This window comes from Salarias fasciatus, chromosome 12 (assembly GCF_902148845.1).
Source record: "Salarias fasciatus chromosome 12, fSalaFa1.1, whole genome shotgun sequence".
In the NCBI taxonomy this organism is placed as follows: domain Eukaryota; kingdom Metazoa; phylum Chordata; class Actinopteri; order Blenniiformes; family Blenniidae; genus Salarias; species Salarias fasciatus.
The window spans coordinates 19,248,508-19,320,596 of NC_043756.1; the positions used below are offsets into that span (position 1 = coordinate 19,248,508).

The 72,089-nt window shown below is 42.1% G+C and overlaps 2 protein-coding genes across 7 annotated transcripts; one reads left to right on the forward strand and one right to left on the reverse strand.

Annotated features, from left to right (window-relative positions):
* Positions 1-7,612: 7,612 nt before the first annotated feature.
* Positions 7,613-34,707, forward strand: LOC115397979 (LHFPL tetraspan subfamily member 2a protein-like). Of its 3 annotated transcripts, none has more exons than XR_003932546.1 (4): positions 7,613-7,747; positions 17,619-18,310; positions 18,809-19,567; positions 34,659-34,707. XR_003932546.1 is itself a non-coding variant. In XM_030104550.1 (3 exons), exons 2-3 carry the CDS (start codon positions 17,899-17,901, stop codon positions 19,063-19,065), a joined length of 669 nt encoding a protein of 222 aa, XP_029960410.1. In that variant the 5' UTR covers positions 7,613-7,747; positions 17,619-17,898; the 3' UTR covers positions 19,066-19,715. The 3 variants fall into 3 exon arrangements, 1 of the variants encoding a protein (XP_029960410.1); XR_003932547.1 differs by lacking the exon at positions 7,613-7,747 and adding an exon at positions 17,481-17,515; XM_030104550.1 differs by lacking the exon at positions 34,659-34,707 and having other exon boundaries at positions 18,809-19,715.
* Positions 19,686-29,341, reverse strand: LOC115397978 (secretory carrier-associated membrane protein 1-like). Of its 4 annotated transcripts, none has more exons than XM_030104548.1 (10): positions 29,119-29,341; positions 27,579-27,659; positions 27,265-27,375; positions 25,229-25,340; positions 24,848-24,976; positions 24,574-24,733; positions 24,079-24,180; positions 23,865-23,982; positions 23,576-23,755; positions 19,686-19,718 (listed from the first exon to the last, which is right to left on the reverse strand). In XM_030104548.1, the coding sequence occupies exons 1-9, from the start codon at positions 29,173-29,175 to the stop codon at positions 23,594-23,596; spliced, it is 1,032 nt and encodes a 343-aa protein (XP_029960408.1). In that variant the 5' UTR covers positions 29,176-29,341; the 3' UTR covers positions 19,686-19,718; positions 23,576-23,593. The 4 variants fall into 4 exon arrangements, with proteins under 4 accessions (XP_029960408.1, XP_029960409.1, XP_029960407.1 ...); XM_030104549.1 differs by having other exon boundaries at positions 19,703-19,726; positions 23,584-23,755; XM_030104547.1 differs by having other exon boundaries at positions 19,711-19,732.
* Positions 34,708-72,089: the final 37,382 nt, after the last annotated feature.

Consider the following 72,089-nt stretch of genomic DNA (forward strand, 5'->3'; position numbering starts at 1 on the left):
TAAGGAAAATCATTAGCTAGAGCAAAAATGGTTAAGATCGAATGTTGGAAGTGTTCATTCTGTTTGAAGATCCTGAATCTGTACCTCTGTGGGGTTATGAAAAGCATCAGCAAGGGTTGGCCGATCTCAACACAAAACAATATAATTACAAGGCTGTTTATTTTTTGTTAGTTAACAACCACAAATGGGTTGCCCAAAAGCAATTGTGATGTTTTCCCCTTCCAATATTTTTGAGCTTTTGAAAGACATAACGCTGTGGATGCCTTGAATGCTTCATGTGAATCCCCAGGAATCAGGAAAGTGGTGCCGTGTTTCACTTTAATTCTCACGTCTGCGGGTTGATTTATTACTTGGGGTCAGTGGAGGAGAAGAACTGTTGTCAGAAAGATAAGGTTTGGACGGGGAGAGAAAAAAAATGTGTCCAGATTAATTTTCTGAAAATGAAGCTTTTTGTGAAGTCACTCACATATTAGGTCCCTGTTTATATTTATTAAATGAAATTAGATCCATCTTGATAAAAATGTGTGTGTGTGTGTGTTTTCTCTCTTGCAGCTCAGGTCACGTGCTCCATCCCTCTTAGTGGTCTAAAGTCTTGTGTCATCTCCGTCATATCTTATTTCTGTCTTTTTTCCTGACCTCATTCTGAACATCAAACCGTTAACAGCTGGGAAACTCCCTCTGATCAACACCGCGCATGATGCATTCTTATTTTTTTCTCTGACCACACAGTCGCCTGCAGTGTGTTTACAGGATGCTTAGCTCAGCCTACTGAGGCAGTTTAACCCCCACTTGCTCAGTATTCACCATGTCTTCATTGCCTACAAAGCCCCACTGAGTGAATTTATTGATTACTAATCATGAAGGAAGCTCAGCTGATAGAACTTCCTCTTGGACTCATGCTTTTATGTGTGTGTTGCTTTAAAATGCTCTGAAAATATCAAAATATCTTCTTGAAGTACAAAGGTACAAAAGACTGGTCACATCTCCCTTTGAAATACCTGGATTCAATCATGAAGTGGAAGGCTGAGCCACCCTCATTCTCACGCGCAGAAACGTGTGAATCTGTTAACATGTACATCAGGAATTCTACCATCATCATCATCATCATCATCATCATCATTTCCTCCCCACAGCCTGTAACCATCTCTCCCAGTGTCTCTCAAGAGCCGTCTGCTTTTCCCATGAAGCTGCCTTGCGGAGTGCCGCCGTGACCGCACTTCTCTATTTACAGAATTTTTCTGCCTCCCACTGTGTTCTCACCAGGACAACATGGCCTGACAGATCTGGCGTGGAAAGAGGAAGTCCTGGAGGCAGAGGCAAGCAAATGACATGGTGGCCGGGCTGCAGGGCCGAGGCACCGCGCGAGCCAGGCTGCGGGTAAGGTTGGAGGCCGTGAAGAATGTCAGAAGGGCGGTGTGACAAAAAAAAAAAAAAAGAAAAAAAAGAAAGAAGACTCCCACTGCTGCATCCCGGGGAGGAAATGAAAGCTGGTGTTAACAAGGTGGAAAGATGTGTGTGTTTTTTTGTTGCTGTTGTTTCCGTTTTAGTTTTTCTATATGGGTTGTGCAAAAATAACAAACAGTATGCAGCAGGAATGCAGTAAATACCAGTGTGGTGAAGTGTGAATTGCACAGTCACACATGCTGCAAAACAGAGAAACCCAGTGCAAAAAATATCATAATTATACATGTGGAGCACACCAGCTAACGTCAACTTCCACTTTACAGTCCAAAATTAAAACTGCACTGTAGTGGTGAGCAGTTCTAGTCCTGGATGAGCAGCTTACAGGGTGTCTTTACACCACTCCATGCTCCCATACTCATCAGTATTTTTAAACTTCTTTATCGAACTGAAAGAGTCACAGGGGATTATTTTGACCAGAGTGCCTTTGTCTGGTTTGGAAGGTCACCATGCTTGACAGCAACCCTTAAAGTTTGGGTGAATCACAGTCTGTTTTAGTTTTCCCTCCCTTCTGCTGTACCTAGGCAAAACAGAAAAGCCACACCTTGGATGGAGATCAAACCTCTGCCTGATGCAACCCCCACGACCACAAAACCAGGAGTACTGCACCAAGGCAGAGCAGAAAAGGCTTAAACGGCAATAAATAAAACAGCATGTGAGCTGTATTAAGTGATGCTGTTGCTTCCTGATTGTTTCCATCCTGCATGTAAAAAGCATGCACACGTTTTATTTTTCAGGTTTTACGGCAAAACTTTTAAGTTTTACTTTCACTTTGAATTGAAAGAATCATAAGTTCCAGATCGTTTTGAATCAACGATCCGCTTTGTTGTTTTAAAAGGTCAAGTAAACGTTGAATGTCAAATGAAAAAATGTCAAGAATGGTGAATAGCAAGACTCCATTCCGTCTCAGAATGAGCACAAACATACTGTACTGAACTGTATGACCTGAAGTTAACTACATGCACCTATTCTAAACAAAGCATATCCTAGACAGAGGTTTGTGTATTTACATCTTTGTTATGTTGATTGGTCTCTAACTCAGGTTTTTGTTGTGTCATTTCTTTATTCTAGTGTTTGCCTACATTTTTTTAAAGTACTCTACCTTAAAATGTTCAGAGATCAGAGATGATTGAGTGGGGATTTATTTGGGGATTTTTATATACAACACAGCAGAAACGTGATTAGAATCATAGGCAGTGGTTACACAAAATGGACGATGGGGTTTTTCACTCATACTTTTAATTTCCAATTTTATTTGACAGTGATCTGAACTTGATTACGATATACAAATAAACAAAAAATGAAATTACTTTGGCTCAGTTATGGTTATCATAGTTTTATAGTTTAAACACTTCCTCTTCATGTTTTAGTCAAAGTGAAACTCAAATCTGGAGTTCACCTCTGTAACTGATGAGTATTTTGCTCGCCACCTTCACCACTTTGAGATCAGTGAAGGTGAAACGCAAAAACTGATTCATCAAAACACATGTAGATAAAACCTTGAATCAATCAATCAATCAAATTTTATTTGTATATCCCTTTACACACAAAAAGTGACCAAAGTGCTTTACAGTGAGATAAAAGCAATAAAATCATAACAACTAAAACAAATAAAACGGATGGTACAAATTGAAATTTTGTCCATGATCAATTAAAAGGAGCTATGAAAATAAAGACAGATAAAATACAATTAAACCAAGGTGCCACTGTGCTACTGAGAGTTAAATGCCAGCCTGAATAGATGGGTTTTAAGCCTGGATTTGAAAAGGCCCAGGTCAGTGATGGTTCGCATGTCGGGGGGCAGTTTGTTCCAGAGTCTGGGCCCAGCAACAGCAAACGCCCGATCTCCCCAATGTTTATATCGGGCTCTAGGGACTTCCAACAAGAGCTGGTTTGAAAACCTTATATGCTAATATCTTGAAATGAAACTTTAAAAGTAAAATTTCCATAACACATCTCTGAGAGTGCAGATGGACTTCCTCTTGCAGTGTTTCACCATCAAGCTTTAAGCTACACTGAAATCATACAGTGTGTTTGTCATCCGCTCCCACTGTGACGGTCCTCTCTGAGTCACTGCAGTTCCACATACCGCAGTGTAATAAGTGTGGTTTACGTCTCTGTTCAGGCTGTGGTGATGGACACAGTGTGCAGAGGGCGACGGGTGATGTGGAATCTTTTTTAGGTTCTGTAGTGAAGGCCCTTTTTCACTGGTACTCGAGAGGCAAATCTGAAATCTTACACTCAGCTCAAAAGAAACTTTCTTAAATGTTTGCCCAAACTGTAATGAGTTGAGTGAGTGATCATTTTTGAAGGTTCACCTTTACAATAAACAAATGAATGAAACAGTGCAAAGAAGCATCAACCAACAAGACCATGTGCATCAGGCAGACCTTATAATGTGCCTGCCAAGAAAACATGTTCTTTTTAATTATTGCTCCTACATTTATTTAAAAATTGTTTCATACTGCCTTGTTAGTTTAAATTATTTCCTTGACAAATGGATTGATAGTTGATTCAACTGACTATTGAGCTGTGCAATGAGTGTGTGCAGGAATGTGAGGACGGCTGTTAACAGGGCCGGACACCATGCCTTGCGGAATTCGCATACACTGACAGCCATGTCTGTTGGATCAGCACACCCCCTCGGACTAGCATACACAAAGTAACGTAACTGTAGTTTAAACTACAGTATGCTGTTCTGATGACGTCATCGTAGTAACGGAGTAACATCGGACTTAACATAAATATCATTTTTTCAATGTATACTTCTGTGTTTGTGAGTATGCAGCGATCAATCCAAGGACAGATAATCCATGTTGAATGTGTGGTTCAATGTTTATTCAGCTGCCTTTTAATATTTGCACTATCAGACGATTTATGTCAGGTTTTTTTAAATTGTTTCTCTTTTTTGTGGCCTAATCAGACAAAACACTCGTAAGCTCCCGAGAGATTTATTTGTACGTCACATGTTCACAGAAATGAAACAATAAAAACTTTGTGTACAAGAGCTAAAAGAATAGCATAAATACTCTAGTTGGAAATGTTTTAAAAAAAAAACTCTGCTTTTTAGTTATTCATTTATATTGGAATGTTTCATTCATTATATCCTTGAATGTATCTCTTATTTTAATCATGTGTTTGACTGTTATGGATGTTTTCTAATCAAATGTTTTATTTTCTTTACATGTTTTTGGGTTTATTCTTTAAGTCTGAGACAAAGTTTGTGCTGTTTGAATGTATCTGAATGAGTAATTCAACAGATGGTCATTTTATATTGTGATGCCTTCACATTTTGTTTCACCGTGTCATGGAGGTCCTCTGTTTCTTTTCCTTTCTCTTCAATAAATGTGTCATACTCCCCCGCCCCTGGTAAAGTTATTGTGGAAAGCTGAAAAGAAAAAACAGAAAACAAATATAAAAAACAGAGTATAAACAGCATACAGAATTATACCCATGCAACCCGGCCCCGGATAAGCTGCAGATAATTGATGGGTGGATGGATGGATGGATGGATGGATGGATGAGACAGACAGAATCTTACCGGCAGTTCAACGGGCACTTCAGCAGGGAACCTGGCCTCTCTGCCGTACATCAGGAGGAATGGTGAATATTTTGTGCTGCTTTGGGCTTTGGATCTCAGTGAGAAGAGGGTTGCCTCAAGGTACTCGTCCCAATCAGTTTGGTCCTGGTTTACAAGCTTATTCAGAGCTCTAGAAAGAAAAGTTAAAACATTTCCATTCAGAAATACTGGATAGTAGCGCAGATCTACACCAACTTCCCATGAGAAACAACACTATGCAATGTTTACCGTTTAATGTTGTCATTGGTTTTTTCATCCAGGCCATTTGTTTGGGGGTGGTATGCAGTCGTGACACTCCTCTCAATGCACAGCATCTCACACATTTTGCTATTTATCTGAAAGAAACAATCAAGCACAATAGAATAATATTTTACATACAGCGCCTTACAGTCACATGGATTAGATGATGAAACAACACAGGACCATCATAACCATAAAAGACAGCTCACCTGATTCACAAACTCTCGTCCTTGGTCTGAAAGTATTCTTTCAGGACAGCCATGTCTGTAAATCAGCCTACAGAGATTTTTTGCGACCTCCTCTGCTGATTTTGTCTTTTGAGGAAAGGCTTCCACCCACTTTGAAAAATAGTCAGTGGCTGTCAGTATATATTGATAGCCACTGGATGTCTTTGGTAATGGACCAGTGAGGTCAATCCCCACCAGCTCCCAAACACGAGAGACCTGTTGGTAAGAAAGTCATATTTCACTTTATGGAAAAAAAAAAAAAAACACACACACACAAGGAGAAATAAAGTCACTGTCCATTACATTAGATGGTTACCTTGATGCATTCCAATGTTTTCACAATCTTAAGCTGTGGTCCTGCCCTCTGACATTGGTCGCATTCAGAGACCTAGAAAAATAACAGCATTAAGTAACACATAGACACATGCCCAATACTGCTTAAAAATATTATTTCAGCTACCCTGCATACCCATTTGTCAATGTCCATCGTCATTCCCTTCCAGAAGAACCGTTGACACATGGCTCGCCTCGTTTTTCCAATACCAGTGTGTCCGCCCATGGGAGTAGAATGAAACTGTTTGAACAGACTCTCTGCCTCCTCCTTGGTTTTCACAGCTCTCCGTTTGGGTGGATGGCCAAAGTACAGTGTACCATCTTGATAAAATAAACAGAATATACAACATTATTAATAGCTTACTTTTAAAGAGGAAATATCAGTAATTCACTTATCAGTACCTTATGAACATTGATCTCTTACCATGAATGCAAAACTTTGCGGAATACTTCCTGAGGGTCTGCCGTTGACCTCTGTTCATCTCTGGGGGATAAGTTCCCGAAGAGAGAAAGTTGAACACTTCATCCCACCTTCTCTCCATTTCTAAGAAAGAAATCCAAAGAATAATTATGAATGCCTTTGGACTTTTCATATTAACCTTGTTAACAAATGCACTAGGCTCTGATTCCCGTGAAATATTGAAACAAGCATAACAATGTGACTTAAAAATACCGCGAGAAGAAAAAAACCCGTGCTTGCACAGTCTCGCGATGTTTCCACCAAAAGGTCTTCCTCGGGCACAATGCACGCTTACAAAGAAATAAAATACCGAATTTTAATTTACCAGCACCGACTTCCTTCTCTCACAGGGATCCTGTCGTCTCGGTGGAGCACGGAGCAGAATGAAAGTGAAGCTTAACCGCGAGAAAAAGAAAAAAAAAACAAAAAAAAAACCGAGCGTGCACAGTCGCGCGACGTAAAAACCGAGCGTGCACAGTCGCGCGACGTGGGACTTACTATCCCAAAAAATACTTCCACTCAAAAGTTAATTAAAAAACACATAGTACCTATCTCAAAGAACGTGTATACAATAAAACGTAGTGCGAAATCATCAGTAATATCATTTTGCTTACCTTTCCTCTCTTGCACACTCGACGACCTCGATGTTGTACTTGTAACTTCCTACTGTCCATGCGTATTTCCTGCTGCGCATGCGCAGAACTGTGGTGTATTGACGAGCTGGCCTGCATGGTTTTCCGTCGGAAATTCACTTGAAGTCCACTTGAAGTGCAGACTTGCACTTTAGACTTGCATATCAAGTCAAAATTCAAGTTATTTATTTATAAAAGTGTTTAAATCTCACCATAAACTCCATAATGTTTAACATCTAACTATGAAATGCACAGTTTTCCAACCAACTGTAAACAAATCAATGACTCAATTTTCTACGGGTAATGAGGAGTAATTCAGTCAAAATCTACTTTCCCTTTTTCTCCCTGCGTGTTTCGCCCGTGCGTGTGGGAACCAGCGTGTTGTGTCATGATCCCCATTAAAAGTGCAGAAAAGAGAGCGGCCTGCCCTCTGAATTCCATTACTCACACAAAGAAACGAGGCTGAAAAGAAAGTCTGAATAAATCAGCCTACAGTGGGAGAGAAAACGAGACCAGGTCGTCATCTTTCACATCATCTAGAAACTTTTCCTCCTTCCTCCCCCTCCTCCTCCTCCTCCTCCTCCTCCGCTGACGCGCGGAGGTTGGGGGATGGTAGAAGGGAGGTGGAGGAGAAACAGGACGTCAGACGGTGGTAGGATGGCTTTTAGTGGGAGGGAGCAGCCAGGCAGAGGAGAAACGTGCAGAAGAAAGAAGAAGGGAGCGTGGAGTGAATGAGGGCTTCGGAGACTGGAGCAGTCCCGGGACTCGAACCAGCGTCCCCGTGCGCTCACACTCTTTCACACTTCGACTCCGCGTAAGTAGATCAAGCGATACAAAGTTACTTTATGTTGACAGGCGTGACTCCAACTTTTTGTTGATTCTTTCATTTAGGAGGCGGTTCATTTGCAGCTGAGTGGTTCTTTCCTCTTGTTTTTTTAAAATCAGAATTTGGCGTTTCAATTACAAAAGTTGCGTTTTAATTAAGCCAACATGCTTCTTTAGGAGTCATTGCTGCTTCCACGCTTCCTACAGTAGAGTTCTGTCACGTCTGGAGGCAGTGTTTGTTCCAGTCTGCAGGATTTATCAGCAGATGTGTCCAGATGCAACATGTGGCAGCAGTTTGAAGCCACCTTCACCAGAACACTTTTAGATGTGTAATACTGCATTTTCTTATGTGTCTTACACACACACACACACACACACACACGCACACACACACACACACACACACACACACACACACACACACACACACACACACACACACACACACACACACACACACACACACACACACACACACACAGCAGCCTTCACTCTCTCCCTTCTTCTCCTCCACCACAACCCCATGTCCTTGATGTGCCGGGTGGAGGTCCAGCTCAGTGTGGAGCCACCCATGGAGGCTCTCCGCCTGATAGGGAAGTGGGACTGCTTCATAAAACTAAACAAAACCAGGAACATCTGCAGTGTTTAGTCAAACTAAGTTCAAGGACAAACTATTGAAAAGTGATGAGAGGAGGCAATCATCACTTCCTCATAGAAAAGTTTTTTTTGTTTGTTATGTTTTTAGCTTGGTCCACCTTGGGAAGTCCTTTTTTTTTTTTTTTTTTTTTTTTTTTTTTTTTTTTGGCTTTTACAAATGAACCTTTGTGGTGTCCAACAAATTCCAGGACTTGTTTCATGATGCAGTTACGCTGTGATTTACTTTAGCGTGATTGCCCTGACCTGCCTTCTTTTCGCAGTATGAGGTTTGACAAGCGTGAACTTGTTATGCGTCATTGGACGGAGGACTGGAGAAGGTGGAAGCAAAGGGAAAGTCTTTTTTTTTTTTCACTGGTGAAAACAAACTGCGTTTCTTAGAGAATCCAAAACACTGTCCTTTGGCCATATATGAACTCCATCTACTGAGATTTACATACAGTGGAAATACACTGCAAATGTGTGTTTTTTTCTGATTGTCTTCATCTTGTGTTGTGTAGTTGTGAACATGAACTGTGAGTCAGGTCAGAGGTTCACAGATTTATGAGTGTGATTTTTTTTCATCCTGCGGTGCGGGTGTCTTTACTTTTCTGCTGACTCTTGGTTGCATTTTTTTCCTTCATATTTTCTGCTTTTATAAAAGCCAGAGCAAAAAAAATTAACTTGCATCCTATATACTATCCCTTACTAGTTGTATAAAATGTGGTGTTTCAGCTGCAGTCACCTCATAACTGGGCCCTTAAAGCCTTTAGACCAGTGGTTTCCAAGCAGTGGTTCAGGACCCCTTTGGGAGGCGTGCCCTATTTGCCCATGTTTATGAAATCCAGAATAAGATCCCGATAATGTTTCAAGTGAAAATGCATCGCTTTTGCATGTTTGTCTCGGAAAAAGTTTCCCGTTGACACGACAATGTTTTGACAACGACAGAAACGGCATAAACACTGCAAAATGGTGACGTTTTTCCATATAGGGCCACTAGTGGGTGCTGTTGTTCGTTTTTGTAACGAAACCACACACATATGCACAGAGAGAACATGAAAATGTGTGATAAACATTAACAATGGCGAGTACATGAACATTTGTATACCCAGTTGGATTACTATTATGGGTGACTATGAAACTGTCAAGTCCCAAGAGAATACCGACTGGGAGTTATGCCATTCGGGAAGCTGCCACTGTTGTTGCTGTCCACCTGATTGAGCATGTGCAGAAGACCTGCGTACTGCAGTCATAGTGTGCATGTGCAGTAACAGCATTTCAGAAAAGTTGCATTTTTGCACAGATGGCGTCGGATCGCTTTTAAAAAGTTGTGGTTTGACTAGAAGCAAGCGCTGTTGTTGTGTAAATGGACACCAAAACCAAAAAGTTTTGCATTTTTACTTGAAAAGCTTGTCACGTAAATGGAGCCTATGTCTTTTCCTTTTCCTTTTTTTTTTTTTTTTTTTAAGACGCCATTTTTTTTTGTAACAGTGGGTGTGTTGACCAATCATTGTAATGAATTGGGAAATCAGAGATTGAGGATGGAGTCTGCAGCCTTTCTAGAACGCACTCTGGGGTTCTCCAGCTGAACTAAGAAGTCTTCATAATGAGTGCAACAAGTTTTGCAGTTGTTTTTTCAGTGTAATGTTGCTTTGCTTGTTTTCCTGTGTTGTAATCTTTGAATTTGAATCATCATGACCAGACAAAACATGTAAAGGCTGTGAGGATGTGCAGAAACAGTATAGTTTATAGTTTTTCACTACAGATATGCTAATAACTTAAAAACTAACTTTTAGTTCAGCTCTTCAAAACAGTCCCAGTTTTTCATGTGGGTCTCTCATAAGAATTAATTGCTCACATCTTCTCTAAGGAGCACTCTCCATGGCAAGCAAACTTATACTCCAATGAAAAATCTCTGATGTATCCCTTGAACACTATTAGAAATAATCCCCAGATTTCTGTTTTCTCCTGTTATTGTTAGCATTGGCGTTGTTTTCTGTCAGCTTGTTACTGTTCTTTTGAATCTCATCTCAGCGTCACTTTTGGCTCTGAAACACAAAACTCATTACAGCAGCCTTTTAGAGGAATTAGCGTTAATTCCATTTTAAGGAATGTGATGTTTAATGTTTGGAGTCATAAAAAGCACAAGTTACTTTTTGGTTAAAACCACCAGTGAGTGGTTTTAGCTTAGAGTGTCAACATGAAGTTTTCAAGAAGAACAAGAGAGTCGAAGAAAAGAAAAACAGTTTTTATATTCGTGATCTTTCCAGGAACGAACTGGAAAGCAGGACTGAAGAAAGAGAGGTGGGAGGTCGTGTCGGGCCTGTTTTTGTGTAAAGTGAAAAGTGAGGGTCACCGAGGGGCTTTGTGAGTCTGGAGCCGTTGGGGCCACGATGGAGTCGGCGTGGGGAGTGAGGGGCCGGGGTTCAGCACAGATTGAATGGGTTAGGGGCCGCAGCGACCTGTCTGTGAGGATTGAAGCAGTGCATTCTGGTCCAACGGTGGCACGTCTTTGAGAGCCGCAGTGAGTGAGTGAGTGAGGTGGGGGGCCGCTGTCGGCACGTCTTTGTGCTTCGCCTTTGTTGAGCCAAGTCTCACCAGATGAGGAGGGCTGATTTTATTCAGACTCTCACGTGCACGCACGCACACACACACACGCACGGAAGCGGCGGATACTTTTCTCTGGGGAAGTCATGCGTTTTGATGCAATTGAGCCTCGGATGAGTGAGCACAGGCTGGCACCTTTCACAGTTTATGAGTGAGTATTTTTGTGTGTGTGTTTGTATTGTTTATGTGTTTGTGCGTCAGTAAAGTGGGCCGTATTGTTTTGGAGCGACGTTGGAGGCCGTCTCACTGTTGACTCACTGTTTACGTTTCGGAGCCCCTCATTGTCATCGAATCCGGAGGCCACCGCTGGGTTGTATATGGAAGTTATAACTGCTGGCACCTCTTCACGCTTCATATGCAGGGTAGGGAACACAGCGTAATGGCCTTTCACAGCTTGAAATGTTTTATGGTGTTTAATCTAAGTTTGTCAAATAAATCCTGCTCTGGAGCACCTAACATGCATTTGGTGGTGGCCCTCTTTCATGGGATGAAGTTATGAGACAACTTTGGGGGGAATGCCTACCCATGGGAAATATTATTTCTGCTGGTATGGCGCTTTCATTCACTGTTTATTGAGGGCAACAAAAGCTGCGGCTCACATGGTTATGGTTAGCGAGAACGAGCTCTTGAAGTGAGCTGCTCTTGTTGTTTCATAATGTCTTGGACGATTGAGGAGGTTTCTTGTAAACTAAAGAAACCTTACTCATCATTGTGTTTATCTTCTCGGATGCTTTGTATGTTTTATGAGACTCAGTCTTTTTGCTATCACTCTGTCTTTTCTTTCTGTATTTATTCTGGAAAATGCAGTAAAGAGAATTAAATGTTTACAGAACCGAAGCCGTAGGCTTCAGGAGGCGTTAATGTAAAACTCATTATCTCTGGCTGCAAGTTCTCTCTTCTTTTGTCGTTCATTTTTAATGTTAGAAAAACAGCATCATCTTTGACATTAAACATGGATGCAGTTACGCAATCTCACTGATTGTCTTTGTTAATACTCCATTGATGTCGTTACTCAGCAGATAGAAATGAGCAGCGATTAGAGCTCGTATGCCACACTGCAGGGCATCAAAAGGCTCTGTTCTGGCAGGTCTCTGGGCTCTTAGTTTCGATGAACGCTCATCAATAAAATTAACTAAATCGTCACTGAGTAATTGAAAGTTTAGGTGGAGCGTATTTCTCTAATATTCAGGCAGTGCCTGTTCAGGATCGCACCCTCGTTGCTGCGTCATCTCACCTTGAGCTCAGCTGCTTGCATTCTTTTATGACGGAGGGATACGTTTGGTCCTGCCCAACTCCGACTTGTAGCCTCCTCGTTTCATATCTCTTTGGGTTTTCTGCTCCACTGATTGTTAGAGATACTGAAGGTACTTTGACCCTCATCCGTGTCTTGTGATTTGCTCCCTGTCCACAGCTTGTTTGAGTAGCTGTGTGGCCCTGAAGATGGGGAGGGAGCCTTTTCATGTGGCTTTGGTTTTCGGGCCTCTCTTCCACATGCAGGACCAGGCCGGAGTGGAGCAGGCGCAGCAGCTTCAGGAACACATTGGATGAGGTTTCTAAGAAAAATAGCTAATGTAGAACAAAAGTGTTTATATTGTTCATTATTTGGTGTTTTTTTTTTAATTATTTTTATTTATTTATTTTTTTTAGATTTTTTTGTTGCAACTTTCAACACAAGCTCCTTAGCGCCCCATTATGGAGTAATCTGGGTCAACTGTGATCCGGCAGCCACCCACCTTCAGTCCTCATTCACTTTCTCCCTTTCAGAACTGACTGTGTTGGCCAGCACTCATTACCTCAGCTATCTGGCATGTTACCAGCACTGTTGCTGATATCGCAGACCAATTACTCTAGATTCACTACTCACTGACCTCCTCTAAGTAACGGCCGGCAGACTGACCCACATATGCCTGTACTGGCTGCTTTGTCTGGGCCTTTGAATCAGACTGATGTTTTGCTTCATTAGTTGAATATTTATTGAGCGTGCAGACTGCTCGGCCAACAGGTTTCACGCCAGAGCTGTAGTCCACATATCTGGCGTTTGGCCTGCAGTTTTAGTCTTGTGTAAATTCCTGGAGAGAAATTTTGTCTCATCGCTGTATGGACACTGTTCATGTTGGCTCGCTCGGTGGATTAGGAAAACTGTGTATGAGTTGGCTTTAAGCCTCCACTACATGCACATAACCCCGCGTGGCGGACTTGGTTTCTGTCAGGACAGGAGAGCCATGTGGGATAAAGCTCTTCCAGATCAGATGTAGAACCACATTACTTGCTGACCGGCTTTCATCTTGAGGCATATCTAACGTAGCATCAGTCAGTCAGCATCGCGGAGGATTCCTAAAAGACGCGTGAGACTCCCAGATCTGCGAGTGTCGGTGGTGATACATATCTACCGCAGTGACTCTGCAGACACACGGCGAGCTGCAGAAACAAAGATCTGACAGTGCTGCAGATGCATATCTTCCAAAAAGCAACTGGGAGGCAGAGATCTCTCACATGGTGCCTTGATCGCTGGATCATGAATAAGTCATAATTCAGAGTGACTGAAGTCCCATGAAGTGTAAAATACTCTTCCCTCGGCTCTCACATAAACACAGAGTAAATCTTGACCTTGCCAAGGAAGTGCTGTTTAAGCACTTTTCCCAGAAGTCGTTTGAACAGCCAGAAAACAAGCGGAAAGTATTCATCAGTCTCAGGATGTTGTGACCTTTCTGCTCACTGAGGCTGCAGCCTGCAGGGCTCTCTGTGTGCAGTCATGACACCACAAATACATTATCAGTCACTGATGAGGATTTATAGGTTTCTTTTTTTTTTTTTCATTTCCTTTAAATTCGTGAATCCAGATGACCTTCTAAGGTCTTGCTTTAAATATTAGTATTATAATCAGAAAGGCTGAGGAAGCCCTCATTGTACTTTGCTCCCATACCGAGTCAAAAAAGTCTTTCAGATGTTTTATTTCCCTTTTATTTATCTTTGACCGCAGTCTTTAGTGAGACTTCAGAGAGCCACGATGAGGTATGTGTGTGGAGATTTCCTGTAAGAGCTGAGGCAGATCACACAAGGTGCCTGCTGACTGCCTTGACAAGGTATGTTTAGGCTCCATGTCTGTAGTTTAAAGAGGCTGAGCTGCTAATTTGTGGGCATTGTAGTCTTAACAGACAGCACCATACCTGTTAGCACTATAATCAGTTGCAGGCAGAACACTCAAAATTCTGCAGAAAAACCAAAACTGTCGCCCGGGTGGCTGCAAATAAAAAAGCCATGCACACTTGTAGGCATGCTGTGTGCACGGAGGAAGGTTAATGTATATTTGTTCAGGAGGTACACACATTAAACACTTCTGTACTTGTAAAAATTGCTAGAAATAGAGCAGCAAGTATGGGTGAGTGACTGTTATGTGAAAACATTTTAAGTAGCAGAATGGAAAGTTTGATAAGAATAAGGAGAGTCGTGGACTGTAATGGAAAAGAGTACTGCGTCAAACAAGCTTCAAATACCTGATCATCTTTTCTCTCTGAATTGTTCATCTGAGCACAATTTCTTGCATGTAGAATCACAAAAGCAAACATAGCTCCTCACACCCTTTCACATTATTTTTTTGCCTGTGCATATACAGATGGAGGACGTTGACAGAACACCCTCACGTCACACGAACGAGGCTCTGAGGACGTCTGCATGGACACTGATGCTTCCTGTTTGCTTCCTGTTTATTTCTGCTATTTCCGTTGTGGTTGATAATAGCCTCTGACGTTACTGCAGCTTTTTTTAATCTGCTACTATGACTTCCTTCAGCTCATTCGTAACTGAAATGTGCTCCCTCTGTTTATCTTCAGGCTGGGTAATTATATGCAGACGCTGTATTTTGGCAGAGGTTTTGTGGAATCTCTAATCAAGATGCAAAACTAGAATGAGAACAAAGACAAGTTTAAGTGCAGCTGTGACCCGGATATTCTGCTCACTTGACTGGGAGAGTTGAAGATAAACATCCAATTTCAGTCAAAGCACAGAGGAACACAATATTTTAGAATAAAATGAAGCGTTGAAAGAGCACAGCCATGAACTTCAGACATGACTGAATGACACCCACACCGTGACTGTTTTCAGTTTCATACTTGACAGATGTTGTCACGTCTTCTACTTTGTGATTATGACCAACCTCCTTTGGTTCACACTCAACTCCAAACGTTGAGTCTCAGTTGTTTCAGTCCAGGTCATATGAGACGATTTACAGCCTTCGTGTTCACTCCCTACATATGTGGTGCCATGATTCACCATCTTAAACCTTGGCGTGGTTTTGTGTAGCCTAATACCACACTTATTCCCCCCAGGCCGTTAGAGTGACTTATGGCTCTCGACGAGTGTTTTCCTGCTGAACTTTTCATCACCAGCAAAATGACACATTCAGCAAGAATGAGTGTGATTACACCACGGAGCACTCCGCTTCCATCAGTTAAACAGGCCTCCCTTCCTTTTTATGTGAAAGTTATGATGCCATTAAAATCTGATTTATAGTTATCTCAGAGAAGAGAGAAGTCTTGTTCATACTCAGTTTTAAGTGGTGTAAGGCCTTGCAAATAAAATATGAATTATTCAAATCAGAAACACTTTATTAACCCCTGTGGGGAGATTCTTGCAAACATAGCTCCACACAGAATGAATAGCACAAGAAGTTAAAATATCAATATGACAAGATACAGATTAAATTAGCCATGCATACAGGGCTAAGCAGTGACTGCTATTAGTAAAAAAGAAGGAATTTATTAGAAATATACAAAAAACACTATTTTACAAAGAGGAGTTTGTTGAACTTCTTGGTGTCAGCTGCCCTCAGCTTGCTGTCCCAGCATGCAACAGCATAGAGGATTGTGTTTGTCACCTCAGACTCAGCATAGCGGTTTGGTTTAATGTTCACCACTGTCACGCTTTTGGATTTCTCACCCTGCCTTTGTAGAAAGGAGGCGATAAAGATCTTGCAGAAGTCAAGAGTTAAATTCATACTCCACAAACCTGGGTTCAGTTTGTAGGAGTTTATCTCTTTATAAAGCACTTTGGGCTGTGTAAAAAGTGCTATATAAGAGTAGTCCACTTATCCTTCACTTTTGTAAACCTGCTGCCAAATACCTGATGATTCTTCCTGTGTTCATGGAAATTCACCTACTTTACATCAAGCAGAAATGTCACACATAGCTGAGCTGGTGTCAGGGTGAATACACGTACACCTTCACAGCGACAAGTGTGTATCTCCTCTGCACCAACAGCAGCTTCATCTCTGCAGCTCACTGCATATGCTGTGTTTTTCATCACTCTCAGCCAATGTGAGTTAATCTATGTGTGGGGTTTATTTTGAAATGTGCAAATGACAAGTGGTGTTAATAGATGTTGTTTACAAAGTGTGGGGTGTGCAGCGCAGCAGCTGGAGGTTTATATATTTCATCAGAGCATTCACCACCAGGGCCTGAATTTGTTCGAACTGAGATGGAGACAAATTCAGGCCCTGGTCTGAGCTGGTGGGAGTGACAGTGAGCACTGGGGGTTCACATGCCTGTCAACTAATCCCTCATGGGTTTACTTTATAGCTGGCAAGTCTTTCTGCTTTAATTTGTCTCTAAATTGATGCTTTTGCATAGAGGATACACATTGTAGTGTTTGGAAAAAATATAGTTTTATTTAATGCTTCTGAAGTTCTTAGTTTTGTCTGAGTTCTCAGTTTCAATTGCAAAAAAAAAAGGATTCAATGATTCTATGTTTGAAAAAAAAAAAGGAAACAAAATGGGTCAGTTTCATTTTGACATTTGTGTTTTTTTACTCCAACTCCAAGCAGAGAATTCCACCAATCAGTAGAGACAACCTACTTTCCAAATCAGATCCAACATACTTTTCCTCGTGTATCATGGTGTTGGATCATAACATTGAGCTTCTTAGACACTGAGGCTACATGGAGTGTGGTCACAGCAAATAAAGCAACACACAGCAACAGCGTCACCATGACTCTGATTGTGAGTTGTACACACTCATTCACTCATGCATGGGTCTGTTCTAGAGCATAGTTTTAAAAAATCTAAATCCCTCAGTAAAGCTCACTAAACTACGCTCACTAATGTATTTCATCCACTCTGGCTGTAATGTGACCAGCAAACTGGGTGATCCAGTTGATGATGTGCAATCTTGCCACAACAGTGCAGCTCTGGCATGCGGCGCCGTGCGTTACTGTCAAATGTGGCGTGCTGTAACAAAGCTCTGCACTCATCTGTGTCAACAGCTGCACGGCAAAGCACACAAGACTGCTGTCATTTTGCAGATATGATCCAGCACACGAGGCCCGAGCAGGAAAACAAAACCGCGTGTGACTCATCGTGTTTCCTCGGCAGACATCTGGACGTGTTGCTCATGCCGCACTCACAGCTGGTTGGCATTCAGTGGGGAGGTCCGAGGGTGAATCCTTCTTATGATAAAAGCACAAACTGAAGTTCCTGTGGGCCATCCAGCAAACACAGAGGAACTTAGCAATTCATAACAAAGAGTAAATACTTGACTGATCTTTCTCATGTTTGAAGTCCCCTCATTTCTCGAGTGTGTGTTTTTTTTGTGACTCTGTCTGATTTCACGCCTCTTTGTTTCCGTAGGCCGACTCTTCAGGTGACAAGGTGACTAATGGAAGCTGCTCCAGAGCATCGGAGCTGTTTTGGATGAGCGCACCTCACAGAGCAAGAAGGCAAAACAAAGAAGAGGGACCACATCTGCTCAGAGGGGATAAGATCTGCCGCCCATCTGGATCTGAACAGGGAACCTGCTTGACCTTTTTCCCTCTGTAGAAAGGAATTTTACGTCCCTGTTAGCACTTTTTGAAAAGGCCATTCGATTTATTTAATCTTTTTTTAAAAAGTCTTTTTCCAAGCTAACGCGATGTGCCATGTTATTGTCACGTGCCGGTCCATGCTCTGGACCCTGCTCAGCATCATTGTGGCGTTCGCCGAACTCATCGCCTTCATGAGCGCCGACTGGCTGCTGGGGTTCCCTCGGTCGGATTCCATCATGAGAGGAGCGGGCGTGGACTCCAGGGAGTACCGGCCGTCGCTCGGCCTCTACAGCCGCTGCCTCCGCGTGGGGACGCGGGGCGTCGGGGTGAGCTGCGGGCCTTACGCCAGCACTTTTGGAGAAGTGGCCAGTGGATTCTGGCAGGCGGCCATGTTGTTTCTGGCGGGCGGGACGTTAGTCCTCGGGTGTGTGGCCTGCATCTCCATCTTCAGCCTGTGTTTTCAGAGCATCAAGAAGAAAAGCATATTCAACATCTGTGGTCTGCTCCAGGCTATTGCAGGTGAGAGCTGATTTTAATGAGGAAACAGTCTTCTTCCTAATCTATTACACAAAAGAACCTTTTTTTTTTCTTGCTGTGCTTCTTCTGGGTTCATACTTTATTGGCTTGATTTGACAGTCCTGATAAACAAAGCTATAATAGGAAGTATTTCATATAATCAAACCTTAGTGTTAGTTCTTGCTTGGGGGATTTCGTATTACACCATCTGGCTCTAAAAGTAGTCATCAACAGTGGTGATCCATCCTACTTTCTAAGTGTGTTTGCGTGTTTCCTTAAGCGGCAGTGTGTCTGCGTCATGATGATGTGACAGCAGCGTAGAGAGCAGTGTGGGCCATACGGGTTCGTTCCTCTCACCACAAATCAAGTGCCTGTCAGCTGATAAATAGATGTTATCGTTCGGGGAGTTGAGTCATTTCCACCTACGCTGTGATTTGTTGTGCTTCCAGTTAGGATGTTTACAGGATTCACTCTCTCTCCCCCCCCCCCCTGTCCCTCCAGGCCTGCTGCTGATGGTGGGCCTCATGCTGTACCCTGCCGGCTGGGGCTCGGAGAAGGTGATCGCCTACTGCGGCCCCGACGCCTCGCCTTTCAAGCCGGCTTTGTGTTCGCTCGGCTGGGCCTTCTACGCCGCGATAGGAGGAACTCTGGCAACTTTCCTGTGCGCCGTTCTGTCCGCACAGGCTGAGATCGCCACCTCCAGCGACAAGGTCCAGGAGGAGATTGAGGAGGGGAAGAGTCTGATCTGCCTGCTTTGAGCCTTTGAAATGCCCAAGAAATCGTCCCTGGAGGTGAACAGACTATTCTCTGAGGGGTTTCCTCCAGGACTGCCGGTTGTTGATCGAAAAAGAAGCCTTGGTGAAAACTTTCTTGCGCATTATGTGTTGTCTTTGTAAATCTGTAAACGGTGGGAAAAAAAAAAGGGGGGGGGGGGTCTTTTTTTTTAATCTTCTTTAGGAAAAGACTGTCAGGAACTTAGCTCCACCGCCAGACAAAGGAATATCAACTAATCCAGTGTTTCTCAAGAAGATAGTTTATTTTTCTACCACTTTTTTCATGAAACCAAACCACTGAGCAGCAACAACAGGCGATTATTTAAACCAAATGATGCTGAGTATGTACAGTTCTGCTAAACATGTCAAGCACTGTGATCAGGGCAGAATGCAAGTTTGTTAAATGACACCCTAAAACAAATCAGTGACCACTCGCCAGTGTGTTAGTTAAATCACACAACAGTGTGCTGATGCTGTGTGTGTGTGTGTGATGGTGCGTCCACCAGTGTGCTCCTAACTTTAGATACATTGCTGAAGAGACTGTTCACTTCAAAGGGAGTTCCTCCTGCTAACAGAGTGTTGGTCTGTTACAGCTTCATAAATATGTGTGTTGTGAGTGTGTGTGTGTGTGTGTGTGTGTGTGTGTGTGTGTCCGTTTCAGCTTTCATGTGGGGATGTTTGCTCGCACTGAGACAAAGCAGGCTGCACCATTGTTTATCACAAAATATCTTGGGATAATTTCCACTTTGCTTCACTTTGAACAGTCTCAAAGCTGATTGTTGGACATCCTGCAGAGTTCCACGGTACCTTTAGTTTATTTACATTCCCAAAATGCACCTGACATTGTGTTTTGCACTTGGTCCTGTATTCATTTCTCTTCCACTGCACATGCTCAGTCCTCATGTTTTCGTGTTTTCTTTCATCATCTGTGCTCTATACATCACTGTAAATGTTATTGTTCCTGTGATGCTGTGCTTTTATTCATTGTAGATGACGTGCAATAATTCCCGAAAGTGTTGTTGGCTGTGAGCGTGAGTGGACTAAGAGCTCGGCTGAAAGTGAAGTCATGACATGGATTTAAATCAGAAAGAATTTCTAGTCTGCCTGTGCTTGAATTAATATTTTGACTGTCTGCTATATTTGTTACATTAACAAACGAGTAAAACAGCGTCTGTGGCGTGCAGTGAGAGGCTACATGTGTGAAAAGAGAGATAGTTTGTACTTCAATAAATCAGTCTTTCTTAAGTACGTTTATGTGTCAAATCTGATTCTTTTTAAAGTCTCTAAAAGCACAAATCAGGTTTGCACTGACGTCTGGGTTCATCCCTTCATTCTCTTCCTCGTTCAGCTCGTATGCAGTCACTGTAGATGAATGTGGAGCTCTTGTGGTGGGACCAGCGGGTTGCCGGCGGCCTCCTTCACCTCCTCCACCTCTGAAGCAAGACGACCACAAACCACCTCATCCGGCTGCTCTCAGCGTGGAGGACTGAATTGTTTTTCTATTTTGAGTCTCTCTGCTCGCTCTCTCACAAAGAGCCACACCTGACACTCATTTCAGCTGCTCGTATGCTCCCTCATGACTCGGATATCACGGTGATCTGTGAGGGGGGAGGATGTAGCCCGACTGAGCTCCTTCTCCACCACAACGATCCTGCACCCTGTGACTGCAGCCACCTGCTCAAACCTTCTGCTTTACTCACCATCCCTCCTCTCCTCTCATCGTACTTAAGGGTTTTGAGCATCGAACCAGAGTTCGAATCCCAGTTGCTGAACTAAGAGCTTTGGCCATAAGGGTGCAGTTCCAATCAGCTGAGCTGCTGGGAAGATTCCAGCAGGCGACCAGACGCTCACATGCTCATGTTTGCTGTAGTGTTGAAGTTTAGCTCTCATGTTGAGATGTCCCGAAAGGACAGAACAGCCAGTTCACCTCTGCATAATTTCATCCCTTTTTTAACACCTATAATAACTTCTTACTGTGAGTATTACACATTTTTCTAAAAATAAATCCACAAACAATTCTTTCAAATTTTATTTCATGTTAATACCATAAATATACAAAACTCAAACTATTTCACATGCGACAAAGGCCAGACAAGAGTGCATTACTTTTTTTTTTTTCTTCTTTTTACATGTGATTGATAATGGGGATCAAATTTTCAAATTTTACAAAATATACAGGTGTCCCTTTTTTTTTTTTTTGGATGAGTTTCTTCTCCGATTCAGTGAGTAACATGGTCACAGGTCAAACACAGTTTTGTGTCAGCAAACTTCAAACGTATTGTCCTGTACTGCAGACCGGCCCGCCAAGCACATCAAGACATACCCTACACTGGCATGGCTTCGTTGAAACATGGGAATCGTGTGGGTGTACGCAGCAAAGTGGATGTTCTTTAAAGTAAAACATGGAGAGAGAAAACACATCACAAAGCAAGATTTGAAAACAAATCTATATGGACATTTGGTAGATTTCTCACAGCTTTTCAGGACATAGAATAACACTTGAGGGAGTTTTCTTTTTCTTCTTCCTTTCATACAAATCACACACACGCACATCCTCGTACAACAAGCACACCTCTTGCAGGGTCCAGTTGCAATGTCGTCGAACACTTTCTTTCTTTTAAATCTAGCTGATGCTATGATCATGTCGTTACAAAATCCCACGCAAGAAAACAATAAAAACGAGATGTAAAAGCAAACCAAACAAAACCGACAACTTAAATTATGCCATAAATAAAAACATGTTTGCACTAAGGTCGACAAATACCGAGAAATGTGCAACAATAGAAAGTAAATCCAGACAAAATCAATACTGTTGAGTTTCATTCTTATTTTCACCGAACCCTGGACTTCACGCTCACAAGAGGACTTCCTCCACCGTAACGTCCAGTCATCATGTACATCTTTAGACAGTCGTCACCACCACTATGAGATGCTAAAGCACAAAAAAAAAAAAAAAATGGAACCCATATTACACTTAAGTGACAGTAGTCTGTACAACGCCGTGCTGAATAACACTGTTATCGTATATAAATTAAAGTACCATAGTGATCAAACTGAATGTGCATCAAGTCCAGTCCTCCGTAACAGCAATGTTCATTTTGGCTATAAAACATGGGGCCAGTAATCCTGACCAGAAGGAAATCAATGGAAATGGACTGTTAAGCCTGTGTAGTGTACATATACACAGGATCAATGCTTGCTTACTATGTCAGGTTAATCTCACGAGAAATCCAGAGCTTAATCGCTGTCCAGGTCTGCTTCTGTGAAAAAAGGCAGGCGGGTTCTCCCTACATGTGGCGATTCCTCCCTTCAAACAGGAAACGTGACAGCGGGAAGTCGCAGCTGAGCGGCTCTCAGATTTATAGCAGCGTTAGTTTTAAACCAAACTTTGAAGAACATGGCATTATTTTAGTGACAAACGCACATCTAGATACCAGTCCTAACATGTTTCCTCCTTGGAGTGAGTCGGGCCTGAACTGTCGCCGTCATCCGAATAGCCACTGGGGACATGCAATTGCTCTTCACGTTAAAAAACAAAAAAGTGAAAACCAGTCACACCAACTTCCTCTGTCAAAGAAATAGCTACCTTCACTGTGCTAATCATGCATGTCTCCATCATGCTGCCAGATCTGGAGATGATGCCCATGAACGTCAGAGCAGAAATCACCGCTCAATTGAGAGGTTTCACCGAGGGCCCTTCAATAAGAACACACATCTTATTTATATGCAATACGTTTTACCATAACCAGATTGGTACTTTTCTCACGACAGAAGCACTGATATAGGACAAGGTACATGTTACCTTTCGGAGCTCAATAACCAAGCACTGGATTATTTAAAAAAATAAAAATTAAAAACAAGTCAGAGCCACAATTTTCATCAAAAGTGAAGCACACATTTGCACAGAGGCCCAGCCATTCACGCATACACTGTACTTCCAGTACGTGGGCAAGGGAAACAGAACTAAGTGCAAAACCACCGTGATCAGATTATCACTTTTCATGACTCTACACTGGATTCATCAGGCAGGAAGCTGCTCGGAGGTTTGTCACCATGACAAAAACAAGGTATGCTAAAACTGTGACCTCTGGCTGACCCGGGATCACCTCGGGGGCGGGGGGGGGGGGGGGGGGGGGGGGAATGAAGGGCATGAAAGCGAGGAGTGTTTCAGTGCCAGAGATGAAGTCCCACACACTCACAGCCCACTTCCAGTCACTTGGTGGACGCTTGGAGGGATGCTGGCAGACCTGACTGAAAAAAGCAGGGTGGAAGTGGGAGAGGCTTTGTTTCTTACCGTTTTATAGCTTTAGATGAAGATGCACAACTCTGGTCACTTGGGTATCTTTTTTTTTTTTTTTTTTTTTTTTTACTTTACACTTCTTAGGCGAAGTGCGCAGGGCAATCTGAGCATCGTAACATTCATTGACAGAACTGATTCGATCCTTGAACCGGCAGACGCAGAGCTGTGCATCTCCATCGGTTCAGCGCGATGGGAGTGTGTGTATGCTTCAGTTTATGGATGAGGTTTAAAGGCCCCGCGAGCAGCGTTGGATGCAGCATTGGCGGCGGCGTTGGCCGCCGCGGTCTGAACGGTCTTGTTGGACATGACTCCGGTCGCGAACTCCTGCTGAGCTTTCTCGAAACTGGCACCAGTGGTACGATACAGGGCGTGCACCTGCAAGAAGCAGGGAAGAAAAAGGAGTCAGTGGTTTATGGAATACGATGAAACAGAATAGAAATACTTCAATAATCACTTTATTGAGAAGGTGAATAAAATGAGTGACCTTTTTAAACATGATGAGGGAGCCCACAGACAGCGCGGTGAACAGAGCTGCAATCAGTAGCATGATGATGCCCACTGGGATGCTGGTGTTCAGACCAGTTAGAGCTGCGATCCAACCGCTGGTCACACACACACACACAAACACACACTCGTCAGTACAACCTCATCACGGGGTTGAAAAACCAATCAGTGAAAGCACAACAGAAGACCCTCACCAAGTTCCCCAGCCAGTGATGCCGATGGACTGGAGGACGTGAACTCCAAACTGACAGATGTAGACGAAGAAGAAGACAAAGAAGCGGAATGAACTGTCGCTCCTGTGGAGGGAAAACAGAAGATTAAAACAGAGCGGGAGCGGTTTAGTGGATGTTTCATACCAAAGACATTCTTTCAACAAACTTCGATTCACATGGGGAGTTTATCAGTTTATGTAACCCAGGGTTTGGCTGAATCGTCGTTATTTTAAAGTGGGAAGGAGGAATGAGTTTATGCATCTTTTTCCTGCGAGTCTTATTTCAATTAAGTTTTTTTCCAATGAACTTAAGGAGTTTTAAATGACTTTTTAGGAATAAAACACACATTTCTAGAACTGAATGTAAATGTAAGGAAAAATAATATGAGCAAATTATATATAAAGAACAATCAATATTGTGAAAGAATTTTAACAAAGAAGCCTCGATAATAATTTAACTTTACATTTCTCTGCTCACCTGAAAGCCCCATAAAGTGGTCTGTACCAGCAGACGAAAGAACAGGGGGTGAAGAGCAGGAACCACAGCATGGCCAAGCCGAAATCTACTCCGCGAGTGGCGTCCACGCAGAACCAGGCCAGGCAGCCGAACATGTTCACAAACAGTGTGCCTGCGTGGACTGGCAGGAAAAGAACAACACAAAACGACCCAAAACATGGAAACACAAACAGTTATTTCCTTTGAAAAAGAAATATTAATAGTTGAAAAAACAGGTAATGCACGATCCACTTACACATCCAGAGGTTGTACATAATTTTGACAGTCTTCTGGAACTCTACCGGGATGTCCACTGCGATGTCGTGGTAGAAACACGGTCCGACAGGGAACTTCTCGGGCAGCGGAGGCCAGTTGTTCTTACGCCCTGAGTGGACACAGAAAACAGCTCGTAGAATTAAGATCGAGATGAGTAGTGGAAGCTGACACACCTTCATGTGTGATAAACATTCAGGGGATCAAGATGTTCCTTAAATATTACATTTTGAACCAAATCAAGTTGCTGTCATGGTGAAAAGCTGGTTTTCTAATCAGTGCAGTTGAGGATCACCGAGTGGTGAAGACCGCTCCTGCTCTGGTCATCGAGGTGTTGGGAGGATAAAGCTGGCGACCGACTGACCTCCTGCGGCTCCGTGAGACTGTAACTCCCGCTCCCGACGATCGAGCTCTGCTGCCTTCTTCTCCAACTCCTCCTGCCTTCTCAACAACTCAGCCTGAGCGCGCGCTTGATCCTGAGAGAGAAACAGACGCATGGCTTTGTAAAATCCACCAGCCGTCATCTGTGACATGGTGATTTTCCACTCAGCTAAGCATTAGATTGCAAAGGGGTAAATTCCAGGTTATGGTTAGTAAAACTACTCTGCTACTGAAGCTCAATCCCACATCTATCAAGAAGTACTAAAGTGCTGCTGAACAGAATTACTGATAACTTTGATTTTTATTGCAGAATATTTTCACAGAATTGCTAACTTGTCTAATTATTAAAACTAAAACATTTGACAAAGTGCCTCCAGTTCTTAAAAGTCAAGAACAGAAAAGTGGAACCTTTGCAAATGTTAACTAGTGTTCCATGAAAAGCTGATGAACGCAGCACTAAAGCAGTCACTCTGCTCAGCACTGTAAGTTGGGAGCTGTCAGCAGGGGAGGGGCGTCAGGTGAATCCACACTATACATGACAGGGACACAAGGGGGCAGAAGAAACACTACATTGAAGAAAGTACCTCTTGCCGTTGCTGTTGGGTCATCAGAAAAACAAAAAAAGAAGAAGAAAGGTGAGCTAGAAGCAAAGACTGGATTTCTAAAGTAACATAAAGCTGTGAAGCTACAGTGTAGAGCAGAGGCGGGCTCTCCTGGTGCCTGAGGTCCGCTGCCCTGCACAGTGTTTAAGTGTCTAACACAAAGGATTGTGAAGAGTGTATCACCATCAAGGTTTTGATTGTGCTTCATTGCACTGCTGAAACCATGCAGGATGATGGCCTTTCAACACCACATGTGGTTGAATGCATGGAAACAACGACACTTTTCTTCCTCAGTCTCACTCCTTTAGGACAATACACGTGACCTCTTTAACACATCATGTTGGATTTCTCTGTCCTCTGTTTGGTCTTTGACACACATTCATTACTATAAAGTAACAGATTATAGCAGGTTACTCCACTTATTCACCCTGTCAAACCAGCAGGACATGCAGAACATGTTTGTATTCAGTCTGAATGTCTTGGCATCCACCAGGACAGAAATCTATGACAGCCACACCAGCAAAAAGCCATATTTCACTCATGTCGCTTTGTTTGTTTCATGAGCCACGTTCCTCTCTGCATTTTTCTCCACAATTTTCACATATATTTTGTTTCACTAGACCAAAGAACTGATGAAAATTGTCACATTGGTATATGTGGGATCATTTTCCTGCAAGTTGGTACAGATAACTGCATTTTATTTATGATTGTGGGCTCCATTAACAAAACAAAAAAAAAAAAAAACCGAAAAAAAAAAACCATCTGATATTAGGAAATGTTTTAAGATTTGATTGTCAATGATTTAGAGGCTAAAACTATGAATTATAACAAAAAAGCTTTAAATATTACAGTTTGTGTGATAAAACTGACTCACTATTTGAATTAAATTATGGTGACAATTAAACTGTCATGTATATTCTACTTTCTGAGATGCATCTGTATTTCTTTGAGCCTTACAGGCTCAGATGAAGGGCTGAATCCTTTAAGGTTGAAATGATCAAGTTCTCTGTTGACTACTGAAAAGATAGCACCTTCTATAGGACGTCTTGAAATCACTGTTCATGATTTTCTTCTTCACACAATTGAAACTCACTTACAAGCACTGTGTCTCCTGGTCTTAGGATTTTATTTCTTACTAACTGAACCAAGTTAGTAAAAAAATGGTTTGAGATTTAAAATTTTTTATCTTGCAGAAAACAGACAGAAATTGGCATGTTGTGGTCATTTCTGCATCACGTCAACTCCACTGTGACTGAACTTTATAGCACTTGCTACAGAAAGACTTAATTTCTGTCATGCACACCCTGTTTTCTAGTGCTAATTGTTATAAAATAGATATAATGCAGCAGAGACACGTGTTTTCACCCAAGTAGAGATACATATGAGGTAAATCAAGAGGTCGATGTTATTGTGGCACCTGAGTCTGTTGCTGTGAGTATGCTGGCGGCTCTTCTGTGGGCTTCATGATGGCAGGCTGTGTGTTCTGGGAGGGGGGAGCAGCAGATTTAGGGGCATTTCCAGGGGCCGCCTGCAAAACCAGCAGAGATTCTCTGTGTTAATATTTGTCCAATGAGAAGATGATACAAACTGTGTCAGTGAAATCCTCTGTGGTGACAAGCAGGTGGAAGTTGGGAGGAGGGGAGTGGATAAAATGAGGTGACACTGACGCACACACACATACCCATCCATGCACAGACACACTCATTAACAAATAACACCGGTTAAGCTGACCGTTCTGGCGTCTGTGAAGGGGTTATACTCCTCCAGACCACCAGGAGGGGCAGACCGTGTCACCTGGGTCACTGAAGGATCCTAAGGGGAAAAGAGGTTCACATAGGAATTTAAGGGGTAAAAACTACAAGCGTAAGAGCAAAACCTTGGATTTCAGAGTTTGTTACGAAGTTCATTAAGAGTTCCACATTTTCAGTGGGTCTGCTGATTCCCCTGCTTTGACAAGTTATACATAATAAGATGGCAAGAACATAGGGAGGGGCAGAGACTAGGACAGACATGCAACACTTTCACTGCAAATTCTCAACAAAAAAAAAGAACATTGAAATTCAATATAATTTACAAAGTTTACTAATTATTAACACATTTTTAGTGCGTTTGTGATGACGACAAAAATAGGTTTAATAATCCGTCACATGTGACACTTGATAATATTCACAGGCTCCATCTCTGAGTGGCCAGTACAGGCTGCCTTCATTGAACGGGTGGATTATCACTAGAATTGATTGGTTAATGTATCAAGATGACTGATACCAGATTTCTGTTCACAAGCATAACCAGACACAACTAATCAATCTTACTTATCAATTAAAGATTCAATTAACTTAAAAAAAAGTTACCTAATGATTTAAAGTAGATTAAAAATCTGCTAACTGCAACCACAGCAGCCACATGAAGATGACTGTGACAAACAACCTTTTCCAAACCAATTTCATGAATGTTTGTTGATAATATTATCCAAAACATGACTGCTTTCTTGTACTAGAGGCCATTTGAAATACTTGGAATAATTTAACATGCAGGGGGAAGTAGAAGAGATCATTAATGACAGGCTTGCAGGGCAGGAGTGCCACAGAGAGCCAAGTGTGCAGGTTTTCAATCAAGTGAAACTCCACCCACCCACAGTCTCCTGTGAAGTGGAGGGAGTCAGCAGTAAACCCTCCTGCTGAGGTGATGACATCCAGCAGGCTTTAGCAGCCTGAGGGCAATTAAACTAAACAATGAAATATACAATGATCATCTCATAGAAACATGCGAAAGCAAGTTACCAGCAATACTGCATATATTCATGGCGACATTAATAAGTGTAGTGTCATAGATCAGTGGAATGCAGGCTAATTCTGATTCTGATTCTAAATGTTTACATCGGCCTGACACTTCCGGAAAAAAACAACCTCAACAACCAAATCTCCAGGACCTGTAGCTCAAACACATTTGCAAACAGCTGTAATTTCGGCACACGGTGTCCCTGTGTGATGCTAAGCAGCCGGTGCAGCAGGGATGTTTGCTGACGGGGAACACAGGCTAATGCAACACCGAGCTAACATCAGGTGTCTTTTGTTTCTGTAATCTGTAGTGTTTTATACAACGTTACGGATAACCACCACGCGCCAGAACGGTAAGATATTCACTTATGGGTTTGTCTTCAGATATGTTGGCCACATGAAGACAGGGGAACATTATAAATAAAGAGATAGATGGTTAGCTTTGCCTGCTAACTAACGGGACTACCAGGCTAACAACTAGCCGACTGAGCTACCTGGAATGGATTGCTGAAATCCGGGTCTGCGAACGGGTTGCTGTCAAAATCGGACATTGTACAAGCTTTTAGGTCACGCTTTCCCGTGTGTGAGAGCTCCCCGATTCTCCAGGGAAGGTTCAGTCCTCTGCTTTGACTGCTTCTCTCTGCCGCCCGCAGTCTTCTCCGCCTCCTTGTGATGGAGACCCCTCGCTTAGCACGTTAGCCTTTAGCACAAAGATGGCAGCGGCGGAGGAGAGACGTGATGAGCGGCGCGCTGACGTCACAGTTTCAGCACCATGGACAGCGACACGTTTCGCACAGGCTGGAGGTCTCCGTGTATCTTATAAAACTTTTGAACTCAAAAGATACATGGCATTTTATGTTTGTCACTTGTCAAAAGTACAGTGAAGTACAGCACCCCCATAGCACCGCCAAGAAATAAGATTGCTCTTTAAAACGTGATTTATTTTGATTCACAATTTGTCTGCCTGTTGGATTTTTTTTGTCTGGTTAATCAATAAATCTGTCAATAAAATATGTATTTATTTACTTTATTTAAGAAAAGCCCATGTGGTCTCATTCAGCCAATAGGTGCGGTGCATTTATTAGCAATTGAACTTGTCACTTCCTGTTAGGTAGAGCGCTTCTGTTCTGGTGAGTGTAATTTAGTTATAGTAATAAAACATGGAGCGCTTTTTGCTAAAACGCAATTGGGAGATACAGGAGGAGGATATAACTCCAACTTGGCCATTACTTTCTATCACTACAGCCGATGTATCGTGTTGTTGTGACGCCTAATGGTAAGTGCCTATTTAGTGGTTGACACTCAAATTGTGTTTCCTTCTGCTTCGCTTGGCGTATGAAAACCTGCTGCGTGCTTGGCTTGTGACTGATTTGTTCACCCATGTCACTGACAAAACTGTGTTAAACTTTACTTTCTGCGGTGTGTTTAAGTGGCAGATTTGTAAAACTTTCATCTTCATCACTTTGGCTGAATATCTTGCCTGTTGTGCAGCACAATAATGTTATAAATCACGGAGCTTTTACTGTATTTGCACGAATGTGCACTGTGCATGTTGGGTAAACTTGTTCTCATACATTTACATCACTCATTTATCTATTCTTTTTGATGTCGACATGTTAATCTGTTAGGAGGCCGCTGAGACAAAAATAATGTCAGGAAGCTTTTGAAATCATCCTAATATTTTTACTTCCTGTACACCTATGGTGCCTCTGTTATCTACACTACATTCTATCATATTATACTATGAGTGACTCATACTATATATTACTATACATACATTCTACATCTATACTATCATACTACAGTGAAAACCACAGTCACCAGCCTGGCATTCAACACCCTGTTGATAAACATCAGTTTATTTGTGTGTTTTAATATATTTTTAATAAATATTGCACATATAATTTATGTTTATAATGCAATTTATGATTGTTTGACTGAAGTGATGAGCTTGCCTGACTTAATTCTTGCCTATGAACAAAGACAAAATGATTCTAAGTTGTTTGTGCAGGGAACAAGCAGACTTTTAACCCCCACCACTGACATGTTGAGTCACAGACTTGCTTCCAAAGTCTGCAACCCTTCTCACTTCCCAATTACTAATGAATGCAACATAACTTCTACATTCATGTGTACTTCATTTATAAGGGGAGACTAAATCTTAACCTTTGGCATTATTGTGTTTTTTGTTTTCTAATTTCAAGGTAAATATCTTTACATAAAGTCAAAGCAAATAAGGTAAAACAAACAAACAAACATTCTTTTAATCTCCAAATACCTCTGACATTTTGAAGTGTACAGAACACGTTAAACAAATATAAAATAAAGTGAACCTCAAATACTAACTCTAAGGTTTAAAATGCACAACAGAGAACAAAATATTTATATATTTTTAATTCAACTCTGCTTATTGAGTAATCTGTTGGCTCTGATATCTGAGCTCCTGTAGGTCAAATAGCACAGCCATCTCCTCTACTTGATGATTATGATGATTACGTTAATGATGGTAATGATGATGAGGACTATGATGTATGGAAGCTTCTGCTGCTCACTTGGTCGCCCGTGCCTGTGTGAAAGAACCGGTGAGTCTGCCTTTTCCCTAATATGTAACACTGACCTCTTTCTCTCAAGCAATCCCAGACAATTTAGTAGAAATCATTTTATCTCACTTGTCCATATAGGAAGTATCAGGCCCCCTGAGAGCTCCTGTGGTGCCTGTGTGTGCCTTTTCCCTCACTGCCTCCAAGATTGTGTTATTTCCCAGAAATGCCCACTTGGGGGAGCTACGATCCAATAGGTCCTCTCTAGGCCCCCTTTTCGCAGAATCCTTTCTCATTTGCCGTCAATTTATTTTCATTCAAACGAAGGGTGACCATGTGAAGAACATCAGATCAGTTGACAGCCTGTAAATGTGATTTAAACATTTAAGCACCATTTACCCAGATTAACTTTCAATTGAAGAACAAATGCTATTAGGTTGAAATCTTACAGTATGTGGTAAATGGTGGTTAGAATATTCCCTTTTATTGTTTGACTTCTACGGCTTATGTTAAAGCAAAGGCCCCACGTCACCGTGGTTTTATAGGAGCCTCACAACCAACACCTTTAAATCAAACTAATGTGCTTTAGTTAATGAGTAACTAAACACCTCTATACCCTGCTAATGCTCCTCCTCCGCCTTATATACTGTACCTATATAATGTTTTGCATTGATGGACTCTTGATAAACACAAACTGTGAATTCATTACAATTCAGCTCCAGTCCACAAACACACCCACACACACATGCACACAAAATGAGCATCGGTTCCTTCCCTAATCTCGTATTAATGGACCCAATCACAGACTCTATGAATAATCAATGGCCAGTGGTCTGCAACCGCAGTGCTGAGACCTTGAGTGAAACTGAATTTTCCTAATAAGACACACACACACACACACACACACACACACACACACACACACACACACACGCACACCTTGAGGCCCTAATAAGCCCTAATGCACAGTGGGTTGAAAATACGTCACATGGTTTGTTTGCTGCAGAATGTGAAAGATAAACATGCTGTACCAGGCTGTGCACACTTATGCATATACTGTATGCATGTGTGTGAGGAGAACAACAGAGAAAAAACAGGGATCTGTCTGCCCTTGCACACTCTTTCCTGCCTTTCCACAGATGACTCTTTGTGGAAACAACCGCTTTGGCTAATAGGTGCTACATTAGTCTTTAACCAGCTGGTCATGGCCATTTAGAAATGTTCATTAGGTTGCAGACCAGAGTAGAAAGGTGTGATAGTTCACTCCCCACTGTTGACTGTAGTAAGACGGGAAAAGAGGGAGCGGAAGGCAGACAGACAGACAGACGGACGGACGGACGGACGGATACGGAGGGAAGCAGAGGCAATTTACCAGCCAAAATGACAACCAAGTGTAAAAAGCTACAGATGCAATTATCATCATATTGCCCTGAATAAGGACCTTGTGCATAATTAGATCTCATTAAGGTCTATGAGTGTTATTTTAGGGCTCTGAAAGGTTGGATAAGCAGGGCTTGATATTATGGGTTATTAATGCTGCAACATCTGGTGCCATCCTGGCAATTGCCTGGCAGTGTTTGCACGGGCTGGAAAATTTAGTGTTGCACTGCTGTTATGACCAGATAGTAAAATACAACACAGATTGTGCCATTGTTACAGGAATGTCTGGATCCAGGTGTACTGTATATAGTGTGTATAGCTTTATATACGGCACTCGTATGCGTGTGAGTTTGTTTGTGCTGATGACCAGTCAGAACACATTACACATCGCTGAGGGAAACAGCCCTCTGTCGCCGGAAAAGCGATTGATTCTCCATTTCCATATTAATGAGCAGATTTGTTAAGAGCCTGCAGGAGAGGGAGAAAATAACAGGGTCTTCATAGGGCACGACATTTATAAATAAAGCTGATGCAGAGAAAAATGGAAATTAAACCTTTTAGTTTAATAAATTTGAGGCGTCCGCAGCAAAGCGAGCGATTTGCATTTCCATTTGTGGCCAAATAATGAGAGTGCGGGTCCATGATGAGCCTGCTAGTGCTGCGTTTGGGTCTCAGACAGTCAGACAATCACACTGGTGTGCAGCCCTCCACATCAATGTCATTAGCTCAGGCCTGTTAACTCTGCTGCTTGGCTTTCTGAGATTATTTGGTGAACTGGAGATTCTTATTGTCACTTTGAATGAGGGGTAGAATTGCACACAAAGTAATATTTATTCACTTCTGTGTTCCTTGCATTTCCCCACTGTGATGTGCCTATATCTTTATTTTTCCTTGAATATTCGGCTTTATCTATACATGCGGGTGTCACTTTAAAATGATCTTTTGTTGTTTTAAAACAACCCTGTCAGAAATGGTCTCCGTCTGTCGCTCTGCTTCTCTCAAACACACACACACACACACACACACACACACACACACACACACACACACACACACACAGAAAGCATCCCTGATTGAATTTATTGGGGAATGGATGTTGACTAGACCACTCCAAGTAGGCTAGATTGTTGTTGTTCCCAGATTGACAGACAGACCCAGAGCGGCTGATTGAAAGTGCCTTTTAGCTTGCTCTCACTGTATATTTGATTTGGCAAAATGGAAGGGGAGTCCAGTCTTCTCCCAGGATGCAAACGCAAGTCCTTGTGTTTGTGTGGGAGTATGCGCATGTTTGTGTATTCGTGTGTGCTCTGCGTACATTGACGAGTGGATGCTTTAGTAAATGCTGCATAAAATGTACCCTTTCAGGTATTAATTGAATAATGCAAGCACTCCTCTTGTCAGCTATCAAGTGGGCCACTTTCTCAGTGGCCTGCGCTCCTCTCCCTGTCTGCGAATTGACGAGATTTATCTGTGTTGTTCCAGCCAATGGATGCCATTTGTTCCAAATATTTGACATAAACATGCAAAGAGCAGAGGCGTGCGCTCATAAAATAAGCTTCTAGGCTGTTGTTTTACAGCCCAAAGGGCCCAACGGGGAGCTCTCAGCCTATCAAATTGTGTGGAGCTCTTGCTGAGCCAACAGCATGCTAAAGTTCTCCTTCAACCAATGATGTGATGAAAAGGAACAAATGCTGCCATAAAGAAAGAAGGGAGAACGGAGGAGAGAACAGGAAGAAAGGTATGGAGCAGAGAAACAGTGCGCTCTGAGTGGAAAGGGATTACAGTTGGAAGAGAGATGTTCAGTGTTCTGCTAAATATGCACACTTATTTTCCATGCCTTTAATGGCGCACATCTCATTGCGTGCCTTATGTCTGTTTCCAAACTGTTAAAGAAATTTAGCTTCACACCTGCAGGAAATTCCCTATAATAAAAGTGATATTGCCGTATGGAGCTGAATCTGCTGCTCCGTACTGCTGTTAGGACAACGGCTTTAAGATAAAACTGTTTACCCTTACAGTAACTTTAAATAGAAAAAAATGTCAAATTAATAAGCACATCCTTTCATTTAAGAAATCGCTCCTCAGCCTGTGTAGTGTATATAGATTACACTCAGGTGTGTGTGTGTGCGTGTGTGTGTGTGTGTGTGTGTGTGTGTGTGTGTGTGTGTGTGTGTGTGTGTGTGTGTGTGTGTGTGTGTGTCTGTTGTCCACACCGAGGTTTCGATCTGCTGATTTAGCACCTCTCTAATTTTCCACGTGGTAATATTTGCCTCACCTGCCTGTCATCCATTTTTATTATCCGGGTGAATATGTTTGTCTAAGGATATCAATAATCATAAACAAAGCCATGACTCTTTCACCTCTCCCTGCACATACCTCTGTCTGTCTCCACCAGGAGGCTGCTCTCGCTTCTGATTCCAAGCAGTCTGCATATTTCTGTCCTAATTGGTGAATATCAAACATTTTCAATTTTAGTTTTAGTCAAACTAGGTACACTTGTACAGTACATATCCTCACACACTTAAATTCACCCACACTGTGCCCGTGGCTCATGCCTTGACTGAGTGTGTGTGCTCCTATTACAGACAGTAATTACCGTCAGTCACCCTGTGTGTCCATAACAAGCCAGCATAATGCCCTAATCAGGCCTGGATTAATCTAACCCTCTCTCTAATCACTCTAAAAGTGATTTATATTGTTTTTCCTGTTCGGAACAAATGAAATCTGTAGCCTAAATTAATACTGGCTTTTCATCACTGGGAAGCTAAAAAGCCAGTAACCATCACATTCTTGTCATTAAGGCTGCATCTGTGGAGACACACGCGCAATCACACACACAAATACACACACACACACACACACACTCACACATGCTGAGACACATATTTAAGCTGGAAGGAAAAAAATATTATATGCCCTTATCTTGGCGATATATTCTGAAAGGCTTTTGTATCAAGAAAATAGACTCATTAGAGGAAAAACTACAATTTTATTACGACTCTGTAAAATCACATGTCCTGCATCGATTCAGTAATTACAGTCAGAAAGTGCTTGCTGATAAATTACTTTTGTTGTGCAGTTGTATTTTTTGTTTGTTTTTTTTTCCCAAGAACTTTTGGAGCTGTAAATGAAGAGCACTGTGAGTTTATTGGTCAGCCTCATGTGTGTCAGCACAGGAATAATTTTGCACTGTAATGGACATAAAATCTCTTCTTTTTTTTATACATTTACCAATTATTCTGATGAAAAATACTCTATATCATTCGGTACAAGTCATTTGTCAAATTGTATCAGCTGCAATCTTGCAATTTCTTGGTCTCAAGCTTTCATTTAAGATAGCATGCCTCCTGTTTTGGTCCATGCTTCCTACTTTGTTTCATTTCCATTGTTAAACAAATCAATTCCAGCCCTGACTCACTTCCCACTGTTTTTCATTATGAAGAACGAAAGCCGGACACGAATCGTAACAGAACCCTGAAATTTCCTGCTCACCATTCAGTTTGTGCCTGGAATACAAACCGACTCACAAGACGCACATTTAACAAATGCAAATTGTGAGCCAATCTGGTGGAGCTATCCGGGCTCCCGGCTCCATATTCATTTCCTCCACCCTGCTGTTCGCAAACTCCAGAAACAATCCCAGGGTTAACCCGAAAAGGGATAGGAAATGAAGATCTGACAGTGTCCAGTGTCTCGCTCTTTTTTTCCCCCCTCCTTTATCTCTTTCTCTTGCACACTCTTTCTCACCTTTGCTCCCCTCGTCTTCCTCGCCTCTCCCCCTCTCCGGGTTCTCTCTCCCCTGTTCTCTTCATGCTGTGTAATTCTCATCTTACACACTCTGTTGCTCTGGACTATGAATAATGCATGGTGTGTGAGAAATCCTCAATCTCATGCTTGGCTCCCAGCGAGCATTACGGAGCTTGCATCTCTATTACAGAGATGAATAGGAGAGAGGGGAATATCGCATAGGACACACTCTAACTTCATTGTTTGTTTTTAGCATTAAAGCCCCAATCTGGGATTTCTTAAAGTACATATGAATTATGGAAGTAAATATAGAGGGCAGGCTTGCTGAGAAGGAATAATATTGTCAAAGCTTTCATAATTCATCCTATTGTCACTGCAGTTGCATTATTTTGTTGTCACAGTAGAAGCAACAAGAACAAACTACTTACAGCGACAGAACAGACATAAAATTCAAGCGCGCGAATGCTGTCAGCCCTTGAAAAATAATTTATTTGGAGCTAATGAATTTTTATAGATGACTACTTTAAATTCAATCCAATAATGCTATAAAAAGCCATGCCCTAATGCTGCTGCTGTGGTGTGTTTCAGTTCTGTGGAGTTTTCATTTTTCCTCTCACTGTGATTTGATTTTATGGAAATGATAAGATGGAAACTTGCAGGGACAATGCATTTATAAATTTCAGGAGTCTGGTTGGGCGCGCGCATACAGGAGTCTCTGCCTCGCCATTGCCAATTTGTTTAGAGTCGAAATGCTGCAAAATCAGATGAAGGGGGATCAGGTTACTGCTCGCGGAGGGGAGAAAAGACGCACATTAGCATCGGATCAGGTTAAGACCGCTATGTTCAGTCCACAGGTTCATTGCACGGAGAGCACGTGAACCCTTCTGCAGACCTGTTGCGAAGTAAAAACAAACAGGAGGAGCTGAGCTTTCTCTTGTTTGATGTGAATCAAGACATTTTGTACAGTTTTACAAGCTTTCTCTCTCTTTCCTTACTGAATTCCAAGTCTAGGTGTTCGACTCACACTCGCGCACCTGATAGCCTTGCTGCCTTTGAGCTTGCGTTATTCATACAGTGCGTGTGCGTTTGTGTGTGTGTGTGTGTGTGTGTGTGTGTGTGTGTGTGTGTGTGTGTGTGTGTGTGCATGTGTGTGTGTTTGTGCCACATAGACCCATGTTTTATGGAGTGTGTACATGCGATAAAAGCACTCGAGAGTTAAAGTGCTTTTCTACCATGCTCAAAGCCATGTGTCAGCACTAGACCACTAAATCCACACAATTCCCTTGAACAGTTTCCCTTCCGCTGATAGTCTATCATTCCCCTGTTTCAGGTGGCTGACCACTGTGGCTGACAGGGCCAAGTCCTTGAGGAGATCATGTGTCTGTGGAAAGTACAGGACAAGCACTGATGTTTGAGCTTTCAAACCAGGGTCCCAGTTGGTGCCCAGTTTTCTCTGCTATTCACCATTCATGGTGTGACGCAAGTTTAAAGCTCGGCAGCGACAAAGATTCATGATTTTGTTTCATTTGTCTTTGAAGCATTGTAAACAGTGTAGGGGATCGTGTAACATGTTTTGTTCATTTCAAATGATCATTAGTGAGGTTTATTCAAATTTTTTCGAAGCGCCCTGGAACATGCTCATTATATGTCACCCGTCTTTTATCCTCCATCTTTATGTTCTGCTTCACCCACTATTGTAGATCATTTGTAATATAAAGCAGAAATAGAGAGTGTTATAGATAAAAAGAAAAAAAAAAAACCCTCCCTATTATTCCATAGTGCTGAAATCTTATAGAAATATGCCTCCCATTCTGGTGGACAAGGCTTCCTCTTCTGTCTCTTTTCATGCTCATTTTGGACGAACCCCAGATGAATCACACTAATGACCTGGGCCCTGTGCTGCAGCGCCGCTCTGAAATTAATATCTAAGGAATGGAGATATAGGGCAAATAGATGAGAATAGGAACCCAATATTCACTCTTGGGTACTACGTGCTCACGCGCAGACACACACATACATGCACTCGCATATACTGCACACAGAGCCTGACAGGCAGGCTATTATCCCTCAGCCCGAGCTGCTGTAATTGGCTATCGCTTTTTACAAATGTGGCTCCGTCTGACTCGCATATCAGCTCCTGTCTCATCAACTGTGTAGGGGTCACCATGTCCGTGTGTGTGTGTGTGTGCGTGTGTGTGTGTATGTGTGTGCGTGCGCGTCTAGTGTTGGTGTATCTGTCTGTATATGTCCTGGTATATATGTGGGGGTCAGTGGCATGCCCATCCCTCTCATGTCTTCATTTCGCACGCTCATTTATGTCAATGCTAAACGGACCAGCGGATGCCGAGTGTGTCTGGGGCCGGCTCCTCTTTAGCACTGCCAGAGTATTTAGCCATTAGTCTGCTAATAGCACAGAGATCATTCACACACGCGCGAGGTGATGATGAAATATTAGCTTAGCTGCGACTGCCATTAGTTAGTCTGGGCTTGCCTTGGAGGTGAGGTTCATCTTATTTCTCACGCGCTGATATGAAACCCAGATTATTAAATGAATGTGCAGATTAATTTTCTAATTTTATCAGTTTATTAAAAAAAACACATTTCAGTGCAGACTGTAGATTAATCTACAGGAGTTTAAATAAAAGCTGTGCTATACTCTGTTCTTTAATTTTTCATTAAGAAATATATTTTCTTCTCCTTTTTTGTTTGTTTTTTTTAAAGGGGATGATATTTGTATTTTTTTACTCAACATCGTTCACTGTGAATATAGAAATAGGATTAGCAGAGAGCACGATGACGTGATGTCAGATTTGACGACGTCCATGTGTCAAAGTGCCTGACATTCCTTTTCAGCATTAATACACGAGCTTTTGTAGATTTGCACAAATTGGAATCTTTAGTTTTTTCTTGCACTTTGACTTTGCTAATTTTGATTACTTTGTTTATTAAGTAAACTATTTTAGGAGGTTACTGGTTTGCCATTGTTTGCAGCAGTAACTGTGATTGCACAAGTTTAGAAAACTCAAAATATAGTGCAACTACAAATCTGACAAATCTGGATGATGATGATGCGATGATGGGAATATCTTTTGGGGTTTTCTCTTTGTTTTTATAGATCATACTAATGATTTCAAGTGTAAAATAAATCCCTTTTTTGGTGCAGTCTAAATTTATGAATTGTAACTCCTCTTCAGATTTTTGCAATCATAAATTATCCTCCGGTGTAATTTTTTCCCCTATAAAATGTCACTTAGACCCTTTTGTCTCAGTTAGAAAAAATAAATCTCTCACCAGTGTAATTTTGTTACATGAGTATAACTGAGAATACATCATCCTTTAACTTTGGATCTGCCACATATTATATTGCAAATTATTAATATTGAAACAAGCACAAGTTAAATATCTCAAAAGAAGAAAAAACAAACTGTGCTTCATTTTCACATCTGATGTGTATAGATTAAAGTCAGTTTGAATTTGAGCCTGTGTCTGAGCCGCACCCCGCTCTCCCCTCAACTCCCCGCTGTGCTTGGTTGAGCTGGTTTTGCATGGGGGCTGTAATGAACTCTGTAAAAGCTATAAACGTGATATAAAGCATTCATAAACGTGAAACTGGTAATTTGTTCCCCCATGTATGTGGCACATATATAGAGTCTTTAATATGTGAAGATTAATGTGCGCGCTTTACGCGGGGTTAAATGAGTTTGACAAAGGTTTGGCTGTACGATGGGAGTTGGTGTTTGTGTGTTGCAGGAAAGGGGAAATTAAGGAGGGAGACAAGGAAATGACTGAGTCGCGTTTGAACTGCCAGTATCGGTGCACCGCTGGTTTGGAGTTTTATTTTAAGAAGAGTCCCTGAAGTCACAGCGTAATTACTTTCCCGCTAGGCGGGGCTCTGGAGCTGAAATTACATCACACACATAATGGGGTTGATTTAAATCTATATTCGAGAAGCCAACTGCTTGCCTATCATATTCTTGCACCTTGTTAATCCTTAACCAATGAATTAACCCTCATTACCAGAGTTGGAATATAGATGAACTCTCTCTCTCTCTCTCTCTCTCTCTCTCTCTCTCTCTCTCTCTCTCTCTCTCTCTCTCTCTCTCTCTCTCTCTCTCTCTCCCTCACTGTCTTGCTCTCAGTCTTTTCCCCTCCGTTCCTTCTTACCCTCCATCTAGCTTTCTGTGATGAGGGACATCTGGGGTCAGTGATTCTGTCCAGTGTCGCCCCTGATAGTTCCTCCTGCATTCAGATTATTCTGACCTTAGATCAGCCCTATCGGCTCACCGTTAGAGCACTTTAGACCCCCAACCCATCCCAGAGCCAGCTGCTCCCCTTAGCGTGAAGATTGCCTCATAACTCTCAGCTTGTTTGTCTGACTCTGTCTTTCTGGTGCGAACTAAGTAAACAGTGCAACTAAAAGGGGAAGGCCGTGAACAAATGCTCTTAGCAATGCTTCAATTTCAAACGACAGGGTACAGACAGAGGGCTGAGCACTGGTGTGAGATGAGCTTTATGCTCAAGTGTCATTTAAACCTGGCCTCCACCAGGCTGTAAATAACATGCCTCAACTCCACTTTGCACACAAGAGTCCAGTGCTCTCTGCCAAGATTTGAGAAGAAGAGTGAGTGTGTATGCGATCGTATGAGTTTGCCTACCATGCCTTTTTTTTTTTTTTTTTGAAGAGGGGGATTCTTTGTCTTAAAATCCAATATGCGTTGGGATAAAACTTCATTGGAACAGAGATGTTTTGCTTTCAGTGTAACTGAGGTGTTTTCTAATGATTAAGGTTGATCGATACTTTGCACGCAGTTATTGTTTGCTGCAGCCAATATTTAAGATCAAAAACGGGAAGTTAGGCAGTTAAGACAAGCATTTCTCAGGCAAAATTACAATGGTATGAAGTGTAGACCCTGAATTTATGAACTGTGTTTTCTGTATTGCAGTGTTTTCCTGCCTTTTTGCCTGAGCAGCCAGTGAGAGACGCCGTGCCTGTGCCCGTGCATTCAGATGAACGTCCGGTCTTATTGTGTGTGACCTCCGTCTTTCTGGCTGTTTGCTGTCTCGGATAACATTTTGACATTCCAGTCTCCTTTCTCAGACACAGCGATGCCTCGGACCGAGGGTGGATGGGGGGCCCAATGATAAGGCTTCACTCACAATTAGCAGGCAGGAGCAGGGAGGCGAGAGGGGGAAATTGAACTGTCAGGAGAGAGAAGAGAAGAGAGGAGGAGTGGAAGAGAGAAGAGGGTGGGATGGGAGGGAAGAGAGGGGACGGGTTGGCGAGGGGGGTGACCCCATCCTGCAAAATGGAGCCCGTCATAATTTGTTCATTTGGTGCCCATCAGGCTCTACCTCCCCTCTGTAACGCTGCTCCGCTGACCTCCCTCCCACCGTCTCACCCCTTCCCATACCTTGTCTCTCCTCACTCCCCCATCTCCCACATCCCCTCCTTGCTTTACTTATCGCTGCGTTCCTTCCTTGACATTATTGCGCTCTCCATTTCGCCATGATCGCACTGTTGCTAATCACAGCATTATTCTTATTAAATGCATCAATTGGTGGTTTAAGAAAAACACTTAAGTGGAGGCCTGGAGAGCTGGGAGGAAAAAGAAGGAAGACCGAGGCCCATGTCTGCACTGCCCCTCCAGAGGACGTGCTGGTAATGCTACTGTTAAATAAGCAGAGAGGCTTTTAGCTGCTCTCTGTTTAAATGTCAAGTGCTGATGGGTCCTAATGAGTGAGCACTGCTGAGAACAATTAGCCGGCCAGATGCAAATTCATATCAACACATGGAGACTCACACGCACATACAGTAAGTACACAGGCACACTTATGCTCATTCATGTACCTGCTGCATGATGCTGCATGAATAAAACTACTTTTGCAGGAAGTATTTTTTTTTGTTTTGTTTCCGTACATAAATCCAATCATTTATTCAAGTGTTGTTTTGACAACAAGGCCAGCTTGTTACAGCACGCTGCAGCTGCTTGCCTCCGTGGAATTTTGCGTATTGCTACAGGAGTTGGCTGTACTTTTTAAAATTATGACAACTCAGAACACCTGTTTCAAGTCAAACATACAAATCGTGGACAGATTTCTCACATTCACTTTGCCTCTGCAGGCCTGTCCAATGTCTTGTCACTGTTACACTTTGAGTCTGTCACTGTAAGTGGTAAATATGGTAAATTTAACAGAAACACGTTTTTCCCCCTTTTTTCACATCAGTCCAAGAGAGAAAGAGAATTGCCTAAATATTGTTTGTCAACAACATTTTTTTTGTGATCATTAAAGTACACACACTACTGTAGAATTCAAACAAGCAACTTTATTTAGTCAGCTGTATAGTTGACTATTTAGTCATACTGTAATAGTCTCACATTCACACATTTGGTCACATTTTCGTGCCACTAATAAGCACTTATTTTTGTACTTGTCAATGGAACACACTTATATAACACTTTCTACACTGCATGAGCAGGATCCAAAGTGCTGTCAATCACAATCACACACACACACACACACACACACACACACACACACACACACACACACACACACACACACACCAGTGAAGGCATCCGCCATGCAAGGCCCTCAGTCCGTCCACTGGGAGCAGTCTGGGGTTCACTGTCTTGCTCAAGGACAGATGGACAGGGGGAATCAAAAAACAACATCCCACCACAAGCTACAGTTGCCCCACCGAGACAGGTCTATAAGGGTGATCCTTTAAACAAGCTGAAGTTTGTTGTTTTATTGACATGGGTCAATACATTGAGTTATGGTATCATAGATGAAAGCTTTTTTAAATGATGAAAATCCTCGATCTTTCTTTATTTCATCCTCAATTTTATAATAAATCACGACAAACAGATATAAATGGGGGTAAAATGGTTCATTGTTTTAGAAAAACACCTTTTTAAAACTAAATTTCGTAATTAGTGTGACATAAATGTAAGGGGTTGAGCAGACTGATGTGTTGTCAGACCTCAGATGTGGCGAGGTGATTGATAAAGGTGATATAGCTGAAGCACATCCTCCCAAATAAGCCTGACCCAAACCTTCTGGGTAGGAAAAAAAAACCAACAACTTTTTTTAAAATGAAAGTGTCAAGTGCCTCCATTATGTATATTGTTCCTGTTTGAAAATGCATGCAATAAATTGATAAATATATTGTTTCACTACCTGGAAAACAGGCTTTGTTTGAGGTGATTTTGTTGAAGAGCTCCTTTTATTTCACTGGGGTAGCTTCACCAGTTATTGCTTTTGGCTAAAGGTTGGACTGACAGTCACTACTGATAATTCAGCGGGGATTCTCATCTTATCGCTCTCGATCTCTCTCTCGCTGTACAGTATGTGTGTGAATTGTTGTGTGTGTGTGTGTATGTGTGTGTGTGTCGGAGAGGATACAGGTGTTGTTAGCAAGCTCTGAAGGTGACTGCTGGTCTCATCCATCAAACAGGCTTTCCTCAGGCTGATCCCTAATGGATCCCCTCAATCAGAGCCGCTCACTGTCAGTCGCAGTGCAACAAAATGAGAAATCAGGCAACTGGTTGCACAGCCAAGGTTGGGAGTCATATAAAGGGGACAAAGTGATAAAGACCAGCTCGTGTCCAGCCTGTTGATTAGTATTGAGTGATCTCAGCCTTCCAGCCGGTCATGACGGAAGCAGGACATCAATCTGGACAAAGATACTTCTTCAACAACTATAATTTAGCTGGACATTCGCTATAGATAAACCTGCAGTCTTTACTTCAGTTTGAGGTGATGTGTTGCCCTTTTGCATTAGTGCTGCTCTCGATGTATACTTTTAATTAAATTTTGACTTTCAAATATATAGATATATGTATAATTTGATAACAGTATGTGGTCTGAATATATCAGCGGTTCTGATTTCATTTTCTGTGATTTACAGCAGAAATGGAAACGGAAATGGAAAATGGGCTAAACCCGTCCATGTTCCTTAAAAATTGTTCAGACTAATGTAGTTATCAAGCGTTAACACACGTTCCTTTACCATGCGGGCCATTAAAATCCATGAAGGGAGGACAGGTTCCAACAGCTTTCGCTTTATTCCTCTGTGTCCAGGCCTCTTTACTATGTTAAATGCTGGTGCTGTCTTCTCTTCATGGTGATTTGATTTGAGAAGCTAATATACTGAAAGCCTCCTTTTGCTGTTTGTCTCCAGCAACTCATTCTCTCAGCTTTAAAAGCCTCCAAAGGCTTTGTCATTGAAAAGGCCTACATTTGGTTTTAGACGCTAACAAAACCGTGTAGCACATTTCTCCTGTGAACACAGTGAAAAAGGGGTTGAGTGCTGTCACCGCCGAAAATAGATTCATTATACAGTATGTCTGTTTGGCTACTAAATAGGCGAGATAGAAGGTGAGTCACAGAGATATGGAGGGACAATGAAGTAGTCACACTAAAAGCTCTCTGTCTTGATCCAGGATGTTCTCATCAGTTAAACCCACTCACCTCCTGTCTCTGAAATCTTGAAGCCAAAACAGCTCACAGTGAACGCCGCTCAAACTCCAGGCCAGCTGCACAGCCAGGAAAATACAGAGAGTTCGCATGTCTACAGCAAAGTAACTACTTATTTTGATTCACATAAAACATGCAGGCTGATCCACACTACAGGTGTGAAAACATTCTTACAAACTAGATCTCTTGAGGAGTTTAAATCAATACCTCAAAAAAAAAATTAAACTTAGTGTGTTTTGATGCCAGATTAAAAACATTCTGTGACCCTCCTATGGGGCTTAATTTAGGGTAATTAAACCTTTATTGTCATCAGCACATCAGCATATCCTGTATGAGAAACCAAAATCACTATCGAAAGGTGGTCTTAACTTTGACTCAGGTATCTTTTATCTTTGACGATGCTCCTGCCCATGGTTATTACAGGTCATATAGAGGTGAAGAATCTTGACAATTTGCAGATTTACTTCAACTGCTGGCACTTCTGTTTGAGTTCTTCTGAATTTCAAGAGAAATCACTTTTAAACAAATGAAATATTTTCTCTGTTGAATGGATAAACATTCACAAAATACTATTTCATGATTATACAAAAAATAATACCAAAATAGTTTTATAGAAATTCACTTGGGACCATATTGGGCATGTATTGTTGTCATTCTAAAAGTAGAAATTTTAGAGTGTTATATTATAGTGAAAAATGTTACAGTGTATTTCAAAGTGATCTGGAGAAGCACTGTGGACAAGTTGTGTAATGTGTGAAGAAAACATCAACTCTGCAAAACATTTTCTCAGTAGGTAAAAGCATGAATAATTCTCCTGCTAAATCACTGATCCATGGTTGAAAATATATTTTCTGATCTTTATCCTGCAATATATGCTGCAATATAAAAAAAAAATATCGGCATGATTCAGCATCGCCCTCATATATTTAACGGATGAGAAGTGTTTATCAAGGCAGTGGCTAAAACTGTTTGTTTTTTCGAGAGCAAAGTAATGATCACAAACAAATTTCAGAAAAAAAACTGAAGTGATTCATGTGTTTTAATATTTTTTTATTGGTGGTTGAACAAAGTGAGATGAGCTGCAATAATGGATTATTTTCCTTGCACTATATTTTTTTCTCTGTGTTTTTTTTTTTAATCAGGTTATTCATGTTAGTAAGTCATATATTTTTGATTCATTCTTGCTGCAGGCAGATACTTGGTGGCAGTATTGATTTAGAGGCCTGGACACAGTCATACATACACAGCTGTCTGGTGGTGGGCTTACCAATCACTATAAGTCAGTGTCTGGCCGGGAACACCAGGGGTGGTGTGAACACACACACCAAATTAATCAGAGAGCTTTAATGCAACTTTATATTGACTTCTTCTTTTCCATATTTTTTCTTTCTAAACTTTTGTTGTTGCTGTTTTAGAAGTTCCTGTTATATTCACATCATACCTGTACTTAATGCATGATTCCTGTGCTCGGTCAGAGTGTATCTTATGTATTGAATGGGAGATCAGACGGGTTATGGTGATCAGGACAAGTACCAGACAGCTTCAGAAAGGTCACATGCAATTTCTACAGCTTACATTAGCTTATAATATAAAACAGTAAACGCCTCTGCAATGAGAAGATTCATTAAGACGACTGCTGTCTTTACATCTGCTTCTTTGTTTTACACTTCACGTTCCCTTCTCTCTACGAAAGGCTACTTAGCTACAGTCCATGGTTATCATACAGATAGGATCATATCCCATTGATTTTATGCAGATGATCACCTTTCTGTGTATGCAGGGCTGATGGTGGTTGTAATTTACAGAAGAAAATCAATTACCCTTCTCGTCTGCAAGAGTAATTGTTTATTATTTTCCTATTAGACAAACTGTGTTGATCAATGTTATGGAAAGATTGCCCATGAATACTATCAACATAAATAGATTTGCCTTCAACATTAGCACTAGCTTTCCCTTAATGACCTGTACAAAGTCAAGCCAATGCCACAGACTGAGCTTTCGGGGTAACTGTAAGTGAAGGATGTGAGAGTGGTGAACAGAGCCGGCTTCCATTTTTGTAGGAACTGAGATGAAGAGTTTGGATTCTCTTGAAAGTTCATAGAGTTGATAAATGTCCTGTGAAGGGTTGAAGCGATGATGGAACAATTACATCAAAGGCTAAGCAGAGCATCCTGCATCGACAACGCTGTTGTTTCACAAATGTCTGGTGATGTGAATAGTCAGTGGTTCCCCCGGCTCCTTCCACAGCCCCGCTGCCTGTATCACTGTGGATTGATCTAGACACAAACTAATCACTATTACTCACTGAAGTAATTGGCCCAGCTCGGGATCAGAGTAGCAACCGATCGACTGGTCCAGGGATCAATTCTCTGATCAGAAGGGGTGGGAGACGAAACTGAGGGTGCAGAGGAAGGAGGAGGGATGTTTTGTAATGTGGCAGATCAATCTGACTGAGAAGTACACTTTCTGTGTGTGCTTTTGTCCTCCTATCACATGTACTACATCAACCAATCCCAACTACATCAAGCTTCATCTCTTAGATGGTTTGCCTAAAATATTTCCTATCTGGATTCTGAAAAGGCCTTATGATCAGCACTTTCCTCTGCATTTAATTTTCAGACACCTATCCCAGAATAAGTTGTCATCTTTACATGATACCAGTCTGCCTATTGGCAACAACATGGACCGTTACAGACAATGCTGCTGATACCCTGACAAAAATATGTTGGAGTTCAATCTGGGAATGTCCTAAACAGAAGAGAAGTCGATTCTGACACAGAGGAATTCCAAAACGACGTCCAGAGATCTTTGTGATGCTGTGATGCACATACTTTGGGACTTCATAAGATAAAACTTCATTTGATTGTAGGATAATACAGGAATTCTGGAATAGAATCAGTAACAATAAAAAAATACATTCTAAAACACCAAAACCCTTTTCTCCCTGTTTATTTCTCTTTGGGAATTCCTCACTTCTTCAAGATATTTGCCCCTCAGATGCAGAGTTGGTTCAGAAAACTCTCATGTTTGGACACAGACTAAAATTTCTTTGGCTGAGATTGACTACTGAGATTCATAAAGCATTTATCGAAGATGGAAATCAGTGGGACATACAAGTAAAAAAAGAAAGTATGTTTTCCAGGTTTTTATGGCTTCTTGCCTTCTCTGAGCTGTTATGACTCCGATAGCTGGTGTTAAAATATTTGCACAACTACGCTTATATTACAACTGTGCTAATTGATTTGCTACTAAGATATTTATTTACGTTGATGTAGAAACTAAACTGAATGAAAATTGAAAACAACTTGTAAGAATGTACTTCACTGCTTTGTAATAACAAAAAAGAAGTATGAATAAAATGAATATAAATATCTATATATTCTAAGTTGCCAGTTTTGTATACCTGAACTCCTTCAACAACAGATGGCAGCTCGCTAAAGAAATCAGATGAGGAACCAGCCAAACAACATCCTACATGGCAAAACTAAACACCATCTGGTACGGCAGAGACACCAGCTTCGACGTGACAGTCTGGTTTTTAACTCCTTGGTACCGGCATGTGAGTGAAAGCCTGATTGTTAATGAGATTCTAAACAATGCATCCACGCTTATAACGTTGCCAAATACTTCTGAAGATCAGCTAAAGGATGCAAAGCTCATAAAAATTTTCAAAGAAACCACCAATGATGATGTGGTGGTTTGTCTGGTGAAACCTGAGGAGCCGTCTATGGTATTACCATGTTTATCATGATAAATTATCATGTATCACCGAAGATGATCCTACAAGAGACTGTTGGAGGAGGACGGGGGGGAAAACGCTGGTCTAGGAAAAAGTAGGCATTGTCAAAGAGAGGCCCAACATTCCTCATGGGCATTTGCCAAGGCCATCAGTTTGAAAGAGCAATTTGGAAGAGATTGTCTGATTGCACGATGATTGTGCCCCAATGATGACTCCATCAAGAGTTTAACTGACTATATTGAAGTGAAATTTTGTGGGTCACATTGTGTTGAGGAGTTGCTGCACAGCTGGGTGTTCATTCCTGTCTGTCTTGCAAGTTTTACATGGTTCCCTGCTGCATCACACTTTCCAACTCTTTCTTGGGCTTTCATAGACGCCTGATGAAGGCGGTCAGACGTGGATACCACTGCTCTACTGTCACCATAACACAGTGATAATTTAGCAGGTTAGAGGTTTGTGTATATCAGCAAATAGATATCATATCATTTCCAGGCCTAGTCTTGTCCTACAGTCAGTTACAACGCTGAATATGATGAACAAAACCAAATTGGAGGACCGAGCAAAAAACATCTAAGAGTGCACATTTAACACAAAATTGTTGGGGGTTGTGATCAGAGCTGGCTCCGGAGTGGCAGCACTACAAACTGAGCATCTGTTGTCCAGTAAAACAGGACAGCGCACCGATCTCAGTCCTGCATTCTCCTGCTCAGCGTATCTCATGAAAAGAGCAGGTGGCCCTAATATTTCATGTGTTTGCAGCCTTTAGCCCGGTGCTCCTGCACCTTGTTTGGGTCTCACCTGAATAGAGCCCATTTCTCTCTCATCCAGTCCGATCGTTGTCCTGCGTTCAGGAGGTTCCTGCTCGGCCAGACAGAACGCTGAGCACAGTTCCGGAGCGGTGGCCTCCTCTCAGCATTCTCATCTCAGCGTCTCTCCTGATGCTGCTCCTGTCTCGCTCTCTCCTCTCCTGCATCTCCCTCAGCTGCAACCCCCCCGCCCCTTTTTTTGCTTTTTCCCCTTTCTTCTCTTTTCTCCTCTTCCTTTTCCCGTCTCTCTCTCTCTCTCTTCCTCTCTCTCACTGGTGGTTGTTGATTGGGTGTCTGAGTGCTTGTGGCAGCTGTGTGTTGTGTGTAATAGAGCAGAGAGGCTAGTCTGAATACAGCGATGGGAGAATTTGTTTATGTGAGAGATGCATAGATGGAGACAGGTCTCCAGACGCTGCGGGCTCTCTACCGCTGTCATCCTGCATTCAGGCCCTGACAGGAGATCTGAGATGGCCAAATATGCCAGACGCTCTCCCCAAATCCCCAAGCTGCACCCCACAATTCAACCGATGTGTGTTTGTGTTTATTCAGATTTGACAGAATGATTCTGTGAGTGAATGTGTGTGTGTGTGTGTGTGTGTGTGTGTGTGTGTGTGTGTGTGTGTGTGTGTGTGTGTGTGTGTGTGTGTGTGTGTGTGTGTGTGTGTGTGTGTGTGTGTTTCCATCGGACGGCATGCTTGATCAGATTCCCCTGCCACAGGCTCGGTCCAGAGTCCATTACCGCTGAGCGACAGAGGGGAGAAAGTGTACCAGCTATTCTCTTTTTATCCCATCCCAGTGATCTCTTTCTCTGATATGTTAAGTTTGTTCAGTGGGGCAAGGATTCAACATCCTTTGCCTCTCTGAGATGTGTGTCCGGCTCAAACAGCTCATTTAAGCTTTTCATTCCTCTCTCCTCGGTGCATGTGTAGTTGCGTTCGTATCGGGGTGTTGGCGTCACTTTGTCCAAGTTAGTCCTGTCACTTTAACCTCGCATCTTCAGGGACTCTTTGCTGTGTCTTTGTGTCGCTGTGATATGTCGCAATGTGTTGTTTAAATCAAGGGCTTCAATTGAACAACCCCTGCTTTTTGCTTCATACGAGGGTTCCTGGAGTCTTGGAGAGACTGCAGCAGGACACTCTCTTGTTTGGTGCGGCATTGAGTGTGGCACTCTTCCGCCTAAATAAAGACAAACTAATGTATTGGAATAATATGCTTAGAGGAGGAGAGTCTAAACCACAATTAATGAAGACTGAATCAGGAGTAGCTGCTTGGCCGCGGGGCCGTTCTTCCCATTAGAATCCATGTTTCCATCAATGCAGCCTGGCTAAAACGCGCAGGCTGCATTCTGTGAGCAACCTCAGTCGGCATGTTGTGGCCTTTTAACTGCCTTCAGCAATCACATTTGATGCTCCTTAATTATCCAACACTTGCCCCCCCCCCCCCCCCCCCAAGCGCCCCCTTCCCACCTCCTCCTGCCTTACTGCCTTCTTTCCGCTCAGCCACAGAGACGGCGCGTTTGCTTACCGCTCTGCCTTTGCCTAAGTGTTCGCCTGCATGTAAATTAATCTTGATTCACTTTAGCCTGCCCTGCTGAGTGCTACAAATTACCCTATAGCAACGAAACAGCACAAGTGAAAAAAGCCAAATCGCTGCACTTGATAGGCTGTTGCTCCTGTGCTTTATGCATTACATTAGGGCCACATAATGAATGCTCTCTTGTGAGAAGTAGTGTGTTGTAGGTTTTTAATTCATCATGAATAGGAGATGTTTGTGCATCTCTCTCTCTCTCTCTCTCTCTCTCTCTCTCTCTCTCTCTCTCTCTCTCTCTCTCTCTCTCTCTCTCTCTCTCTCTCTCTCTCTCTCTGCCTTTCCCTCGCTGCATTCGCCTGTGTGTTTCTCTGCAAGAAGCTTTAATAAGGGGGGGCTTACTGGGTAACCGTGAAGCGTACATTCACTCTCGCAGCCCCCCTCTCCCCCTGTCCCCACTCTCCACTCCACGTCAGCATCCATCATTCCATTTACAGGAGCTTGACAAAATTAGCTGCCTTTGTGCCATAGTCCCTCTAATTGGCCAAGGAAGAAAAACAGGCTTTTGACACAAACACAGGCAACACATTCACTTACTGTGGCACTTGTCTCTCTGTGGATGTTAATGTGAAGGAGGTTTAGGTTTTAATTCACCAGATCAGAATTGCCTCAGGCTTGAGTGCTTCGTTTTCTGCCCTGACTGCTCTTCACAAATTTCCCTGCCGTCTTTTATTGCTTTTAAACCACAGTTTTATGTTCTTCTTTTTTCTTTCTTTTTTTTTTTCTTCAAACTGATGGATGTTCACTCTACACTTCCTTGCCTGTATGGTGAGAGGGTGTTCGTTAAGAAGTTGCTCTTTGTTCTGTCATCGTGACCAGAAGTAAATTTTTATTTGCGGGATTTGATCTCGGCATATTAGTAAAATATTCCCCTGCATATGATATAACCTTGACTATTGACAAAGCAAGGACACTCACTGTGGGTATGTTCTCCTGCGAGTGTTTGTGTGTGTAAATCAATGACAGTGAATGGGAGGAACCCCTCTACAAACCCTCATCTTTCATCTTGAATAACCGATATCATAAACAGACGCTACTCATCAATCTCACCTGTGTTCCCAATACAAAGATGGGAGGCAGGCCTATTTCCCTCTCTTTCTGCAGGCCTCATGACATTTACTAAATTGCTCTATGTGTGTGCATGTATAGATGTACTTCTATAAAGTGAAAGGTGTGTGTGTTTCTTGTTATGCAAGTGCACTTAAAATTTGTCCTTGGCAACATTTGTGCAAACTTGATGCTGTCTCCTTCATGTTTTGCTAATACTGTCGAATCAATTTGCGCTGAGCGGACACTTTTGTGTGAGTGATCTTTACGTTTTTGTTGCAGTTACTTGCTGTGGCAGCCGTGCACCTCAGTCGTCGTCCACAGAGGGGCAGTGCAGCAGTTTGCAGCCAGCCGTGCACCAGGAGAGAAAATGAAATAAAAGTGGGGATAAATCAGCAAAACCAGCACACATGAAGAAGAGGTAAAGATTGAATTATGTTTAATGATGTCATTTGGAGAGGAGTGTGCTATATTATAACAAATGATAAAAGTGTGTTTTAATGAGTAGTCATAAAGACTCAGTAGACAATCTTATTCAATATGCCTCTTGGCTTGCAAGGTTCCTCAGGGTGGAAAAAAGATCAAAGTGACTTTGGGACAATTATTGAATGCATGTTTATTATCACTTACCAATTCCACATCAAATTGAGTGCGTCTGTGTGTGTGTGTGTGTGTGTGTGTGTGTGTGTGTGTCGCCCCAAGGTCATGATTAACATTGTACGTCACCGGCTTTAGGCAGTGCTGATAATGCTTGGATTAATAATAGATGGAGTGTAAATCTATTAACCAGAACAAGACTGATAAAGACAGTTATCCATCTGAAAAGGGGGGATTGCTAAACAAATACCCAGTGCGTGTGTCTGTGCGTGCATGAGTGCATCTGTCTGTCTTTTGCTATAATGGTGACAATAGAGATAGATCACAGGTGCTGTGACTTGAAGATGTCAGAGCATCATTTTCCTCTTTCGCAGCATCCTTTCCATCTTCAATTTTTCTTATATCTCAACCGAATCGCGACAGGCAAATTTTTCACGGAATGAAAAGAAAGTGTGATCATAATTAAATTGCTTCTTTGCTGAAATGTTTCAAGTGTAAATGGTGCTTAACGAAGTGTTCTCCAGCCAAATGTTCCTTTCTGAACTCAAACTATACAAAGTTCCCAGCAACTGCAAACAACAGCATGCCACAACAATTAGTTTGTTATCAATTAAATATCATTATGCTATAATTATTCTGCACACTATTCATTAAATACTAATTTCATATGAAAATTGGGGAGAGAAGAATGCCATCAATATGCTGCTTTAATCAGTGTGTGATTGACAGCATGCGTAAAAAGGGAGATTTTGTGCAGGCCTACACACAGGGTGTGTGTGTATGTGCATGTGTGTGTGTGTGCATGTCAAAGACTACAAAATGGATCCTCTTAAGTGTGTAAAAATAAACTCCCCTCTGTCTGTTGACGGTAATTAAGCTTGCGCCCTGTGGGGTTGCTGCTGCGGCCAGGTTGGAGGAGGCGGGTGGGAGGTACGATCTGTGCTAATTGTTGAACATGAGAGCCTGTTTGGGCTCCTGATAAGCGCTGCGGGGCCCCTGTGTATGCATGTGTGTGTATGTTCAAGAAGTGTGAAACTGAATGGAGCCATATGACTACAGGTCACACCCTGAGTGCCGTTGCTAAGATACAGCATCTGAAGCATCATGGAAGGGTGGTGCTGGGCTACTCCATCTTTAGCCTGCTCCTCCGCCACCACCACCACCCCGATCCTGCTTCCTCTCTTTTCTGTCCTCCCTCTGCCACTTCCCCCTGGGGTTTGGCTGAATGGGCTGGGCTGACAGGGGCTGAATGGTGCGGGGTGACAGGGGGGTGGTGTCCTATTTGTCCCTAAATGCTTCTCTATAGACCCCTGATAATAGACTGGCTGCCTGTTCCCCCTTCCCCACCTGCCCCACCAACCCTCTGCTGCCTCATCCGCCACCTTCAGCCACTCTGTCTCTGTCTCCTTGTCTCATTGTCTCCCCCCCATCCCCTCTGTCTCGTTTTCCTCCCTATCATGTCTCCTTCTCTCCCCATTTCTCCCTCTGTCTCTCTGTTTCTTTTCTTCTTTCCTCTGGTGCTCTCCTTCATTTTAGCGTTGTTGGGTTCAGTCCTGTAAAGTATGAGTGTTCCCCACTGCTCATTGCGTGGCCTGTGTGCTGCATTCAAGTGCTGGTGTTGCACATGTGAAAACAGAAGGTCAGTGCTCATTACTCACCTCTCCAGCTCCTTAGCATTGTCCGGCGGCCTCAGCTCTGTCTTAAACAGGAGCCGCTTTTGATGTCGGTCTTTCATGCTTTTGTATGGGGACATGGCCGAGGTTACCTTTGATGACTGCGAGCTTGTTAGTCGAGGTGTGTGATAAATGAGAGCAAGTGAGGAAGAGTCTTTTCAACGACTGATCTACGATCAAATAAAAAATAATAAAGCCATGAAACCGTTGCAGGTGAAAGAAGGCAAAGATTGAGTGTCTTTCTGTATTTATCACGATCTTAAGAAAGGCACAACAGAGAGGTCACCTGTCTTGATCCCGATATGCTGAGTGAATCCACAGCATCAGATCTTTATAATGGACTCATCTTGAAAAAACAGTTTACTAACTTGAATGTGCATGAGTGAATGCTTGCTTTTATATGTATTTTTTTTGTGTATGTGTGTGTGTGTGTGTGTGTGTGTGTGTGTTTATGTGTGAGCATGCACGCCTGTGTTAGGGGTCAGGAGTGAAGATGTTACCCTCTGGTCATTCATCACAAGCATGACACACTCTCCCCTGCGCTCCAGTACGCAGAGGCAATGTTTTATAAAAGAATAACACGTCAGCGGGCGCCCACCGGCCATCCATTACCGCCCTGTGCAACCTGCAAACATGTGCAATGGACTCCTGGAGTTTATGCACCCACTGTGTGCCTTTCTTGCAGTTATGTCCATTATCATGTCTATTTTGAATAATTTGTAAAGAGTTGATGCTTTGTAAACTGAGTGTGTGGTGGGTGGTTCAGATTCTAGAAGTTAAGTTTTGGGTTCAGAGAAAAGACACACACACATATACACACACACACACACACAGGTGATTTATTCCAAGCGCGGAGCAGGTAAATTGAAGCAGGCCTTACAGGGAAAATGCATCCAAAACAGTGCAGCGACAGAAAGCCGAGCCCAAATCTGAGATGTTTGTGGGGCAAAACTGATACAGAATTACCAAATGTGATCAATTTAGCCACCTAAAGGCCTCCAACCGCTGTGATGTTTGAGTGTCATCTGCAGTGTTCATATTTACCAACAAAATTGTCCCTGAAATGTCTAATTTTACCTTTAAAAAAAAGTTTCACTCCAAAAAAAAGAAAATAATTTTCACCTAAAGCAAACTAAGAATTTTGCAAATATGTATATTTTTTTCTTCAGTTTAATCAAGCAGGTACTGACAGGATCTTCCGTTGCCTCGCTCTGATTTGAGTCAGTAAATCTAAGAGCGGCAGCAGCTTTCAGTCTTGTTTTCCTTTGTGAGCCCAGCGTTTTCTGTGTTTTGCATTTGCATTGCAGTTTGTACCTTCGGGCCATCAGTATTTTGTAAGTGACAGCTCGTGCTGTGTAAGACAGAACAAGTTGAGGACGTTGTGAGTTATAGAGCTCTTAGACGAGTTTATGAGGACTATTATCTCTCAGTTAGTTTCAGTTTTATGTGCATTTTCTCTGGGCTGGCCTGGAACCATCAATTTAATGCTTTCATAAAGCAAGGTTAGATAGCACTGAATCAAACCGCACACGCGCTGACACTCTCCTCTGCTTTAGAGCTAAAGTCACAAAGAGGAGACGGAAGAAGAGGCCGAGGAGGGGAGATGAAAGATGGAGAGACAGTTTTATGATGTCTTTTAAAGCCAATTTAGAACAAAAGTTTTGTTTCTAGCTGCAATAACAATTGAAAATGTAGTCACACGCTGGAATCCAAACAAATATATTTCCTCCTGTCCATTTGAGTGTCTGTTGTGGGGCCACTTCACTGTCTGACGTGACTCTGTCTGCACTGACTTATGTGTTTTGAGAGGCGACCATATTTTTGTGATGCTTACTGCCTGTTTTATAGCCGCGTTTCACGATGTTGGTCTATCACCTGCTGTTTCCTGTCAGCGGCATGAGAGGCAAAGACTTTCTCGTTAGTCCAAAACATGTGCGTACTATTTACTTCAAAACAAATAACAAGGAGGGATCGATACGGTTTGAAACCGAGTGTAGTGCTTATGGACACCACACAGTTTTTCAAGCAGGCATTCAATAAGAGTCTGATTCCATTTCACCTCATTTATGAGTTGTGTGTGTGACTCTGTGCATGTGTGTGTAATCCATCTGCTCCAGTGTGACATCTTAATTTTCAATGCCGGTGGAGACACAGCAGGCCGGGAGAACCGGTGGATGAGGGGATGAGGCAAAAGGAAAAGGAGAAATGAGAAAAGAGCGAAGAAAGAAATGCTAAAGAGGCTCGAGCGGAGCGGTTGTTGTGTTGTTTGTGTGAGTTGTGCGTGTCTCAAGATGCACCGCCAGCACTACCTGACGAGGAAGGGGAGATTCATCACTTCTCGTCGGTATCTCACACTTTGACAGGACGGGAATGTGCGAATCCCTCTGGCACACACCACACACACCACGTGTGTGTGTGTGTGTGTGTGTGTGTGTGTGTGTGTGTGTGTGTGTGTGTGTGTGTGTGTGTGTGTGTGTGTGTGTGTGTGTGTGTTGTGACAGGCGTGGTGGAGCAGGCTGCAGGTTCTTTTGTCTGGCTTTGACGAGCATGTCATTAGCAGAGACGAGCAGAGACACAGGGCCTCATCAGTATTTAAATAGTCTGACATTTCTGCTCCCACATTTCTGCCGGGGCCTGCTGCTCCCTGCTCCCTGCTCCCATTTTTTCCTCTTTGCCTCTTTTTTCTGTTTTTTTCCCCACTCTCCATCCATGCCTCTTCTTCTTTCACCTGTGCTCTGTCACTCTGTTTCTTTCTCTCCGATTTATTCACTCTCTGTGTTTTGGTGTGTTGGGATTTGTCACACAGCGGTGCCTCCTGTGTCTGACTACCAGGTGTAAAGTATTAGATTCTCTTTACTCCAGTTGCACTGAGTGAGTTTCGACTCTGGTGAAATGCAGTTTGTCACCAAACCAAATGTGAATTTAAAGTTATCAATTTTTCTCTGGTATTTTCCGCAATATTTTATTATATTTTAATGATGTTAACAGCTATATTTTCTGTGCTTCGTCTGCCCTGAAGCAGGTCTCGCTGTGGCATCTTACCTTCCTGGCAGTCGCCTTTAGGCTGCATGACGTATAGAGGTGAGTTATTTTACGGAAAGAAATCCTCAAATCTAGAGGAGAAAGGGAGGGAGGGGAAAAAGAACAAAAGTCAGGACTGCCTTAATTGTGATTCTGATTTGAATGTGAAAGCGCCCTAATAAAAGGGCTGTCGGAGCCAGAGAGGTAAAAGGTTTTACCTTTAACAAGCGCTGCACTAAAACAACTCTGCATCTGAAGAGGTGCGCTCTGAAACGCATGTAAAAAGCCCTTTGTATGCTGTTGCTTATGAGTGCGTGAGTGTTGGCTGTTTTTGAATGTGCCCAGGCCACACACACACACACACACACACACACACACACACACACACTGGTGATTTATTCCAAGCACAGGGCAGGTAAATTGAAGCAGGCCTTTCAGGTTGGTTTTCAGCTCCAGGTCTAATGAGAGCAGCGTTTCCCGTCTCTCCAAACAATGCGCTCCTGTCTCTTAAGAGCCCTTCCATCCGCCTGCAGCCTAGCCACTCTACATTAGATCTGTGGCCTGCAGCAGCCACTACAGTGAAAGGCCTCAGGCTCTGAAATGGCTGTTTGATTCTCTCCCTGCTTTGCCTCTAAATGAATGATTTATTGGCTGTCAATGAGGAGGCCAAGCGTAATGGACAAAAGCAGCACTGCAGAGCCTCAGTCAAGAGGATGTTGTTGTGGATGTTCTCTTTGAGGATCTCCCTGCCTCATCCTGAAACTGTAATGAAGGGTAAACAACCTAGCTAGTGCCGGGGCAGAGATAGTTGGGGGGGGGGGGGGGATTTGAAATTGGATGACTTGGAGTTCAGTGTTGACATCTTGCACCTTTGACCTATAATAGCAGCATCATTTCAAAATGATGTAAAATAATTCACCAACTGGAAAAAAGAAAAATCTGGGAAATATTACTCATTGTTATAATACTGGACTGGTATTTATTTCAGAATGTCGAACAGTCATGATACATGTTAATTTTAAAATGTTTGTTTACTCCAACATATCAGGATTTGCTTCGTAAACATCCTTCTTAAGATACCTTGAATATCTGAGCCCCAGATGCAGGACGATGAAGACTATCAGACTCGACAGTTCCCTCTGCAACTGCATGACTTCAATCAATTAACACTGCTGAGCAGCCCACCACACACACACACACACACACAGACACACACGCACACACACTGCGCGGCTGGAGTGGTCACAGGCGGCGGTGGAGACATGTTATTTAAAATCCCTCCTGCTTTTGTTCCCGTAAACGGGACATTAACACCCGCTCGTCCTTTGGCCTCCGCTTGTCATCCAAACGGCTAATTTCTGCAGATCCTCCTAATCCCCCAGGAGAGACCGCGGGGCTCGGGGGGCGAGCGGGGACGAGGGCCTCCGAGGCCGGCTGCTACAATGGAGAGTCAATGGGAGCTTTTCGAATTGATGTTGTAAAACGTGCCTTTGTTTGTGTCGTGCTCCTCGGCTTCCCGCCTTTCAGCAGGTCTAATGATAAGTGACAGGCCATTAATTGAAGCTCTTTAGGAAGCCATCATCAGACACACGTCTGATCCTTATCCGCTGAGACCCGTAGGACAGTATTGCTGGAAGGAAGATGAGGAAATTGTTGGGTTCAGTAGTTTAATGTATTTGATTTCACTGTCACTTGTGAATCAGTGTAAATGCTCCAGTTTCTAAAAAGAATAAGAATAATTTTGCCTTTAATATATTCTTACTCTTCTCTTCATAACTGGGTGTTTGAGAGCACCTCTGCTGATCAATTAGGATTTAATTTCAGTCATTTAAAAAAAATCTGCCACTTAATGCAAACTGCACGTAGACAATATGTTGTTGTCACAGAACCAGGAGATGCAGCAATGCTGTGTACAGCTGTCGTTTATGTCCTCAAATTCTGCATCTCTGTTAATCAGTGGAAACAAATACAGATAGAGTAATAAAGTACAATAAAGTGCCTTGCAGTTTTAAATCTGTTTTAAAAATGACAGAAACGAAAAAGAAACGAGAGACAGTAAACCAAAGATGTAAATACTTCTTCATTCTGTGTTGCATCTACATTAAAACCGCCTCATGTTTCACTCCTGGACCGTATATATTGCATTCATAAAGCTCAGTGCGGTGCCATCAGCGGTTTTTACTCTGTTTTGAATGTGTGCTGCCAATGCAGACTTTAGTCTTCAACTTCACAACATGATGCTCTGCAGAGCAAATAAACACCAGGGGTGTTACATGCTGCAGCGGAGCCCTGTGGCAATTTGAAAAATGTCTCTGCGGCTGATGTAAAGATGATAAAGAATTCATCATTAGGTCTCATTGAGCTCCTGATTAAAAAAAAAAATAAATAAATAAGCAAAGGATCTTGACAAAGAAATTGTCCGTTTATCATAATAGAAATATAATTTTTAAAGTGATACAAGCAGCTGGGTCGAGAAGCGTCACAACAGTACATGAGAAAAAAAAATCTTTTTCAGATACTTTTTTTTTTACTGCGATCTAAGTAAACGTAAATCTAAACTTTAATTTATCAGTGTGTGCCTGAATAAAATGTGTCAATGGATAAAGGTACAAAATTTACATGAATATGCTTTCACCATTATATTATTGCATTATTTCAACTGCAATTTTTCAGTTTTACTCTTGGAATTCCGTCTGAAAATGTGACTTTTCTGATCATTTTTAATCAAACACTCTATGTATAAAGAATTCAAGCAACATTTAAGTTGAATTAAAATACAACATTGCAAACATTAAATTATTAGGTGATAATGTGATGTGTGACATTAATATAGCTCTACAACGCTATTTGACTGACCTTGTAAACAAAAAAAAACACTTTACAAAGGACACATACATATCCCCTGTGACCATGTCATAATCAGCAAGGTCAAACTGTCACCGGCCACAGCACGAAGTGAAACCTGCACTGAATTTATTCTACATGCACAAGTCCAGTCATCCAGCTACAGTTCGTTCCCCTCCAACCAATTTACCATCTGTGCATCTCTCTATCTTCTCCCTAAAACAGGGAAGGAAACAGTTGTCGCTGTTTGGGTTTTAGGAGCTAAATGATGTCGCTAATCACTCGCTTTTAGTGGGGCTGATTTATGGATGGGACATGAATTGTTATAGGCGGACTTATATATGTGTGCGTGCGTGCGTGCTTGTGTGTATGTGTGTGTGTGTGTGTGTGTGTGTGTTTGGGTAGGTGTCAGAGAGGCAGCCTGTGGGATAGGCTAAATAGTCCTATTATTTATTGTCTCAGAGCGGCCTCTCTGAACGGAAGAGCGGCTCACCAAATTGAAATATAGCTGAGTTTACCCTTCTGATTACTGCAGTAGTTTACTCCCAGAGCCCAAGGAGATCATTAAACAATGGCCGCCACCAGCAACTCAGCACCCCATTATGGCCCAGGATAAATGCTCAGACTGAGATATAGCTAACCCCGCTGACGGACAATAAGTGCGCCTCGCAGGCATCATCCCCCCACCCCCCCTCTCATGCTCAAAAGTGCACCAGTTGTATCCTCAAGCCAGGCTGGCGTCAAAACAGCAATTGTGGCTTGATGGATATAGATTTCTATGTGAAAGATTCATTGTTTTTTAGATGAAAAAAGGCACTCAAAGCCGCTGCTAATGTGTGAAGCCATTCTGAGCGTAAACTGGTCAGATGATGTTGTGACAAGCACTGTAATTGGTTAAAAAAAATCCAACAAGATGATTAAAAGATTATGAACAAACACTGAGCACACACAAGTGCTTTATTGTCATTATTAGTGTCTGTCTAAATTGAATAAATTGCTGATATTGCACAAAGACACCAGCACTAATGACTCAGATTTTTCTCTTTTTTTTTGTAAATTGTTGCTTTTGTGTGTCAGAAATGAACGAAAAACACCTAAAAAGTTAACAGATTTAATGATGGCAGTAGTATTGATGTGAGAGAACCGGATTACCTCAGTGGAACCACGTCTCTTTCCATCCCAGCCGTCACCATCAGCCAGCTTTTCCACAATGACCTTTGCCGGCAGGATGATGGCCGGGGTTGCAGGCTGAGTCCTTCACACGCTGCTGCTCTGATTACTGCAACATCTGTAACATAAACAGTGGAGCAGGACATCAGCACAGCAGACCTAACAGCCATGACAATGAAGTGACAGTGTCAGCTCAAGACAAGATGACAATGATGTTTCTGTCTCAGTGTGTTGATTATGCACTGTTCGGTGTGTCTCATGGAGCCCGGGGCTGTTCTGGATAAATGGAGAATGAAGCTCCGGCGTACATCATGGCAGCTTTTTATGTCACAGAATTAAACCCTGACCTGTGATTACTTGTGTGATTAACAGGAACTGCACAAAAACCTTTCTGATAGGAGCGAGGCACAGGCTGCTTTGTGCTGCAACATGTTACCCCCAGAGATGTCTGGGGCTTTTATTGGAAATTAGTATGTATGTCGGTACACAACTCAGCCCGGACTGGCTGGAGAATCATCACCAGTAATAATCAGCCTTATTTGATAATAGCGGGATAAGAGAAAAATAGGCTTGCATGCTCCTGAAACTGGAGCTAATATGATGAGTTGGCTCCGGAGAGGCATTTTATTGAACCGCTAAATGGAAAGCAGAAGCTTTTTAAAACTAGCAAAATAGTCTTTAAATGTAAAGACACTGCTCATGAAGTTTATAGCCATCAGCTGCTCACCAAACTCATTAACGCTTCACCTAAAGAGTCCGATAATTCGGCGTTGTGTTGTTTAACATTCACAGACGTGTGTAAAGAAAAAGGAGCAGGACTCTGCCGTTGAGCAGGTCCACATCTCTCCCATGTAGCAGGCTGTTTTTGTGGCTGTTGTTGCTGTCTGTCCTAACACATTTACCTTAAGCCATCAGCACTCATTAAATGCCTGCTGGTGCAGGGAAACAAAAGGCTGCCCGGCGAGCCAATATGCGCCTCTGACACGTCAGCCAATCCCCAGACGGTCCGCAGGGCCTGGCTGCGCCGCGGAATTCTCAAACATATTTTTCTAATTTATGGACGGATAATAAATCAACATTAAGGCTTGGACAACGAGTTATACATCAGAGGGAGATGGCTGCAAACTGGGCCACAATGCAGCAGAGGAGACCAGGCGCACATCTGCACGAAAGTCACACTTGTGTATGTGTGAGTCTGTGTGTGTGTGTTTGTGTGTGTGTGTGTGTGTGTGCACGATTAAGTGTAAATATGCATGTGTCTTCTCTGCCAAACTCGCTCTAATTTCAACCTTCGAGTTGGTGGAGATGCAAACATTTTTAATGTCACTGCCTAGAGGTGGCAAGTGTGAATATTATGAATCGGAAATAAGACCATTAGGATTTACTACTGGAGGGATGGGACTTTAAATGCTTCATAAAATTTAACACTATGAAATATGCACGCGTTTGCATTTTAATGTTCGTGAATTGGCCTTTCACTGATGTGGTAGGTCACTGGTTCTATACTGGGCCTATGTGCTATAGCCCTGTATTTAAATGGCCAGCACGAAGGAAATAAACCCATGGACGTCCAGCTTCACTGTCTTCCATCCTCTGACTTGTAAATGTTTCCAAAGAGAGTTGGTCACTGTTTTTAAATGTGCCGGTGTTGTTTTGGAGTTGTGTGTTTTGATGAAATCTTCATAAATGTGTCAAAAACGATTTTTATTTCTTCGACGGTCATCAGTTAAAACCCTGAACAGGAAAGCTTCATCCAATATAATTATGATGATGAAATATTGTCACTTAGTCAAATTCAGGTACATTATGTGGAAGACTGATTCATTAAAGACTGAAAGTTCATGGAACATTTTCACTAGACTTCCTACATAAAAAAGAAACAATATTCAATTGCATAAAATATTATCCAATTAAATGCACTAACAGACATTTTTCACAAGAGTTAAAACTCATCAGTCATCAGGGTTTTCAACACTGAGACATATTTTAAAATTCTCTTGAAATATAAAGTCAGTGTTAATGTTCAACTATTAGATCTTTACTTTAATGATGATGATGATGATGATGATGATGACGACGATGATGATGATGATGATGTGGAAGGGAGCCCCTGCTGCTTCTACACAGTCTGCAGTTGCTCACTTTCTGTTAAGCATCTGATGCATCATGTGGAAAAGCCGGAGCTCCACTCCAAAATTATTAGACCTAATCATTGATTAACCTCTATTACACTGATAGGAGGGTAAGCCTAACGCCTGATTACATCCTCAGTGTGTGTGTTTGCAGTGGGATAAGTTTGTGTGTTTGTCTCCGTGTGCGTGCGGTAATTGTGAATCTATATGAAAGATGCTCTCTGTGCCACATGTTGCCCATGTCTTTATTGTATTGATGCACAGTTAAACTGTTTCTTTGCGTGTGTGTGTGTGTGTGTGTGTATGTGTTGTGTGTGTGTGTGTGTGTGTGTAAGTGTGTGTGTGTGTAGGCATGTGCAGTGGAGAAGGTTTGTCATTCATTAGAGTAGAGCACAATCAGAGCTAAACTAGCCATGGCGGCCTGACTCATTATAAGCTGAAGGTTTATTTAAAATCTCACTCTGCCTCATTCCCAATCCACTCACCGCCATATGCATACAGTAATTACACAAGTGAGGAGGAGGAGAAGGTTAGGGAGCTGCTCTCTCTCTCTCTACCTCTCTCCCTCTCTCTCTCTCTCATGTGTATGTGTGAGAAAAAGAGTGAGTGCACAAGCCTGTGCGTATGATTATTTTTCATTCCGTGTTTCGCCTGAGTTCTGCCCCTATAACTGAGGATCTAATCAATCTGCCGGCTATTAAGTTTGTTAATTGATAATGCATACTAATTAGGCCTGGCTCCGTTACCACGGCGACGACGGGAAGGTGATTGTAGGCAGGAGTCCAAATGGACTTTTAAAGCAGAGAGCGTGAGGTGGGAGCCGTTGTGCCAGGCGGCACATGCACGCCCAGGCCTGTGGCGACTGAACACATAATGACTGAGCGAGCCGCCACACCAAAGTCTCCACTGGAACCTTATTATGAAATAAATACTCTGTTTAGTCTTTGATTCTTAAAGTTTTTGGACTTATAATCAGTATTTTTTTCATGCTAAGTTGTATTCCAGAGGTTTCATTTATCATAACCTTTCTGTGGTGATTCATGAAGAGTCTGTTGTTACTTTTCCTTTGAAAACTTGTTTTTCAATATTGAAGCAACCGTATTTTTGGAGCCGTTACCGGCCTGCACTTCTGAGTGCCACATGAGGAGTTAATGTTGTTGACAAACGCAGTTCATAAACACACAGCTGTGTTTTAGTGTGTTATAAACCATTTATTGTATGTTTACCTTGTTAAGTGTCACTAAAAGTGGAATGTTGTACACATGGCATCGTCTATGGAGGAATTATGAGCTGGAGGTCATCTTTATTGTAGAATTTATTAGTGTTACTCCATTCAAAATAAGAGCATAGAACAGTTTGTTTCTGTTTTCAAGAAAAGCCCTTCTCATTTTAGCTCATGAAGGCATGACTTTTGTGAATAAGACAAGTAAACTTAATGTCAATAATATTAATGCATTTACATTTTCAACCTAAACCTACTTTTCAGGATTCTGCTTAAACATTATATTTTTCCCATATATCCTTAGAATTTATGGAGTGTTTTACATTTTTTGTATAGTTTGCTTGTGTGGCATGAAATCGAATAGTGTCGCGTAATCGTGTCTGAAACTGGTGATTCATGGATTTCTGTACTGGGTAATTTGTTTGGTTATTGCTGGAGTTTTGTTTGGAGTGTGTAAAAATAACTTTGAAAGTTGGTCAAAGTGTAATTTGGCTAAAGTGTAATTTAACTACTGGCAATCTTCTTCAGTGGAAAGAGAAAAAGAAAATGAAATGAACACCTGTTTTTTCCAACTTTAGAAAACATTACGAGCATCAGAGGTGAGGATTTCCTCACGTACCTGACCTTTTGCCCCGGTGGTGCTGGAAAAGGCTTCCTTTTCATGAATGAATGTGTTGACAAGGAAATAGATATATCACAGTATTAATGTCCAATGCTATTAGAGCCATTAAAGCGTTTGGATTGCTTAAGTTAGAAATGGGTTCAGTATCAATTTGAGACGTATCATCATTTTAATTCAGGAGCCACATTCAATTTACTCTCAGTCAGACCAGTTTAATGCCACGATAAGTTCATCTACGATGCAAAATATATCTTGAAAATGTTCACATCAAATGCCCTTTTTTCAGAATCTGTTTTGAACAATTTCTTAGGAGAATCGTCTATAAGCCTATCTGCCACGTTGATAAAAATATTCCACTTCTTAGAATCCAGAATTTCTGCAGCCTTCACTTTACGTGTTTCAACAAACTCACTGGCTGGTTTGGCCATTTTTGATTCTCTTCATCTCAAATATTTGTATTGTCAGTAAAATTATGTCAAAACACAATTGCAGGTTTTAAACTGCACACATTGTTCTGCACAGTTTTGAAGGACTTTAACCAATTACAGCGAAGGACTTAGTCACATTTTTAATTCCCATTTTAATGGACTTCACAAGGTTACTTAAAGAAAGAGAAAAACGTTTACTCATGCAATCAATCATTTACGAACATTTACTGCAAGTGAGTTACCAACAACAAAATAGAGTGAAAAAACAAATTATTCTCACAATCCAATAAACTAGAATCAGGTTTTACTACTTCCTTTTGACTCAATGTTTTATTTGGTTGTGATTAAAGTGAAGCTTCTAAAGAAAACATAGACTGTGCAAACTGCCAATTTTAGTGGAATCACAAACTAAAATGCTTTTAAACGAATTTCTCGTTTTGCAGCTCATCTCAATTTTTTACAGCTCATTCTTTGTGTTAATTTGAAACAATACAGATACCAGTAGCCTGCCTGTATTTAATGCTAATGTGTGCCCTATCACTGTTTGTCTAGCTCGCTGCCTCTCCATTTGTTTGGTACCGTTTTGTGAATAAAGGTGTGGGCCCACACTGAGACACATGCACGTGCACACATGCACACAAACCATTTATCACCTGCCAAAGACCCTGAATTATTATCTGTGCGCTTCAAGGTCAAGGAGATGCAGCAGGTAAATTGAAGTCTGAAAGGTCAGCGGGGGTTTGATCTCTCTGTTCCTTCTCTCTCGCTCTGACAGATAAAGGCAGAAAAAGGCTGGTACTTCACCTTTTCTTTTTTTTTTTTATGTCAGTGATTATATAGACATTTTCTTGATTCTTCTCTGACAGGCTTATCTTTCCTCCACTTCTTCTTCCCAGCTTCCCCCCCCTCTGACCCGTGTCTCTTCCTGCTGCCCGACAGGAAGAAGTCCCCTCACCTCCGGGCATGTTCCACCTGTCACCACTGCTCAAACACAGCTGTGCCTCAGTGATGGCACAGTCGCGTCTCTGCCTGCCAGTGGTTTTTTTAGTGTGTGCGCATGCGGCAGAGATGTTACTGGATGTGCGAGATTGTCTGTTTGTAATCTGTGTGGATGTTATTGTGCAGAAGAGGATATCGCCCTCATTACCTTGTGATGAAGAGCTCACTAGATGGTCATAGCGCTGATTTATCCTGCCCGCTTTGTCTGTGTGACTGATGGCGTTGCACACGCAGGCCAATCCCTCATCAAACTGTTCGGTCTTTGACAGCTTGGAATTTATAAATGAAGCAAACATTTTCAGGAAGATTGAATCACCTTCACAAAACACTTTAATTGAGTCATCTGGACAATTTCAGTTCCACTTGTTTCGAGGGGATTTTTGGTTTTAGTGTTCGTTGCTCTCAGTGTGAATTCTCCTTGCAGATATCTTTGCTTAACCATAAAAGTGAAAAGATCGCTATGCTCTCGTCACACTTCCTCCCAGCTCTCATCGCCTTCCTTTGCTCTGTGTCTTCCCAAATGTGCATGTGTTGCATGCTTTGTGTGTGAACTCACTGAGCACACGGCTGCATGTGTTTATTTGTTTCTCTGGGAAGTGTGTGTGTGTGTGTGTGTGTGTGTGTGTGTGTGTGTGTGTGTGTGTGTGTGTGTGTGTGTGAGAGAGAGAGAGCGAGCACGCGCACGTGCATGCATGCGTGCGTGAATGGGGCAGAGCAGCCAGCTGGGTTGGAGGGGTAATAAAGAAGGAGAATCAATAGGCCATGCAGTAGAGCCAAGGTGCTGCCATTTATCACACCGCCTCCCTGACTTCCATCATTCATCATGCCCAATGAGGCAGCAAATAGGAAAATGACTATTTGTATCAAACACATCTGCACTCATCCACTGAGGTATTTTATTCCCATTAACTCAAAGAGTAGAATACGCCAGTTTCAGCTGCTGCTGCTGCTGTTGTTGCTGCTGTGTTTGTGTGTGTGTGTGATTCTATTTGTTCAGGCTTGTAGTTGTAGATTCATTGGGAACACATTCATGGCTGATGTTGTTTTTTTTCCCTGGAAAAAAAAAAAAACAGTATGTGTGCTGTGAGCCCTCCAATCCCTGCATTGGTGTGTTTATTCTCTGTCTCCCTCTTTCTCTCTCTCTTGACCGTCTCCCTCCTTTAATCCATGTTCTTTCTTGTTTCTAAACCTTCCTCTTTCTGAACCCGTGGAGTGATGGGGCGAATAATATCATGGCTCTAAGAACCCATTACATTAAGCTTGCCTTTCATTTTCACCTATAAATTAGCCTCGACACTGGTCTGCCCAGGGGTTGAGGTGTATATCTGTATGTGTGTATAGCCTGTATGGCTGTGGGGTGTAGAGGGGTGGACTGTGGTCATTATGGTCTAATATCCCATGAAATGGTGAAATTATTATGCAGCCCATTTTATGAGCTGCCTGTGAATACTAAAGAAGGATATTTTGTGTCATATCCCACACATAAATCAATGTGATTGTTTGTTTTTTGACTTGGTTTTTTCCCCCTCTCAGTAAAACAACCCTGGCTTATAATCACAGACTTTTCTAATGGACTCCTTTAACATTTTTTTTTTCTTTTAAACATATTCATATCACTGTGTTAGGAGTATCAAAATACACAGAGAATTTCAATTTTTTTTTTCATTAGCATGAAAATGGAACAACAGTGAATCTGAAATATTTATTAACATACTGAAATCGATGAAAGAGATGTCTCCTCTTTGTCCTGGATTTATACCAATAAATATCATTCATTAATTGGACTGAACAAAAACAAAAATGTAACAGTTTTTAACTTCATGAATTCTCCATTCTGATAAATTCTAAACATTAGTAGGTAAAGCAGTAAATTGTTTCCTGTATTTACACTGGTTCATCTAATTAAAAAATCAATTTGAATTTCAAAGAAACTGGAAAAACACTTTAAGAATGATTTACATTACAGCACTTAGACAAACTCAGGGCTGTAAGAGTGAATGTGTATGCAGCTTATGAACACACACACAGATGCTCACAAGCACACTTGGCATCAGGAGATAAGACACAATCTTCCTTGCTGAGGCTTTGAAGGAGAGTGTAATGTACCAAGGTCACTTAACACATCTATCTCTCAGACATTCATCAGGGCTCTTAGCGTCCCTCTTTACTGCTTTCTGATATACGGCTCTCAGTGGGCTAAAGCCCTCACATGAGGACGACACACACTCCAGCAGCACTATTACCAGCCAGGTGGATCCTTCATGTAATTCTGCATCACACACACAACAAAGGTTAAGTGACCCGCCTACCTGAATTTGGCCTCCTTAATATGTTGTCATTAACCTGGGAGAAAACAAATATATACATTACATATAATATCTGCGAAAAGGCTGTGTCCTCTTTTTGGAGTGCTGATGATATTTAATATTTCATATGCTAGAAGTGGACTGTGTCAAAGGCAACTAGGGTTAACATCATTACCTGCTCACAGCCTCATAATCATTACTGATTGGACAAATTTCTAAAATTACCTTCTTTATTACCAATTACATAGAACACTTAGCTTTCTCAATATCAATCAGTGCACTGTGATAATGCATAATTAAGGCTCACAGACCAATCTGGATGAATCATCTAATATAAACCTAATGACAAAATCAAAGGCTTCTTAATAAAACCCATACAGCCATATTGTTTGTTAACTAATGGAAAATAAAAAACGATAACGTGGCCCTTATGTTAATGTTTAATAAATCAGCCATGAGGGATATAAAGCAAAGAGCATGACATACATAGATTTAACACAAATGTATTTTTCTTTTTACATTTCCCTGAAGTATACTGCGCTTTTATTGGCTGGACTGAATATCAATCAGACCTGCTTTCATAGTGTATTATACTATTTTATTTACAGTGCTTGGGTTCCTGCAACATTTCCTGCACAGAGAGCTGTAAAGCTCCAGTCTTCACCCCCGAGTGCGCCCGGCGCGCACGTGGAGACGTGACCGTACCCGGCGCGTCCCCGCCCCGCTTCCTCTGGGAGCCGAGGCAAAGTCACCGACCGCAAGGGGATGGCTTTCAGATTCATAAAATTCATAGAATTCTTCACAAATGGATGAACACAATTTCCTCCCAATTTCCTCATTATGCAAATATGCAAAATATCAAATCTAGACCAATTAGGGACAGCCACAGCTTCAAATTTACCGATTTAAGCCGTAATTGCAGAAACCCTCAAATAATTACGCAGCTAATTGGGAATATTTGTGACAGATACAACAAATTCTCCCCACAAATTGCATTTCATCCGAGGAAACACCGCGCGACAGTGAAACCCTATTGAGGTCTAATTTCTCTTACATAATGAAAGGAACAGGAAACTTGTTATCACATTTGAGCACTACGCAGCTTCGTAATGTGGAATGATCAAATAAATTAAACTGAAATTCATACATATTTCTCTAATCTCTTTCAAAGGCACTTTATTTGTATAGGAAATAACTCCAGGTCGTTCCAGCACGAGCCGTAATAAGCAGTTAGAGCGCATGGGGAGGCAGGGGAGGCAGCTCACATATACAGGCCACTGGCATTTCCAGATGCACGCATGCATGAGGGAGAATCACGCAGTCACCTTCAGAACTTAAGCAGTCCCGCAGTTTCATGCCGCGACTCCACAAAGCTCCGGTTTGTCTTAAGTCTCTGCGGGATGCGTCGCCTCCGTGCAGGTGACCCTCTCCAAGGTCACCGGGCCGTAAGACGCTCACACGCACATTTACACGCGCACATCGATACACACGCACCTGCACGGTCCATAAACGCCCGCAGCTGAAATGGAGCTAGTCTATGTAAACAGGCTTTGCGCCGGCGGAGCGTAACTGCGCCTATTTGTCAGAAAGCCTCATAAATGCGCTCGCTACTGATATCTCCATCTCTGCGTCCGGATGGTTTATAAATGACGAGGACAGAAAAGAAAAACACTCCTGTTTGTTGTATTCCAAATGATTTAGTCAAATGAGCTGTAATGCAGAGGCAGACGATACTGAAAGAATGTACATTATTTATCCCATTTATAAAGCTGCACTATTTTGACTATTTCAATAAAACACTATCGGTAAATCTCTGAAAATGTATTTCATTTATTTGATTAAAAAACAGTTTTATTACATTGAAATTACACTGCAACCTTGACTTTTTTTTTTTTTTTGCATTTCATTATTTCTAGCATTTAATTTAAATGCCCCTCAATCAACTTATTTAACCACTGTTGTTTGTAAAATGAGAAACTGGGTGTCATTTGTAACAAAAACAAGATTCATCAGTCATATCTCCTAAATTTAGTGGAACCACTCAGTGTAAATTGTAATCATTTTGTCAGCCAGTGATTCCAGGTGCCTCCTAACCTTTAAAAAGTGCCATGATTTCTCTCCAGTTTGTGCCATCAATCATTGTGTTAGAGAAGGTGTCACTCCTGTGGACTGGTGGATATCTCATTTTGCAGGAGGAAAACCCCTCTCCAGCTGTGGGGATGACAAACCGGCTCTCTGAAATAAAGTAAATGCTAACACCTCTGCTGTAATAAAATACATCAGGAATCTCTGTGTGTGAGGGACTGTGCATCGCTGTTATGTATACAGTATAGACCGTGCAAATCCATGCAGGTGTGATTGATGAAAGGACAAAGTGTTGGCACCGGGGACAGGAAGTGGGTCCTGCCGGGGGTGAGGTGTTTCTGTCACATGGAAACCCATTTCATCCCTCCTCCCTCGCTTGCACATTCCCACAGCACCGCAGTGTATTTCAGTCTGTTTGTATGAGTAATCAGTTGACCCCCCCCTCTCTCTTTCGCTCTCTCTCTCTCTCTCTCTCTCTCTCTCTCTCTCTCTCTCTCTCTCTCTCTCTCTCTCTCTCTCTCTACCCCTCCTTACTCGCTCGCTCACTCACACCTCAGTCAGACCCGTTTATGCTGTGATTTTCTGGACATGACCGTCACTGACACCGAATAGATGAGGCTAATCTCAGCCGCAGGCAGACTGTCAGACAGCTTTGCTGAGTCCCCGGGTGTAAAATGGCGCTCGACTGCCCCGCACTGCTTTATTTTTAACTGTCTTTACCTCTGTCTGCTACACACAAGCCAGAAAAAGATACACGTAAAGTAACAGAACACGTTTTAATCTATATATAGTTTGATAAATTCTTCCACTGATGTGATAGTGAATGTGGGGATCAGAAGTAATTGACCCCCAAGCAGCTGCTTAAACAACATTCACTTAAAATGTGAGACGTGTCAAACATTTATTTACTTTTTGATGGAATTCACTTGAATGTTTAAATCTTTTGTGTGATCATAGCCGATGTACAAACAGCCTAGAAACCCTCATCCCCATGGGTTTCTTACTTTTACCAGCAATGTGTTTACAATTAGAACATTTA

Bases quoted from the DNA above. Each gene is read 5' to 3' on its own strand.
- LOC115397979 (XM_030104550.1), top strand. From the start codon at position 17,899: ATGTGCCATGTTATTGTCACGTGCCGGTCCATGCTCTGGACCCTGCTC. The intron at 18,311-18,808 runs GTGAGAGCTGAT...CTGTCCCTCCAG, and splicing joins TCTGCTCCAGGCTATTGCAG to GCCTGCTGCTGATGGTGGGC.
- LOC115397978 (XM_030104548.1), bottom strand. From the start codon at position 29,175: ATGTCCGATTTTGACAGCAACCCGTTCGCAGACCCGGATTTCAGCAAT. The intron at 24,181-24,573 runs GTGAGCAGAGAA...TTCCCTCCACAG, and splicing joins CCACTTTATGGGGCTTTCAG to GAGCGACAGTTCATTCCGCT. The intron at 23,756-23,864 runs GTCACTCATTTT...TGCTTCTTGCAG, and splicing joins CCCTCATCATGTTTAAAAAG to GTGCACGCCCTGTATCGTAC.